Below are 60,948 nucleotides of genomic sequence, written 5' to 3'. Positions count from 1 at the left end.
TACATTCACCATTTACCATCTAAGCACCCAACCCTACAGCCCCTCGTGTGGGTGGTAAGCCCACAGTCTTAAGCCCTGTCTTTAAAATGAACTGACATTGCAGGTTAAGTAATTCATTACGTGGAGGTTTCAGGTTCCTTGTTAACAGACAGTAGTTTGACAAACCTGAATCAGTTTTTTTTGTTTCATCTTTGTTCAGACGAGTTTGTGTTCTTGTTGACTTTCTAAAAATCTGTCTGAATCTCTGGCAGGTTGTCAGGATGCAGCTTCGATGGTTGCTACGGGCGTGTCTGTGGTTGCTATGCATCGAAGAGGTTCGGACAACAACCTTCAAGATCGCCTTGGTCGGTCCGTGGTCATGTGACCCGTTGTTTTCCCGGGCGATGCCGACAGCAGCGGTCACGCTGGCGTTGTCCAGGTTACGGACTGACACCAGTATGAGCAGAGGGTACTGGTATGATGTCAAAGTGCTGGACGAGGACTGCTCTGCCTCCAAAGGTCTGTTATCCAATCAGCCAACAGGACCTTAAAATAAAGTTCAGTAAAATATTTAGAAAGAGATTACCAGTTACAGTTATGGTTAGTTACACTAGAACAAAGTGCTACAGGGTTAACCAATCACACAATGATGAGTTAGCAGCCAATTATTAGACCCCCTGTTAAAAGGGGGTTTTTCTTTCCCACTGTTGCCAAAGTGCTTGCTCATAGGGGGTCATGTGATTGTTGGGTTGTTCTCTGTATCTGTTATTGTGCGATCTACTATACAATATAAAGCGCCTTGAGGTGACTGTTGTTGTGATTTGGAGCTTTATAAATAAAATTGAATTGAATGAACAATCAGAACACATTTAATAAAACCTTTAATTTGAAAAGTCTGCTTGTTAGTCACATATTAGACCACCTCCAAAGGATCATTAGACATTTAATCAGTCTTATCAACACACGCTTATTTGAAGTGTGTTTATCAGCTTACAGACTGGAGTAAGTGAACAATTTTTTATTTTCCTTATTTTTATTTGTGTGATATTTATTTGACCTTTGACCTTTTTATTTTAGCTCTGACCAACTTTGGGGACTTTGAAGGTTATGGCTATGCCTACATTGGACCCTTTAATCCCGCCCTCTGTCACTCTGCCTCCCTAATGACTGAGCATTGGGAGGCTGGACTCGCCTCTCCCGGTTGTCTAGATGCTGACTGGCCAAACCTGCCGCCACTGACTCCTCCCACCAGAGTCCTGTTCACCGTGCTCAGATTTTTCGGCTGGGCGCATGTCAGCATCATCACAGGTAAGGGTTTGACATCACAGTCAGAGTGGTGGGGTGGTTCTCACCATAATCTCTTCATTCAAACTTGTGTTACTTTAATTTAGTCTGAGCCGGTTATTTGATCTGAGCTTCATCATTTTAGACTGTTACACTCACATATTAGGCCCCCTTTGTTTGATTTTGGTGGTTTGACTTTTACTGCCCATCGGACTATAACTGCAGTGGTTCATTGGGACATCACAGAAGTGGAGGTGTTTTCTGTGAGGGCTTTAACTTAACCATTGTTACTTATGAGCTTCTGAATGGAGATAGAAGTGAGAGCTAGACCCAGTTTAACAGTATCGACATGTTCACCAGGACTCTTTCACCAAGGAAACTTCTTGCTGACATGAAATCCTCTCTGCCAAAGTAAAGTACAGAGATAGACAGAGACAGCTGGAGGTTCAACAGATCCACTGACCTTCTGATCCTCCAAGTCTGATTTCACCATTCTGAAGGAAAAAGGAGACATGGACCGAGCCCTTCTCTTTATGGACCCATCCAGGAGGACCTCAATTGTCCTGGTTGTCTGATTCCAACTTATTAAGGACAGCTTCTTAAAAGCTCAGATGATCTCCACGATCTTTGGTTCTTCATCATTTCAAACCAACCATCAACTAAATGATCCACACGAAACCTTGATGTCAGGGGGCACTCATTCGATTAATGTCCAGACGGCTGTGATCATCTCGTCTTCTCTGTGAGAGTAAAAAACAGAGCAGTGTCAGGTCAAGTGGCTTTATTGTCATTGCAACCATGTGCAGTATGAAACGAGACAGCGTTCCTCACACTGTTCCTCTCACTGTTCCTCACAGCGTTCCTCACACTGTTCCTCACACTGTTTCTCTCACTGTTCCTCACACTGTTCCTCTCACTGTTCCCCACACTGTTCCCCACACTGTTCCTCACAGCGTTCCTCACACTGTTCCTCACACTGTTCCTCACACTGTTCCTCTCACTGTTCCTCACACTGTTCCTCACACTGTTTCTCTCACTGTTCCTCACACTGTTCCTCACACTGTTCCTCTCACTGTTCCTCACAGCGTTCCTCACACTGTTCCTCTCACTGTTCCTCTCACTGTTCCTCACACTGTTCCTCTCACTGTTCCTCACAGCGTTCCTCACACTGTTCCTCACACTGTTTCTCTCACTGTTCCTCACACTGTTCCTCACACTGTTCCTCACACTGTTTCTCTCACTGTTCCTCACACTGTTTCTCTCACTGTTCCTCACACTGTTCCTCACACTGTTCCTCACACTGTTTCTCTCACTGTTCCTCACACTGTTCCTCTCACTGTTCCTCTCACTGTTCCTCACACTGTTCCTCTCACTGTTCCTCACACTGTTCCTCTCACTGTTCCTCACAGCGTTCCTCACACTGTTCCTCACACTGTTTCTCTCACTGTTCCTCACACTGTTCCTCTCACTGTTCCTCACACTGTTCCTCACAGCGTTCCTCACACTGTTCCTCACACTGTTCCTCTCACTGTTCCTCACACTGTTCCTCACAGCGTTCCTCACACTGTTTCTCTCACTGTTCCTCTCACTGTTCCTCTCACTGTTTCTCTCACTGTTTCTCTCACTGTTCCTCTCACTGTTCCTCTCACTGTTCCTCACACTGTTTCTCTCACTGTTCCTCTCACTGTTCCTCTCACTGTTCCTCACACTGTTTCTCTCACTGTTCCTCACACTGTTCCTCACACTGTTCCTCACACTGTTTCTCTCACTGTTCCTCTCACTGTTCCTCACACTGTTCCTCACAGCATTCCTCACACTGTTTCTCTCACTGTTCCTCACACCGTTCCTCACACTGTTTCTCTCACTGTTCCTCACACTGTTCCTCTCACTGTTCCCCACACTGTTCCTCACAGCGTTCCTCACACTGTTCCTCACACTGTTCCTCACACTGTTTCTCTCACTGTTCCTCACACTGTTCCTCTCACTGTTCCCCACACTGTTCCTCACAGCGTTCCTCACACTGTTCCTCACACTGTTCCTCACACTGTTCCTCACACTGTTCCTCACACTGTTTCTCTCACTGTTCCTCACACTGTTCCTCACACTGTTCCTCTCACTGTTCCTCACAGCGTTCCTCACACTGTTCCTCTCACTGTTCCTCTCACTGTTCCTCACACTGTTCCTCTCACTGTTCCTCACAGCGTTCCTCACACTGTTCCTCACACTGTTTCTCTCACTGTTCCTCACACTGTTCCTCACACTGTTCCTCACACTGTTTCTCTCACTGTTCCTCACACTGTTTCTCTCACTGTTCCTCACACTGTTCCTCACACTGTTCCTCACACTGTTTCTCTCACTGTTCCTCACACTGTTCCTCACACTGTTCCTCTCACTGTTCCTCACACTGTTCCTCTCACTGTTCCTCTCACTGTTCCTCACACTGTTCCTCTCACTGTTCCTCACAGCGTTCCTCACACTGTTCCTCACACTGTTTCTCTCACTGTTCCTCACACTGTTCCTCTCACTGTTCCTCACACTGTTCCTCACAGCGTTCCTCACACTGTTCCTCACACTGTTCCTCTCACTGTTCCTCACACTGTTCCTCACAGCGTTCCTCACACTGTTTCTCTCACTGTTCCTCTCACTGTTCCTCTCACTGTTTCTCTCACTGTTTCTCTCACTGTTCCTCTCACTGTTCCTCTCACTGTTCCTCACACTGTTTCTCTCACTGTTCCTCTCACTGTTCCTCTCACTGTTCCTCACACTGTTCCTCACACTGTTTCTCTCACTGTTCCTCACACTGTTCCTCACACTGTTCCTCACACTGTTTCTCTCACTGTTCCTCTCACTGTTCCTCACACTGTTCCTCACAGCATTCCTCACACTGTTTCTCTCACTGTTCCTCACACCGTTCCTCACACTGTTCCTCACACTGTTCCTCACACTGTTCCTCACAGCGTTCCTCACACTGTTCCTCTCACTGTTCCTCAGACTGTTCCTCACACTGTTCTTCTCACACTGTTCCTCTCACTGTTCCACACACTGTTCCTCACACTGTTCTTCTCACTGTTCCTCACACTGTTCTTCTCACTGTTCCTCACACTGTTCCTCACACTGTTCTTCTCACACTGTTCCTCTCACTGTTCCTCACACTGTTCTTCTCACTGTTCCTCTCACTGTTCCTCACACTGTTCCTCACACTGTTCCTCACACTGTTCCTCTCACTGTTCTTCTCACACGGTTCCTCACACTGTTCTTCTCACACTGTTCCTCTCACTGTTCCTCACACTGTTCTTCTCACACTGTTCCTCTCACTGTTCCACACACTGTTCCTCACACTGTTCTTCTCACACTGTTCCTCTCACTGTTCCTCACACTGTTCTTCTCACACTGTTCCTCTCACTGTTCCTCACACTGTTCCTCTCACTGTTCCTCACACTGTTCCTCTCACTGTTCCTCACAGCGTTCCTCTCACTGTTCCTCAGACTGTTCCTCACACTGTTCCTCTCACTGTTCCTCACACTCTTCTTCTCACTGTTCCTCTCACTGTTCCTCACACTGTTCCTCACACTGTTCCTCTCACTGTTCTTCTCACACGGTTCCTCACACTGTTCTTCTCACACTGTTCCTCACACTGTTCCTCTCACTGTTCCTCACACTGTTCCTCTCACTGTTCCTCAGACTGTTCCTCTCACTGTTCTTCTCACTGCTCCTCACACTGTTCCTGACACTGTTCCTCACACTGTTCCTGACACTGTTCCTCACACTGTTCTTCTCACTGTTCCTCTCACTGTTCCTCACACTGTTCCTCACACTGTTCTTCTCACACTGTTCCTCTCAGTGTTCCTCTCACTGTTCCTCACACTGTTCCTCTCACTGTTCCACTCACTGTTCCTCACACTGTTCCTCTCACACTGTTCCTCGTTCCTGTCACTGTTCCTCACACTGTTCTTCTCACACTGTTCCTCTCACTGTTCCACACACTGTTCCTCACACTGTTCCTCACACTGTTCTTCTCACACTGTTCCTCTCACTGTTCCTCACACTGTTCCTCACACTGTTCCTCTCACTGTTCCACTCACTGTTCCTCACACTGTTCCTCACACTGTTCCTCTCACACTGTTCCTCACACTGTTCCTCTCACTGTTCCTTTTGTGAACCTGCACGAGGTCTGGCTGACAGCTTTTACCCAGCATTTGCGTAAACATATGCATCACCCCGGCAGTTTGTTTAAATTGTGATCATCTTTGTTGTCTTAATTGTTTATCAGTGTTTCCTTTCTCCATCTCTTCTCCTCTGTTGTGTAGCTGCCACCGACCTTTGGGAGAGCACCGGACAGGAAGTGGCCTCTGCGCTCCGGGCTATGGGTTTGCTGATTGGGCCGGTGGTTACCATGGAACCAGGCAGCAAAGGCGGGGCTCGGGAGGCGCTGAATGAAATCAGAGAAGCCGACAAGGTCAAAGGTCAGAGCTAAGAGGTGATCGTTAAGCTGCATCCCTGAACTGAACACATCAGATCAGAGAACTTTTTATTTCACCTTCAGTGGTCATCATGTGCATGAGCTCTGTCCTGATTGGTGGAGAGGATCAGAGGGAGGTACTGCTGACCGCCCTGGAGATGGGGATGGTTTCCAATGGTTACGTGTTCATTCCCTACGACGCCCTGCTGTACGCGATGCCCTATCAGGTAACGACCAACAAGTTCTCAAGGAGGTTTTATTCCATTTTCTCCGATCGTCAAAAAGAAAACTGAGTCAAGCAAACTTTTCTTATTTACCACCCATACACCACCCCACTGCCTTTACATATTAATCATGACATGTTTAACTAAAGGCAGAGTTCTGATTGGTTCCCTCCCTCTCTGTTTTATCCAATCAGCACACAGTCTTCAACCAGCTGACCAATAGCACGCAGCTACGTCACGCCTATAGTGCCGTCCTGACTGTTACCATGGCATCCGACCAGAGTTTCTATGAAGCTTTCCGCGAGGCTCAAATGAGCCGAGAGATTCACTCGGGTGTCTCCGCCACAGAGGTAAACAAACGAACAACAACAAACACGGGCTTTAATGTTCTGATGGATTCAGAGGTAAACAAGTAAATAACGTGTAAACAATGTGTACGTCCCCAGTAAACGAGAGAATCTAATGTGACAAAGTGTTGTCCTGTGTCTGCAGGTGTCTCCTTTGTTTGGGACTATTTTCAACATGGTCTACTTCGTTGCAAAGGCAGTGGAAGAGCGCCGTCAGGCGGGGAGTGGACACTGGGTGACGGGCAATCAGCTCATGAAATCAGATGGAGGCTTTGATTTTCAGGGTTTCAATCAGGTCACACAGATTTCAGCACTCGCTAGCTGAGTAACTAACTAGTTGCTGCTTTCAGTATCAAAGCTGAGATAAAAGACGTTCTCCTCGTTTCCTTCAACAAACTGCTCCAGATCAGATAGACTCGTGACACTCAGAGGGAGAGAGGCAAAAACTACAACAAGGCACACTTCACGGTTTTTAAAACTATGACCTAAAACTCAAGTTTTGTTTTGTGGCAGTGAAGAGTTACTCATGACTGAACCTTCTAGTGTCAGATGACTCTGATCTGGGAACAGTTCGTTCTGATTAAGTTAGACAGACTAATTGAGTCTCTGTGTCCACAAACACAAGAGTTTTAATAATTGTTTTTCACCACTTAATACAACATAATCACATCTATCCCGTCGTTAAGTGTTTGCATAAAGTTCTCTAAGGAGCTTGGAAAGATTTTCAGTGTACACTGAGAAGAATAGAAACCTCAACACTGAAGTTTACCGGAAACCGACACACATGGACCAGAACCTTTGACTCTGAAGTTCTCCAGAGGCAAAGAGGTAAAGAACTAATCATTTGACCCCGATGACCCAGGGTGAGAGCTAAAACCTGCAGGACCTCGAGGCCTGGAGTTTGAGAGGATCAATAATGGGTCAACAACCCTCTTAAGGGACACTCCCACAGACGCTTTTCTTTCCAAGCTCCTTAGACCATGATGACCTGGATGACTAAGAAACTTCACAGACATTTAGAATAAAGTTAATAAATTAATAATTTCTGAACCACAGAATTTGATTTGATCTTTTTTGTTTTGCATCATCATCATTTTCATCATGTCCTCACCTTAAACTCAATGGTACAATCAGCTCCTGTCTTCTTCCCTATCAGGTGTTGTATGGAGGTACTGAGGGGCGTGGCCTGCAGGCCAGCTACGTAGTGTTGGACAGCGATGGCGACCGCCTCGTCCCAACACACTCACTCTCTCCGACGCACACCGACGGGACGACCGGAGGTCTGAGACCGCTGAGCCGTTCCTTTGTCTTCCCGGGAGGAAAACCCCCCTCAGCCAGCTTCTGTTGGTTTAATCCAGATGAGGCCTGCAGTGGAGGTGTGTTTACTGACCCACAGAGAGGGTGGGAGCTTTGTGCTTCAGTTCAAATGAGGTCTTAATTACACCTGTAGTTTCTGTATGTGTCGTGATTTAGTGTTCACATTGACAAAAGGTTGCTGTCCGGCATGGCTATAAATGTGGAAACCTCTCCACTCCCTGCAGGTATGGGCGCTGTAACTGTGCTCTTCCTCTTCCTGTTGTTCTGCACTCTGCTTGGAGGCCTTTTCTTTTGGAACAGGTTAACACACAGGCTTAATCTCACACACTCCTCTCTAACGTACCTGGTGCTTATTCTGCTTTCAGTCTGGTTCTCGGTCATCCCGGTCATGGTAGTCTAAGAAGCTTGGAAAGAAAAGCGTCTCAACTTCTTTAAGTTTCGTGAAGACATTTCATAGGCAAAGCTTCTTGAGCTCTAACATCAAATGGTAGAATGAACGAGGCTTTAAGGCCTAGTGGGAGTTGTCCCTGGAGAGGGTCGTTGACCCATTGTTCATCATGTGACTCATCACATGAGCCGAGGTATTAGTGATGTGTTGGTCGTGAACAAAACGGCTCTTAGAGCCGACTATTTGAAGCTCCTTATTGGGAGCCGTGGGGTTTTTTCTTTCTCCCTCTCTCTCTCTCTCGCACTTTTTCCCGCTTCACTCAGCACGCGAGCCTTGTGCTGGGCAGAGGGGGGAGGGGCGGTAGTTACACTCAGTAGCACAGGAACAGAGCGGGAGGGAGGGAGAGAGCAGGGACAACAACGTCACATTAGAAAGGTATAGTAATCATCCACAACTATTTTCAGTTGCAGATGATAAAGGATTCAGAAAGTTTATTCATGCAGGTCCATATGACAGAGAATATGCATGTTCTTTTTGTTTTCATATTATAATTTATATTTAATTGTGTTGTGGTTTGCAGTGTTTTGTGTTGTTTCACTTTAAATTTGTGAAAGGAAAAAGTTGAAAATTTAAATAGTTAAAAGTTGAAATGTGAATAGTTGATTTTTGTATTATATGATTTATTTATTACATTTTATGTGGAGTGAATAAATAAAAGAATATTTACGGTGGCCCCTAGAGACAAAACACGTACAAAAGACAACAGAAGTGCTCCAGGATGCTGGGCGCAGTGTTGAGCTTTTGTTACCTAGTGGCTACACAAGCCAGGAAGTACCAACGACCGGATTTGGTGTGTGGTAGTAACAGGTAAATGAACATTTGTTTAAATTATTTGAATATATATGAGTGCCTGTGTATAAATACACAAACAATACACACATGCTTTCAATTGTGTAATTTAAGTGATCTAGTAGCTCTGCTGTGGAACTTTAGTTCATGCTAGAAATGTGTTTTGGAGTTTGTACGTGTTTTGTCTCTAGGGGCCACCGCATATATTTATATATAAACATATAAATAAAACCACTTTTTTTACATTAGTAATTCCTTTTGTGCATAATTTTATATTATTGTTAATAATAAATTAATTAAAGCAACAAAACAACCTGACGAGCCGGTTGGGAGCTGAAAGAGCCGGGTCTCTAAAAAGAGCCGGAAATCCCATCACTACGAGGTATGAGGGTCATTTTTAGCAAACGTAGCCAACCTTTACATGGAGGAAGTAGAAAGTATGACTCTTGGCAGCACCTCGCCACTGGTGCAGACACGTGTATGCCACCTAACAGTTTGCTGTTTCTGGACTGTGCCGTGCACATAGAGGAGAATCGAAATCTCAACATTAAAGTTTACTGTAATAGAGAGAAGATGGATGATTTGAAAGAGGAGTGAAAGAAGCCATCTATGTCCACTGTGAATGACCATCTTTGAACAGAGGGCGGGGCTTATCACACCAACTGTCGGCCATCTGTAATCCAGTCTCTGATGCTTCCCAGGCGCCTTAAGGTCTCACAGTGGGTTCACCCAAAACCTCTGCTTATAATGACTCACACCCACCTTGGCTCATGTAATGAGGCCATGATCAAGAGTGGGCCAGTGACCCTTTTAAGAGGCCACTCCCACTAGGGCTTAAATACCTGGGACTCTCCACTATATAGTCTTAGAGCTAAGGAAGGTTTCTCAGACAGAGCCTCTTTAAGAAACTTGAAGAAGTCCAGAAGTTTTTCTTTCCAAGCTTCTTGGATTTCTGCTGCTTAGTTAAAACAAACAAACAAACACACAAACAAACAAAAAAGCCATAACCACCCTGAACTCACTGACGACATCGTTTCACCCCCCAGTCCAAGGACTTCCTTCCATACACAATCGACCATCACCACTGTGTAACACTTAATTTAAGTGCAATGACCCACACTGTAAATATATAACACTACTTATGTTGTATATAGTGCTGCAGAACTGTGCACCTTTCTTTTCTCACGTGTCTCTGGACAGGAGTACTAGGGGAGCCGTGACAGCAACCAAAATGATCCTTACTCTGGACGACATCGTCTTCATCGATACTCAAGTCAGCAGGAAGGTCAGAGAATGTTTACTGGTGGTAACTTCTGTTCAATCTGGTACCATTGCTGGTACTGGTGCATCCGTAGTTCTGTAGAAAACTGGGAGCAGCAGGAGTACTAACAGCGAGGCATGTTTGACTAATGAGCTGATCAATGGGCTGATCAATAAGTTGATCAGTGAGCTACCTTTGGTCAGATTGTTGGTGTTTCCATAGAAACTCAACGATGAGTCCATCATGAAGAGTCTTTTGGAAATGAAAACTCCATTGCGATCGCTCGCTCGAAGTTATATCCTCACAACACCCGAGAGCTCCAACATCGGGATACTGGAGGTATTACCTGCACCTGTGTGAGCCTACCTGTCCTGTCACATTCCCTGATTGGCTGTGCTGTTTTCAGGGTGACTGGGTTTGGCTGAAGAAGTTCAGTACTGGAAAAACACCAACAGAAGCCAATCAAACCACCCAGAATATGTTCAGCCAGGTATGATGAGCAGAAAATCTACAATAGAAACACAACAGACACAGATTCTATTTGTTTCCGTGTCCGGTTTTCTGTTCTGTTGTATGGCGCTACCATCTGTACGTGAAACAGATTAACAGTATTGCAGTATTAAGAGTATTTTCTGCCTGGTGTTCAGTTGCGGGAGATGCGACACGAGAACCTAAACCTGTGCCTGGGTCTGTTTGTGGACTCGGGGATCTTCGCCCTGGTGGTGGAACACTGCCCCCGAGGAAGTCTTGCAGACCTGCTGGCTGACGGCAACGTGAGGCTGGACTGGATGTTTAAATCCTCACTGCTCATGGACCTCATCAAGGTACTGCCGAACCCCCTGTCCCTGGTGTTCACTTATATTTGCTGTGAATAGTGGTGGTCGGGGGATGAAACGAAAGAAGTGAGTTCATTAGATAATCACTGTTTGTACAATGCTGCTACTTATACAACAACTGGTGCTGTGAGCATTACTCACACTAGTACTCTCTTATTATTAATAGTGCCATGATAAAGCACTGCTGTCCTAATGAAGGATCTATGAACTAGTCTGATAAAGCTCAGGTTTCACGACTCGACTTCTAAGTCAATTAATTATGCAGCTCTATTCAACTTTATCTATGATCTCTTTAAAGACTGTTTCATTTCTGATCAGACCGATCAGGTTACTGATATGTATTTGTGTTTGTTTCAGGGCATGAAGTACCTTCATCTGCGAGGTTTGACTCATGGCCGTCTGAAGTCAACAAACTGTTTAGTTGATGGTCGCTTTGTTCTGAAAATAACAGATTATGGACTTCCTATGATCCTGACATCCCAGGGGATCAGCATTCCTGAGGATCCACACGGTAGAAACATGAGCATGCTCAGATGTTTGAAGTTTATCTCAGACGCTGTATCTCTGCTTACACGTGTGTTTATGTCAGAGGGCATATTAAGACTCTCCATCCTAACCCTAACATTAACCCTAATCATGAACACAACACAAACCTGTTCCAATAAAAACTGCAGCTGTGTTTCTCTTCCCGTCTCTCAGACATGCTGTGGACAGCTCCGGAGCTTTTGAGGAATCCGGTCTCAGGAGGTTCGTTTGCTGGAGATGTCTTCAGCTTCTCCATCATCATACAGGAAGTGATCTCCCGCACACTGCCATATGCCATGATGGACATGCCGGCTCATGGTGAGGGAGGATGTCTGATCAGCTGTGTCTCTTATAAACCGCCTGTCTCTTACCACCTGTCTGTCTCCCAGAGATCGTGGAGCGTCTGAAGCAGCCTCCTCCTCTCTGCAGGCCGATCGTTTCGGTCGATGAAGCTCCTACCGAGTGTCTCACGCTGATGAATGAATGTTGGAATGAAGACCCGAGTAAGAGGCCGAGCTTTGATGACATTTTCAAACAGGTGAGCCGAGTCTCACTGCTGCCACCTGCTGCCTTCTACAGGCTCGGGGTTATTTTCTGATTTCATCTCGACTCCTTCGACAATCTGTTTGCAGTTTCGAGGTATCAGCAGAGGCAGGAGGGCCAACATCATCGACTCCATGCTGCGGATGTTGGAGCAGTACAGCTCAAACCTGGAGGATCTGATCCGAGAACGAACGGATGAATTGGAGATTGAGAGAACCAAGACAGATAAGCTGGTGGGGCAGCTCCTGCCAAAGTAAGACTAAAACAGTAAATTACTAGTAATAATTAGCAGTAATGTGAACTGGAGGTGGGGTCAGAGTCTCTGATGGGTGGGTGGATAAGAGTCCTTGAGAATAGAACTGTGTCGTTGGGCCTCGTTAATGAAGTTCGCTGCAGACAGGAATGAAGGGTCCTCATGATGCAGACTTTGGTCCTGATGGGACGCCGACTCCCGAGAGAGGAGTGGCCATGCTGGGAGGGTTTAGCCTGGCTCGGGGTTGTGGAGTTGCACAGGTGCTAATGAGAGGGCATGCTGCAGCCAATCACTCCTCAGGCTATGAATGATGAGCTGCATTGTGCATTTGGAGGAATGCCCCAACATTATCTTTGGTGAGTTTAACTTGTTCCTGTATCACAGGAAGTTCGTCCTCCGTTGTGCTCTTTTGATTTGAGCTTGTTTAGCTCTCTGAGGACCTGTGAGATGATAGCTGCTGGCAGGCTGAAAGGTAACCCTGTCTTACTGGAATCAGACAGGATCATTGATATGGTTGGTGCCAAGGTTTTCAACTCCACTGGGGGCAGATTCTGACACCAGGTCACCAGATAGTGACTCTTTCAACTGTAGTTGGATTCATCCCCATTCAGCCAAAACATAGCAGGTTGAGCATGGTAATCACGTTCCAGTCTCCTGGACTGTCAGCACTGGTTATCTTCCAGGCTGTTTCGCTGGCAGGCAGCAAGTCTATGATCCCCCTGCAAGAGGAGTACATTTAGGCAGGAGGATTTGTTCTTTGGCAGACCAGGATGATGATGGCGTTAAAAGTGGAGCTAAACTGGAATCCATTATTGGTTCCTGCGGAGTCCTGGGTTTGAAGGATGAACTGGAGAGCCATGTTAAACTTCTGGCCTGTATTTTGGCTGTTTGCGGCATGGTTACACTAAGCAATGAAATTCTTACTTTGCGAGTTCCCATTTGTTCCAGGTCTGTGGCTCAAGCTCTGAAGAAAGGGAAACCAGTGGAACCTGAACATTATTCGGACTGCACCCTTTACTTCAGCGACATTGTTGGATTTACAACTATTTCTGCTCTGAGCGAGCCCATCGAGGTACAAACTGTTTGAACTTGTTTTTGTGCATTTCATTTTTCAGTGTTTCACTAAACCCGTGTGTGTGTAGGTGGTCGACCTGCTGAATGACCTCTACACCATGTTTGATGCCATCATTGCTCTCCATGATGTGTACAAGGTAACACACTTCCATTTAAAACACGTGTCTGACCTAAACAGTGAAGATTTCTCTTAATTTCTGGATGATCTGAACAAAGACACATGAAATTTGGTTCTGGTTTTGTTATAGGTGGAAACTATTGGAGATGCCTACATGGTGGCTTCAGGTGTTCCCAACAGGAATGGGAATCGACACGCAGCTGAAGTGGCCAACATGTCTCTGGACATCCTGCACTCGATAGGAAACTTTAAGATCAAACACATGCCCGAGATTAAAGTCAAAATCCGCATCGGACTGCACTCAGGTACACCTGTCCACCGTTATCTGCTCATTCAGTACCGGGACGTCAGGAGAGGGTTCATTTATCAGTGTAACTACTATACTATCAGCTTTCCTCATCTGAAGAATCCAGAGTATGTTCAATGTGTCTCAGGTGTAAGTCACTCTTACTGTGGACACGTGTGGATGAGATTAGTGAAGCTCGACGTCTGTGGGCAACTGCTGAAAGATTTAGAAATGTCAGGAGTAGTGAGTAGAAGTGTCTGTTGACAGAACTGTTTTGGGAGACCTCAGGGCTGGCTCAAGTCCTGCCTCATCAGCAGCTGGTGCTCAGACCACAAGGATGGGAATGATATTTGAACCAGTCAGACTGGATTACAGTACCAGTTTTGGACAAAACAGTGTAATGGTTTTTCTTTTTAGATTCTTGCTGAAGGCATCAACTAATAATGAACACATGTTGAATTATGTAGTAAATCAAAAAGTGTGAAATAACTCAAAACACGTTGTTTGTTTTATATTTTAGATTCTTCGTAATATCCAGACTTTGCTTTGATTACTGTGTAACCTGGACGTGTGTCCCTCTATCCTAATGAAGGGATCCACCCTACTGGCCCCAAGTGTAATATTTACAATGTTGGGGTCTCGGGCCTCCCAGTGAGAATCACCACGAGGCTACTCCGAGGCGCACTCACTGAGCCTCTAGGTTCTGAAAGGAGATTGGCAGCAGCAGACTAAATGGAAGCACATAAGGCCTCCAGCCCACACAACACTGCTGATGGGAATTCTGAGTCTTTTTAGAGAACCGGCTCTTTCGGCTTGGCTCACTAAAAAGAGGAAAACCATGACTGACCTTCAGTTGTTAAAGTAATGATGGACTGTTGTTTCTCTTACTTTACTAATATGAATGGTAAAGGTTGTCAAATATGTCTGTCAGCTGTGTACCAACCTGATTTCTGCACAACACAACTGATGGTCCCAACCCCATTAAGAATGCAAGAACCATTCTTAATTAGGGGGCGACCGTGGTGCTGGGGGTTGGGATGTGCATCTGTAACCGGAAGGTTGCCAGTTCGATCCCCGGGCTCTCTGTCCTGGTTGTTGTGTGAGGGGCCGATGGCGCGATATGGCAGCCTCGCTGCTGTCAGTCTGTCCCAGGGCAGCTGTGGCTACACCTGTAGCTGCCTCCACCAGTGTGTGAATGTGAGATTGTAAAGCACTTTGGGTGCCTTGAAAAGCGCTATATAAATGCAATCCATTATTATTATTATTATAACCAATGAACCCTGACAGGCTCACCTGTGAGGTGAAACCATTTCAGGTGACTACATCATGAAGCTCATGGAGCAGGATAAGGGTTTGCAGCGCTGTCAACAAAGCAAAGGGCAGCTACTTACAGGAATCTAAACTATAAAACATATTCAGTGTTGTTTTGCTGTACCCTCAATCATCCAGGTGAGTAAATCCAAAAGAGTTGATTCAGTTCATCTGAACGTTCTCAGTGGGAGAAACGTTTCATCATCATCAGGTGACTTCTTCAGTCTCAGCTGACTGCAGGTTTCCAACCTTATAAACATGCATTTGCATAATGACTGAAACCAGCCCACTGAAGGAACACTGGGCTGGGAGGTCAGTTCCTTCATCATTAATATTCACGTTGTCATGTGGGCTGCTCCTGCTGGGAGCGGTGGAGGAGCTGCTCCAACCGGAGATGGCAGATGAGGGGCGCAAGGGTCCACACCGACTGGAGAAAGAGGAGCTGCTCCAGGAAGGGCTGTTCCAGCCGGGAGTGGTGGAGGAGCCTCATAAGCCAGAGGTGGATGAGGGGCGAGAGGGGCTGTGCCTGCTGGAGGCAGAGGCGCCGCACGGGGAGCCGTGCCAGCCGGGTGGCTCCCCAGCCTCAGTCGGGCGATGGGGGTATTTGGTGGGGCGTGGCCTGCGGTGCTGTGCAGGGAAGGTGGACACACCTGCACGGCATCGGCAATCTTGCCCCGCCAACTTAAAAATGGGACTGGTTCCTGACTGGGGTCTGTTGGTGATGTGCATTGAGGAATAAACATGTACAGAACACAACTGGGTCATTGTTCATTCATGCTGGTTTCAGTTACTGTGCAGATGTACTGTTTATAAGGTTGGAGAAAGCTGAGACTGAAGAAGTGACAAAGCATTTCTCCCACTGAAAACTACATCCTGCATCCAGCTGAACATAATCAACTTTCCCGGCATATTTAAACTTGTTAATCAATTTTTTCTTTGCTACATAATTCCATTTGTCGTGCTTCATATACATGAGGTCTTGAGTTTGTATCAAAAGTAGTAAAAATAAAGAAAAACCATTAAATGAGAAGGCGTGTCCAAACCTTTGACTGGTAGTGTATTTGTGTTCCCAGCTAGTTTGAATGTAACCCTACATCTCTGATTAAAGTATGGTAATAATGGTTCCTGAGGTTGTCAGTGGTGTTAGTGCCAGGTAAAGGTCTGGCCCTTCCTGTCTTCAGGTCCCGTGGTAGCAGGTGTGGTTGGACTCAAGATGCCCAGGTACTGTCTCTTTGGAGACACGGTGACCACGGCCTCACTCATGGAGTCCTCTGGGCTACGTAAGTAAAATCTTTGATCAATGGTTGGATCACTGAGAGACCACCCTGATGTCTCTCCTGTCTGCATTTAAATTATGTCAGAATCACTAGCTTCCTCCTGAGTTGTGGTGTGACGATGTGTTTGTGGTCTGCAGCTTACAGGATCCACATCAGTCTGAGTACGGTCAAAGTCCTGACCAGTCTGAAAGTGGGATACCACATAGACACCCGGAAGGCACAGGTATGCCAATCTAAACAGACCTGAAGCAAATCCAAATATAATTGCATGACGCAGTAGCTGTGGATGCTGTTAGAAAACACACACAATGGTGATAAAGGCAGCACGCTGGCTCGGGTATTAGCACTGTTGCTTCACATAAAGAAGGTCTTGAGTTCGATCCCACCCCCTGCCAGGGCCTTTCTGTGTACTGGGTACTGTGGCTTCCCACAGTCCAAAGACATGCAATTAGTGAGGTTATGTTAATTGGAGAATCTAAACTGGTCATAGGTGTGACCACGAAGCTTAGCCTTGAATCAGGCTGGCGACCTGTCCGGGGTGTACCCTGCCCCACCCCTGCGACCCTGATGAGGATGAAAGAGAATGGATGGTTTATAAAACCTTATCAAAAGTCAGGTTATTACCCTCAGGTTTACTGTAGTCCAGTCTGACAGGTTCAGAGTCTGGTCCAGATCCCACCCTGTCCACAGTTAGTCAGCCTGATGCCAGTCCGTGGTGGGACTCGTTGATGTTTGGATGCTTGTGTTGCAGGTTAAGGGCACAGAGGACACGTACTGGCTGATGGGTCGAGAAGATTTTAATAAACCTCTTCCTGTTCCTCCAGACCTCGCCGGAGGGTAAGAACACACAGCGGTCATTATCGATTATCAATAAAGTAATCCTTAAACTGAAACTCGCTCTCCACCCGTCTCTCTGTCAGGGCCAGCAACCATGGAATCAGCCTGGATGAGATTCCAGTCGACAGACGACAAAAGTTTCTGGACCGACAGAACAAGATGAAGAAGTGACAACACACACAGTGTCATCAGCTGATGAGACCCTCTCAAAGACATCTGAACCCTGGAGATCTTCAGCCTCCCGAAGGCTGTAAAGTCTGAGTGCACAAACCAATCATCATCATGGGTGCTAATTTCTACTTCCTGATTTAACTGGAAGTCCTCTTTGATTGGTCACTGACATCGCTTCTGTTTGACTAGTGGAATTTGTCCCTCACACTGTCTGATGTTTGTACACTTGTATAGAAACTAACTGTTACCATGGTGACTGTGATGTGTTAGTAACCTTGAAATAGAACAAGGGTTGTTCATGTCCAATGAATGCTGGGTAAATGACTGTTAAAGAGTGGATGCGTGACAGATGTTGTGATGATCAGTAATCGGTTCTGCGCACTGACGCTGGCTGCATGCTGTCGCTGTTCCTGATGCTTCTTTAAAATGTAAATGTTCCATTAAACTCTGAGGTAGACTCAGTGCTTAAATATGGATTTTCCCGGATGCTCCTGAAGGCACCGTCTTCCTCAATAAGTCAATCAAACGTGCAGTTCAGGTCTATTTTCTTCACTACCAGCTGAGTTTCACATAATAATCTGTAAAGATAACACACAAACACCCATTGTTGTGTAAGTAATAATACTTTTTTAAAAACAAATGAAAAAAATACTAAAAAGAGTGAAAAAACAAACAAAAGTGGAAACAATTTAGTTTAAATATTGTCTGAATTAGACAGAGGGCGGCTGCTGCTGTCTGCGGACAGGTGAGGGCTGAAACGAGCCACTGACTCCTTTTAAACCTCCCTCTCAGTCTGCATGTTTGTTTATTCCCTTTCCAATTTTCATTCGTCTCATGTTTTGTGCATTTTGAATTAATTTCCTTGTGCTTCCTCTTCTTAAATCCTATTTTTAAGCTTTTCACCTTCTAAATTCAAAAATGGATATTCTCTGGATTATTCCAGTTTTACGTTAATTTAATTAAAGTTGGTTTAAAAGTATTAAATTTTTTTGATATAACCCTTAACCCTCTCTTCTCCTCAGAGTGAATGCTAAACATAAGCAGCTGTACTCCAGTTAACCTGGGTTTCGATAATCGATTTTAGCTTGAATAAAGTGATATTGATTCATTAAATCCTGAATCAGTTTTTAAATATAAATGTATTTTGCCAGAAATGCCAGAATCTCAGGTTAAAGCTCACAAAACTACACTGCTCAAAAAAATAAAGGGAACACAAAAATAAGAGATCCCAGATGTGAACGAATGAAATATTCTTATTAAATATGTAGTTAGATCAAGCATGGAGGTCTGGATTTGGAGTCACACTCAAAATGAAAGTGGAAAAACACAGGCCGATCCAACTTTGATGCAATGTTCTTAAAACAAGTCCAAATGAGGCTCAGCAGTGCCTGTATGACCTCCCTACAACACCTGGGCATGCTCCTGATGAGGTGGCGGATGTTCTCCTGAGGGATCTCCCAGACCTGGACTAAAGCATCTGCCAACTCCTGGACAGTCTGTGGTGCAACACACCTAAATGATGTCCCAGATGTGCTCAACGAGTGGGCCAGTCCATATCATCAACACTATCGTCTTGCAGGAACTGCTGACACGCTCCAGCCACATGAGGTCTAACATTAGCTGTGTCCCAAGTCAGGGGCCTCATCCTCCAGAGGCATTTGAAGGCCGATCACGTCACAGCCAGGCGATGAAGGCTGCTCCAAATGCGGCCTTCATTTCCCCTGATTCGAAGTATGGGTCAGGTGTGTACTTTGTGGCCCAACCTATCCCAGAATTCATAGCGCTGCCTAGCCAGTTCAGTTTCTAACGATGGCAGCAGCTACAGAGACGGTAGAAATTGTTATTGTTAAGATATTAAAGTTAATGGAAGTTTCATTTTAAATATTAAGGTGATTTATTTTACATTCATTAAACTTACGTGACTGTAACTGCACAGTGCCGCTGGTTTTAACATAAAGGTTAGTTTTAATATTACTCTCATTACTCCTTCTGGGTCACAAAATAAACGTTTAAAATATTTCCAGGTGAGAATGTAGCTGTGTAAACTTCAAATATCTGCTCGGTTTATCAAGACACCACATATTTGCAAAAGTGCTCCGACGTTTTCTGAGACGTCTGTTACCCACTAGCTCAATAGCTAGCCGGGGGCAAGGCTCAGTAGAGCCGTGAGAACAGCGAACTCACGGCACATCGTTCTTTTAACCCCCCGCGGTCTTTCACTACTCAGGTTAAACATGATACATGTGTCACTTAGATAACTTAAACATGTTATTGTTTGGCTTTTTTCAGTGTTTTATTTGTTCCTGAGTAAATCGGTTTGTTATAGTAACTTATAGTTTTCACACAGCTGAATAAACGTCAAACAGCTGATCATCAGAAGTGTGAGATGATTGAGAAGCTACGCCTGTGTCCTGTTATATTTTAGATAGCAAGGAGCAGACGGCGAGTTTATTAAACTCCAGCGAGACAACGAACACCTTTTCACCAGTGCTAAAACGTCAGCCACTGTGGGCTGCAGGTGCAGCAATAGTATGCAGTTCTTACTCTGTTACGTGTGAGGCAGAGTGATGTTTTTGGTCTTGTGGTCCTAATTTAGTACAGTTTGCTGTGGATGCTGTTCAGGGACTAACATGAGTGAGATGTTCTCTTATATTCTGTCTGTTAGGGCAATTCTTGTGAAGATGGGCCTGGTGGGAAAAATCACCCCTTTGCAGGCCAACAAAACAAAACAAAGTATGTACAGTAGTGTTAAAATATGTATTGTTAACTGTAGTCTTTTGAACTTATTCGTGTAAACCTGTACTGTTGCTGTTTTTGTCCATTGCCACTTGTGATTTCCTCTGCTGTTAGGATTGCAAGTATCCAGGGTCAGGCGAGGGAGTGAGTGGGAAGCCCACGGCTGCTAAATGGTGCTGGTCTGTATTATGGATGAGGTGTTGGGACAGAGCCTTCTACCAGGCTCCAGTCCTAATTGTCTCCATCCAGGAGGACACTCCAGGCCCAGTTCAGCAGTGGGCCAGCTGCAGCCAAGAGTGGACAAAAGAAAGACAGGAAGGATGAATTCTTGGACTTGATAAGAGAGGGCATGAGACTGCAAATGGAAACGGAGCAAAGAAGAGCCGGAGAATGGACAGGCTTCTTCACAGTCATGTCTCCCGGGGCCAGCTGGCTGATCCTTTGGATCCTTTGCCACTTTGCTCTCTGACACTGTTAGTAATCTAGGTGTTCTGTGATATAGCTCTTTCAAACTTGATAGACAACTATCCTCTGCAGTCAAATCTAGCTTTTACCAGCTGCTTCTTATTTCTAAGGCTAAGCATTATGTAACACACAAGGATCTTGAAGCTGATTCATGCCTTTGTGACCTTCTGATTGGATTACTGTAATTCCCTCTACTTCTGTCTCCAGTCTGCTCCATAGATTGCAGCTTGTCCAAAATGCTGCGGCACACCTTCTGACTGCAACCGGCAGGTTTGCCTCTTTCACTCCTGTCCTTGCTGATTTGCACTGCCTCCCTATCAAATACCAAATTTAATGAAAGTATTGCTGCTCACCTTTAAAATCATAAACCATACAGTGTCTAGCTATCTCGTTGAGCTCCTTAGACCATACACCCCTGGGAGAGCCCTCACATCATCAGCCCAATTACTCTTGGTACAGCCTAGATCTCTGCCTAAGACCAGAGGTGAGCGTGCATTTGCCCTGGTTGCGCCTAATTTGTGGAACAACCTGCCCATTCCTATCCCTATTCTATGTCACTGTCTGGTATGGTAACTGCACCGTATTGGATTGCAATACCCCACAACGGATAGTGAGAGGAGCTGTGAAGATCACTGGAGCCTCTCTTCCCTCCATCACGGACACTTGTAGCAACTGCTCCACCCGCAAAGCCACCAGCATCATGGAGGACCCCACACACCCCTCACACACACTCTTCATCCTGCTGCCTTCTGGAAAGAGGTACTGGAGCATCCGGGCCCTCACGACCAGACTACCGTTCAGTTTCTGAGGGCGATCGTGGCTCAAGAGTTGGGAATTCGCCTTGTAATCGGAAGGTTGCCGGTTCGAGCCCCGGCTTGGACAGTCTCGGTCGTTGTGTCCTTGGGCAAGACACTTCACCCGTTGCCTACTGGTGGTGGTCAGTGGGCCCGGTGGCGCCAGTGTCCGGCAGCCTCGCCTCTGTCAGTGCGCCCCAGGGTGGCTGTGGCTACAATGTAGCTGCCATCACCAGTGTGTGAATGGGTGTGTGAATGGGTGGATGACTGGATGTGTAAAGCGCTTTGGGGTCATTAGTGACTAGTAAAGCGCTCTACAAATACAGGCCATTTACCATTTCTTCCCCTAAGCCGTCAGACTCCTGAACACTCAGTGACTGGACACACCCACCCACACACACAAACACATGCACACCTTCATACACCAAGGTACTTTTCCACAATGCTCAGTCTTCTGCATAAGCCGCTGTCATTGTTGCACTTTTCTGTTGCAGTGTTGTGTCTGTATTTTCTGTGTTTCACTGTCTTCGTTTGTTTTTTTGCAACTTCTACACACTTGCACTTTATGTAGTCCTGTGTTGATTGTGTGTCATATGTAGCACCCTGGTACGGAGGAACGTCACCTCATTTCACTGTGTACTGCACCACTGTACGTGGTTGAAATGACAGTAAAGCAACTTGACTTGAAAAATGAACCAAGATGGAGCTGAATGCTTTACAATCAGAGACCAGGTGAGTCTCTCTCACAAACAGTCTATTTTTGTTAGAATTGATACTCGTGGATCTCACTCTGGTTAAAAATCCAGGTTTTGGATGTTTCATGAGCTGACTGGTGTATTTTTACCTGCAGGCTTCATACAGCGTGAGCACTCAATGCTCAGACGGCCTCGAATGTTTATAATGTGGAAGAAAAACATACATCATAGTGCAGAGACTAATAATTACATGTGAGGATATGCTGCTGTTGTCATGATGAGTGTTACTGTATTATAATGTATAATGTATTATAATACTAATGTTTTAATGATGAATAAATAAATATAAATAGATGATTATACTGTTGTTACAGTGGAACTGTATCACTAATTACAGGAATGTAAAGAGCATTTTAGGGGCTTGCTTCCTCCAGAAGACACAGGTTCTTCCTGATAACTGAATGAAATCTCAGCTGTGATGGAGCTTTGTGTGTGTTTGCTGTGTGTGTGTGAGAGCTGCTGCTTGCAATAAACTGAAAGTGTTTGAGGAACAAAGAGAAACAAAGAAAATCAGCTGATGATCCAGTAAAGACTCTCTGAGCAAAGTGACTGAATGAAGCAGATTTTATTGAGGATTGACAGAAAAGTGCATCGAGCAGGAGACGATTCATGTGGAAGACCCGAATACAGAGAATCTGAACAGATCAAGTCCAACATGAAAGGATCCAAATGTTTCCGCTCGGCCTGAGCCATCACAAATATCCAGCATGAACACATGAAGAATCAATCGAGGCATCGATCAGCTGGAAGAAGATCAGATTTCAGGACTGGGCTCAGAAACACTGAAGAGTCAAAGTTGGATTATTTCCACACGGTGTCTGAGTTCAGTGTCTCCAACATCCTCTGCACTCACTGAAAGACAACAACATGTTGGACTGTCTCTGGATCGTGTCAGTGACACGTTACTGTCCCACAACCAGTTTACTGAGTCAGCATGAGAGGAGCAGCAGGATAAAGCTCACACTGACAACAGTAGAACAACGTGACAGAAACACATGTATTTGTGGAGATAGTGACGTCAGAGGAGCAGGGAGCTGTTCTCACACACTGTTGTACTGATCGTTAAACAGCAGGGGGCGCCCTCGCTGCATTTACAGCACAGCTGGCAGCTCTGCTCTGCATAATAACTGACTGTGGAGTTTATGTAGTAATACTTGTCATGTGCTGTTACATAAGTACAAATACCTGTGTGAAATACATGTATATTAATAAAGAAAAAGCAATAATTCAAAGTATTGTGGAGATTAGAATATTATTTTAATGTTACTATTCATAACCATTATCATTACTGTTGCATCACTTATCGTTTATCATTATCATTTCATCAGAGCATTTATTGAAGCTGTTGATGTTACATTAAAGTCTGTATTTCAGGTGTGAGCATAATCACATAATAATCTTTCATTGCAGGTGCAACTGTAATCATGTTATACACATTGCATTTTTGTGCTTATTAAAGAGTTGAAGCTTGGTCAGTTGATGGTCTGAAGCTTCGGGCAGCGCGACTTCCGCCCGATCAATTGAGAAATGCATCGAGCTACGAAAGGATTGCATACATGCTTACAATACAATACACCACATATAACCTGTAAACAGAATACAGGCCTGTGTGCACTCAGCAGCCTGCTGCATTGGAGTTTGCCTGGTAACAGATGACTCAGAATAGGTCATGCACTGAGGTCAAGACACACATAGGCTGCCTGTACACATACACAGTATCTAGACTTGTTTTGCTCGAAACTGCAAAGTTGTTTTACCTGCGTACGTGACGGTTTAGTTCCACAGATGAGTGAAGTGTACTAAGTGAAATAACAGGAAGCATCTGGCGGAGGAACAGAGGAAGGAACTGTTCTTTTTTGAATGTGTCCAAGGTCGGAATTACTGGAACTGATGCATGTTAGCTATCTGCTGTGACGCATGATGCTCGTCATCAACTATGTTATATATACGACTGCTCATTTATGGTTCTGGGAAGATCGATGCTTTTTGGGTGATCGTGCTCGGCTTCCCACATATATGTGTTTAAATAAAATCATCACGGGGACTTTGCAGTCGTTTGTCTCTTACCTCAAAATACAAAATCAGGACAGTATTCTTTATAAATGAGAATTTTGATTTTTTTAATGACTGGATAAAATATGAAAGCATACATGATGTTCCCGTCTTAGAAGGAGGCCATCATCATCAAATTACAATAATAAAATTTAAACCCATCATCACCACCCAACAGCCTAAGTCATCAAAAGGTCAACATGCACTATTCTACTATATGCAAACTTATATCATTAAAAGATTATACTGACTACTGAGAACTTTGATAGAAAGGTCATCATATTTTTACTGATCAATCATTTTCATGTCATGTTTAAATGATATAAATTCAATGACATTTCTCACATATTTGGAAAATATGTGAGAAACATTTTTTTTCTTGAGATGAAAATAATGTTGGAAGCAATCGACATTTTTCTGCAGGCATCACCAAAGCACACAGAGCCACATGTTGTATTTGGTACAGATTTGATGTCAGATGCATAAAACGAACAGTGAGCCACAGTAACTTCTCCTTAGGACCAAAGAACTGCTAAACAAACTGACTGATCTCTAAGTAGAGACGTCAGTGCTGATCAATAATCAATAACAGGCTTTTTTAGAAGTAATATGCCATCTGTCAGCAAAAACAACAACAACAAAAAACCATGTTGTGTACATCTGAACATGTAGCATAGAGTGTGTCAGAAAAAAAGCCATTCACACAGCTGCATGATGCTTCTTTACATGCTTCACTTACGCCAGACCAAGGATTTCCCAATGTTTCTGATAGCTGATGCTGCTTGAGTAAACTTGTACCAATATGCTGCTTTTTTGTTTTTTTCATCCACTCTGCTTCTCATCTCCTCCAGTTTCTGGACCTTCTCTGTGTTTCCTTCCTCCTTCATCTTCTCAATCAGGAAGTCCAAGTGGACAATAGTGGACGCTGAATCAGCTTTCAGAGCGATCTGCTCCAGTCTGACAACATGTTGGTAGGACTCATCCAGGAACCGCGACTTCTCTGCTGTCAGCTGGTTCATTTCCTTTTCAAGATTTTCTAACAGGGTACACTCCTTCTCTTTTTCTTTTTGATACTTTTCATATTTCTGCTGCATTTCTTGTTTGTTTAGTGATGAATCAGCTGCTGTTTTCTTTGTTTCATCCACTTCCTCTGTAACAGTTTTTAACTCTCTGGCTTTCATCTCATATTCTGACACATTCTTCTCATACTGCTTTTTCATTTCTTCATTCGTCTTCATTACCCTCCTTGTCTTGGTCACATATCTCCACTTTTCTTTCACATGATCTGATGCAGGACAGTTGTTGGTACAAACAGTGCAGCGACCTCCTTTCATGACTTCACAGTGTTCGGGATACCAGGCCATTGTGCATCCAGGATAGTGACAGTTCTCCTCACAGACTGTACAGCAGACAGCTGCTTCATAAAACAACAACAATCTCATCCCACCATCAATGGCTTCTTTCTCTTTGTAGGGCTCATCAACTTCTACAGTGAAATTCTCATTCCTCTTCATCTCTGCTTCAAGTTCCTTTATAGTTTGTTGTATTTTTAGAGCTTCTTCACGTTTCTGTTCTCCTTGGTTCTTTAGAGTTTCGTAGATTTTTTTAGCTTCTTCAAGCTTTTTCTTTTCTTCTCTTTGTTTTTCTTCATGTTTCTTCAGAGCTTCTCTCTTTTGTCCGATTTCTGTCTGTTTCAGTTCACCCAGCTCAATTCTCTCTTTCAGGTTTTGGATGCAGGCTTTCAGTCTGATTCGTTCATTTAACACTTCGGCTGTTTTCATCAGTGTTTGAGGGTTAGAGTTTCCCATGAAGTCTGTCAATTGATTCATGTTTTCCTGTGTGAGTTCCCATGAAAGTTTTGAAGACTTGTTTTCTTCTGTTCGGTTTTCATACTGTGAGTTATTAAAGAGGAAGTAAACTGGCTGATTCTTCTTATTTTTGGCACATTTAATTTGTGCAGCTTCAAGAGCTTGAAGAGGGTCTTTAGGCCTGCTTCCATCTGAGTGTGTGATCAGAGCTATGATGTTTTTCTCCATGTTTTTTCCAAACAGAGACATCACTGAATCAAAGACATACAGCAGTCGGTCACTCAGTCGATTTTCACTCGCCTTCATCACCAGACCCACTGCATGAACTTCATGGACTCCATCATCTGATCCAAACAAGTCCAACAATCTGTGACTGATGATGTCATCATGTTCGATCCCTCTGGTGTCTCCATATCCAGGAGTATCGATGATGGTCAGAGAGTAGGGCAGAGTTTCATCTTCAAAACCAAAGATCTCGTACACCATCACATCTGATGTCTGACTTTCTGTCTGTCCTTCTGTTTGACTTTCTGTCTGTCCTTCTGTTTGAGTTTTCTTCTTCTTCTCCTCTACAATCGTAAACCAGACTCCATCCTCCCACTTCACTCCCATGGTGTAGTTGAGCAGAGCGTTGATCAGAGTAGATTTTCCTGCTCCTGTTTCTCCCACCAGTAAGATGGTTCTGTTTGTCTTGATTAGATTTTTTTCTCCAACAGTGATTCTTGTCAGAGTTCCAATCATTTCTTTCTTTGGTCTCAGCTGGTAGACAGCAGGAGGTCCTGACCTGATGAGAAAACTGTCTGAGATGATGTCTTCATGTGGTGATGAGATCAAACTGATCCTGCAGAGTAAAGCAAAAATGTCTTCAGTACAAACGTAAACATTACGAACAGGTTCCTGTTGTTAGTTTGTACACTGAAAACTGAGCTGATCATTTTCTGGCCAGAATCAAAAATCACATAGAATAAAAGCTTTTATTTTCTATTTTTCAATTAGATTCTTTTTTTTCCCGTCTGCTCTCTCAAAGCATTCGTGGTCACACTGCTACTTTATATTATACTTTATATATTCCTGAGACAAAAGTGACAGTGGAGGCTGACTGTACACTGCCCACGTAAACAGAAGACAGCTTCTGTTTTTATTTCTTTATTTGTAATTCACAGGATGAACAAATATTTTTTCACCGCAACCTTTAATTGGGCTGGCATGACATCAGCTGGGTGGATCATAGCTGTTGCTGGCCTGGATTCCTACAGTGTTAGTTTTTATTGTCAGCATTAGAATATTGGCATGATATTCTGGGCAGATTTAAATCCTTCAAGAGTGGGTGTCACAGTACAGTACAGCACAGTAAGTGACACTTTCTCAAAGCACTTAGCAGCAGTTAACAGACAAGTTAACATCCCAAAATAATTTCAGTTGATTTTATTTTTTATTTTGATACAAAAATTGGCAAGTTAGACTCTATTTAACATTTATTTTCCATTAACTGAAATAGTTAGTCCTTGACTGAACAATGACCTCCAGCTGTAACCTTCTCTTTATAGTGACACAGATAAGGATCAGCACCATCTGAGGCCATGGTTCCCAGCTGGAAATGGTTGAATGGATGATCTGGGAATAAGATGCTGGAGTAATTTTTTCTTTTTGCACACAGTTGTAGTTTTTGTTCACTATAAAAAGGTTGGTGTAATTCTCCCTCATTTAAACCAGATGTTAATGTCTCTTTATAGTTTTGTCATGTTTTCACACAAATCACTGATTGATTCCAGTTTCTTTGTGTGAAGAAAACGGATTTCTATAACTAACGTTCAAATTCAGTCATGAGAATCAGGTTTTTTCTTATGCAGTTAATCAATCTCTCTCTCTCTCTCTCTCTCTCTCTCTCTCTCTCTCTCTCTATATATATATATATATATATATATATATATATATATATATATATATATTGTTGTGTGAGAGGGGAAACAGTTTGAATGCTGAGAGTGAAATAAACCCAGGACAAACTTTCACTGATGTGTTTCAGCAGTGACATTAGTGTTTACACTCTTATTTGTCATATACCTTTGAAAAGAAAATAGTAATTAATTATAATTGTTATAATTAAAATTTAAATGAACTACATTTTTTATTAATAATTATAACCAACAGTCACTTTGCTGTAACTTTAACATACCTCTGTGCTCCTTTGCTTCTTTTATCCTCTCTCCTTCTCATCTCCTCCAGTTTCTGGACCTTCTCTGTGTCTCCTTTCTGCTTCATCTTCTCAATCAGGAAGTCCAAGTGGACAGTAGTGGATGCTGAATCAGCTTTCAGAGCGATCTGCTCCAGTCTGACTACATGCTGGTAGGACTCATCCAGAAACTGGGACTTCTCTGCTGTCAGCAGTTTCATTTCCTTTCCAAGTAAATCAACATCCTCCTCTTTTGTTGGTGGTTCGTTCTCCTGACCGCTCCTTATCCTGGTCACATATCTCCACTTTCCTTTCACATGCACTGATGCAGGACACTTGTTGGTGCATGACGTGCAGAGACCATCTCTAAAGACCTCACAGTGATTTAAGGGCACCGTGCATCCAGGATAGTGACAGTTCTCCTCACAGACTGTACAGCTGACAGCTGCTTTCAAACCCAGCCCACACGTCTCTGCTCTGATAGGTTCTTTATGTTTAAAAACAACACATGGAGTGACCACTTCATTCTTCTGCAGAGCTTCCCGAGTCTGTTTCATCTCTCTCTGTTTCACTTCAGTGAATTTGATTCTTTCTTGCATGTTTTGGATGCAGGCTGTCAGTCTGATTCTTTCCTTTAACACTTCAGGAGTTGTCTCTGGCTTTAGAGGTGTAGTTTCTCCCAGGAAGGCTGTGAACTCTCTCACTCCTCTCTCTGATCTTTCAAAATTTAGTTTCAGAAATTCTTCTTCCTCATCTTCAAGCTGGCAGTTATTAAACAGGAAGTAAACAGGCTGATTCTCCCCTTTTTTGGCACATTTAATGTTTGCAGCTTCAAGAGCTTGAAGAGGGTTTTTAGGCCTGCTTCCATCTGAGTGTGTGATCAGAGCTATGATGTTTTTCTCCATGTTTTTTCCAAACAGAGACATCACTGAATCAAGGACGTTCTTCAGTTGGTCACTCAGTCGATTTTCACTCGCCTTCATGACCAAACCCACTGCACTAATTTCATGGACTCCATCCTCTGATTGAAACAAGTCCAATAATCTTTGACTGATGATGTCATCACGTTCAGTCCCTCTGGTGTCTCCATATCCAGGAGTATCGATGATGGTCAGAGAGTAGGGCAGAGTTTCATCTTCAAAACCAAAGATCTCGTACACCATCACATCTGATGTCTGACTTTCTGTCTGTCCTTCTGATTGACTTTCTGTCTGTCCTTCTGATTGACTCTTCTTCTCCTCCTCTACCATCGTAAACCAGACTCCATCCTCCCACTTCACTCCCATGGTGTAGTTGAGCAGAGCGTTGATCAGTGTGGATTTTCCTGCTCCTGTTTCTCCCACCAGTAAGATGGTTCTGTTTGTCTTGTATAGATTTTTTTCTCCAACAGTCATTCTTGTCAAAGTTCCAAATTTCTCTTTTTTTGCTCTCAGCTGGTAAACAGCAGGAGGTCCCTTAGATTTCTGATCACTGTTGGAGATGATGCTCTCATATTTCCTTTAAATAAAATAGAGATTATGTAAGTAAATAAGTAAGTTTATATATATAGCACTTTTCACAAATGAAACCCACATTTGAGAATGGCTTAGATAAAATATGCCAGAATGAGAAAAGAATCATTAATCTGTTACGATTCGATGTTGTCAGTGTTTTGTTTTAGGCGTGACTGTTATGTGTTTCCTGCTTTACTTTGAAAGTCTGTCTTATCTCAGTGTGTTCGTTTACGCTTCCTTGTCTCGTCAGTTCTGATTTGCCCCAGCTGTGTTTCCCTCCTGTTGTCCATTCCCTGATTGCTCCCTTTATGTATTTAAGCCCTGTGTGTCAGTTTGTCATGGTCGTGATCTTCCCCCCGGTTGTAAATAGTTTGGTGTTTTGATGTAAATAAATGTCTTATTTTGGCTTTGATGTAAATAGTTGTCGATACTTTCGTTTTGGGAGTTTTGTGGAGAACCGTAGTAGTTTTTTTTGGTTTTTTCCCCTTATTTTTATTTTTCCTGTTTTGCACGCCGGTTGCCTAGGCTGGGGTGTAACATAATGGGGGCTCGTCCGGGATCCGCTGGAGGGTCTGAGGGACCGCTCCAGCCTTCGTCTACCTTCGCTGGAGGGTCCGAGGGACCGCTCCAGCCTTCGTTTGTCTTCTCTGGAGGGTCCGAGGGACCGCTCCAGCCTTCGTCCGCCTTCGCTGGAGGGTCCGAGGGACCGCTCCAGCCTTCCGTTTCTACTGGAGGATCCAAGGGGCCCGTCCAGCCATCAGCGTCGCCTGCAGAACAGCAGCCGGTGCCGTATGGGCTGGGCATGAATCAAACATTTTCTTTGGGGTTACATGTTTTAAATGTTTGATTTTTGGGTGGGGGGAACTGTTATGATTCGGTGTTGTCAGTGTTTTGTTTTAGGCGTGACTGTTATGTGTTTCCTGTTTTACTTTGAAAGTCTGTCTTATCTCAGTGTGTTCAGTTTACGCTTCCTTGTCTCGTCAGTTCTGATTTGCCCCAGCTGTGTTTCCCTCCTGTTGTCCATTCCCTGATTGCTCCCTCTATGTATTTAAGCCCTGTGTTTCAGTTTGTCATGTTGGTGATCTTCCCCCCCGGTTGTAAATAGTTTGGTGTAGTGATGGCCAAATGAAGCTTTCCGAAGCACTGAAGCTTGTATTGAAAAACGGTTCATTACTCGAAGCTTTTCAACACAGTCCTCTCCGGTGACATCTGGTGGTGAAAATTTTGAAGAGCAGCTTGAATCTGCAAAATAAAACGGACTGCTCAATTATCACTGCTCACTCAAGAGTGGAGTTCTCTCTGATATTGGGCCACCGTTCCGTTGCTTTGAACATGTAATTGGTTTTGTTTCACGATTGGGGGGCTGAAAAAATGTAATGCGTATTTGCGTAATACATTTTGATCAATAAACTTTCCCTATTTAAACATGCACTATGGTGGCCTTTCTCTGCTCATAACTCCTTGATGTTGGTAAATACAATAAGTGAGCAATATATATAATATACATATGAGAATGCACAGCACATTATGGAGTATGCCCCTGCTGTGGAGTCCTGCCTCCATCTACTTGTCATTTAATCACTGGACAGCTGGACAGGTTCATACAAAATATTAGATGAGGCCAATTGTCCTATACATATTTTTGACCTAGGGGTGGGATTGATTGTGAACTGGAAAGGGAAAATGCTTAGGAAGCTGAGTACGGCTGCATCGTTACCGATTTGTAGAATCATTTTGATTCGATACAGGATCCGATTCAATTTGATTGGAATCTGGAAAGTTTTGCCTCAGTCAGAAATATTACAGTTCTGATCATTTAACAGTATATATCCATAATTTCGTATCTATTAAAAGAAAGCTGACACATGTGAGACTCAATTAGAGATGTAAACAGAGAGTTATGAAACCTGCAGCTGCAGAAGCCAGCGGAAAAAAAGAGGCAAACACAGCGCGGACCCGACGACGCACCAAAATCTGACAATAAACAAAATGATTTTCTAAACTGTAGCAATGTAATGTACGTATAGTGTCAAATACATTTTTGTAGTCTTCATTAGCTTTAATTCACATGGAAGTGTTCCTAAAGTCATATGCTGTAATGATATTTCCATTATGAAAACATGATTTTGGACATTTCAAGTTTTTCACTTCGGCAGATAAAATGAATTGAGCAAAATCAACTCAAAATATTCCCACACGCCAGAACGTCCTCTCTTCCTCACTGGCTCCATATCTGTCAGTGGAATGATCACCTCGTCGCTATCTGTCACCATCAGCACACTCCACGAATCCCGTGGATGATTCGCTTCCTTATATCCGTTTGAATCAGGTACCGAAGCAGTTACGTGCGTAATGAAGCTTCGGACGTCACTGGTCACGTGACTTTTGCCAAACGAAGCAAGCCTCGACACAGTGCTTCTGAACCAGTGTGTTGTTTTTTTCGACACACGCTCCGGAGCGTCAGCTTCAAGCGGGCCATCACTAGTTTGGTGTTTTGATGTAAATAAATGTCTTATTTTGGCTTTGATGTAAATAGTTGTCGATACTTTCGTTTTGGGATTTTTGTGGAGAACCGTAGTAGTTTTTTTGTTTTTTTTTCCTTTATTTTTATTTTTCCTGTGTTGCACACCAGTTGCCTAGGCCGGGGTGTAACAAATCTAAGCAGCACACTTCATTAATAATGAATAAACCATAGGTGCAGCAGTTAAGGAGTTAACTGTTCTGGTTTAGACACGTGTTATTCTAGGCCAATGAGCTGCTGAAACGTGGTACAGGCTCCGCCTGCCGCCCCTGCCTAGGAGGACACAGATTTTTCTCTTCTCTGTCTTTCGCTCGTGAACCTTCCATGAGCAAGCTAGTGAGGAAACGAGACACGGCGAATTATTGAGACAAGTAATAATAATAATAATGGAGTGGATTGATATAGCACTTTTCAAGGCACCCAAAGTGCTTTACAATGCCACTATTCATTCACACACTGGTGGAGGAAGCTACAGTTGTAGCCACAGCTGCCCTGGGGCAGACTGACAGAAGCGAGGCTGCCATATCGCGCCATCGGCCCCTCTGGCCAACACCAGTAGGCAAGTAGGGTAAAGTGTCTTGCCCAAGGACACAACGACCAGGACAGAGAGCCCAGGGATCGAACCGGCGACCTTCCGGTTACAGATGCGATTCCCAACCCCCTGAGCCACGGTCGCCCGGTAAGGTATGAAAGAGAGTAATATAGGCGGAGAGTTAGCAGTTAGAGATGGTCATCTCACCTCTGAGCTTTGGTCTGGCTCTCATGTTCCCCACACAGAGTGCTTTTAGAGGGAGGGACTCCCTCCTCTCTGTCCTCACACTGATCCATGCTGCTCAGCTCACACACTCTTTCTACCTGCAGAGGAAACACAAATCATTCATGTGCACATCAACTGAAATCCTCCTTTCCATCATGTGTGCTGGAGAGGGGGGGGGGATCTCTGTGCCCTGAGTGCTCACCTCCTCCTTTTTCCTTTTATGTGAAAGAACTTCAGACCTACCAGCTTTAGTGGCTGCATATACTGATGTCTGAAAGCCTTTCCACTGAGTTTGGTTCTTTAAACAGAATCTATGATGACACCATCTCCTCCACCTGCTGCTGTGGAGATTCAGAGAAATAAATCTAGCATAAGAAAAGAGATGATAGAAAAAAGAAACTGATCTTATCTTTTGTTATTGGATTTCTCTGTTTGGGAAATATTCCACTCATTCCACTTGACCTGGGTAGTGAATTAAATCAGGGCTTTTTTTATCAAGTCCTAGAGACACTAACATGAAAACATGTTGAGCAGCTCTCTGACATGAAGAACACGCTTTAGCGTCTTTTGAATTTTTGTGTGTTGGATGTTGATGGTGTGTGAGCAAACTTTTAACAGTTATTTCAGTTAACTTAAGTCAAAAATGATGTTAGCCTTCATATAGATGTGATCTCCCTTTGGACCTCAAAGCTGAGCCTCACATGTTTTTGGTCGTGGGATTTTGATACAGCAAAGCAAAACTGTCAGAGTTTAAATACTCATGCTTGAAGATGAGGAATCATATGCAGACATTAGATACAGAAGGACTTATAATGTGGAGGGAGCTGCTTATTGGGGTTAAACCCAAGAAAAAAGAACACAAGCAGCTCCCTCCTCTATGTGACATCATACTCATGAGGAGGGAAACAAGCTTTTTTTATGATGTTGGGTGCTTTAGTCAAGGATACTGTTGTGAAATCTGTTTATGTTGTCCTAGTAAGGCTACCATGAGGGCAGCCACTAGAGGTCGCTAGGAGACCGGTGTGTATATGTGTTTTCCAGAAATTGATGTAGCGACGTACACTGCTGCTACAATTCAATAAAAAGTGGTTCGTGCTTGAGAACCCTGCGTCTTATTGCCTCTGAACATGACATGGTGTCAGAATTGAGGACTTCACGCCGAGTTACACGGAGACATGGCTATATTTGGACCTCCGGAGCCGTTCGACTTTACGCAGCCGGCGGAGTGGCCGATATGGCAGCAGAGATTCTCCCGATTTCGAGTGGCGTCCAAGCTAGGAATGGAGAGCGGCGCCAACTGTGTAAGCCAACTGTGTACAGCCCTGGTGGAAAAGTCAAGTGCATGGGTAAATTCCTTGCTACTACAGAGTACAAAGGCCAAAAGTACCAGTACTGGATTACAGTTATAAAAGGGCAATATGCAAGTAACCTACTGGGGAAGACAGTGGCAAAGCGCATGGGACTAGTCGCTAGAGTTAACAAAATCAGTAGTGACTTAACAGAGGATGTGTTCGGAGAAATTGGCCTGCTGAACTGTGAACCTGTAAAAATCGAGCTGACCGAAGATGCAGTGCCGTACAGTGTAACCACCCCACGCCGGATGCCTTTTCCTCTCCTCCCAAAAGTGGAAAAGGAAATAAAGCGCTGTTAGGTTTTGTATTGTTGATTGTCATTTATGCTTAGAAATATTTAACCATATATGCTTAGAGGTGTATAATCAATTGTGTAGTGATAGGTTGTGTGATCTTTAACAGGCTGCAAAGGCTTGCACACCTACATCCTGGGAGCACGAGTGAGGTCGTACCTTGTCTTATTGTTTTATGGTAGGATTAACGTAGCTACATCTGTTCTAGTCTAAGTGCTTTTTGTTTAGATGAACTGCTGGACTTCCTCACCGTGTTATCTAGGGTGAACCATCTAGGGGGAGACTACCCTCTTCCTGACCAAGGATGGTTGCTTTTGTGCTTTCATGTTATATGACCCTTTGATCAGCAGTACCCCCCCCCCCCCCCACACACACACACACAGTATTCTTTGTTCACATGTATACCTATGTAAGATGTTATATGTTAATGACCCTATGCATATTCATGTAACCACAATAAAAGGAGTGCTATGGGGAACCTGGCTGAGAGTCTGATGGAGGTCAAGTGGTGGAACGACACTTGGCTCCAGGCAGGTCTCCCTCATGCATGAGTAACAAGAAGAACTTTGCCTACTTTGTGTCTTGCTTGCTGTGTAATTATATTGTCCTCAACGTTCCAGCGAATAGGTTCAAGCTACAAACCTATCAGTGCATGCTCAAACTTGGCATCATTGAGGAAGTCACCGAGCCAACAGACTGGTGTGCACCAATGGTGCCTGCTCCAAAGCGCAACAAGGATGAGGTCAGGGTGTGTGTGGACTTAAAACGTCTGAATAAGGGAGTAAAGCATGAACGGTACATCTTGCCCACATTGGATGACATAACTCCTAAGTTAGCAGGGGCTAAAGTTTTCTCCACTTTGGATGCCTCCAGTGGATTCAGAATCAGAATCAGAAAGGGGTTTATTGCCAAATGTTGAGCAGGTTTACAACATTAGGAAATTGCTGCGGTGCTTCAGTGCAAACATAGTGTCATAAATAGCACTTAATAGACATGAAAAAATAAAAGTAGGAATAAGAATTAAAAGTGCTACGTAGAAAGATATGTGCATGAGATATACATGAGATATATACATGAGAATAAGAATTAAGAGTGCTACGTAGAAAGATATTGTGGAGCAGGGAAATTATTTTACTGCTATTGTTAAATAATTGTCATCATTACCATTGCATTAATAAATATAATCTGCAGCATGGATATTGCATTCAGAGGTTTAAACAGTGTGTCTTTCAGAAAGATTGAGTTGCAGGCTGACAGGAAGTTGCAGAGAGTTTGCAGAAGTGAAAGCAGAAAGTTATTTTGAGCAGCAGGCTAAGAAGAGGCCATTTGAATTACTAGGTTATTCAAAATGATCATTGCTTTAACAAAGTAACAGATAGCTTTAAGAAGGCCTTAAGATGCTTATGCACACAGTTATTATGTTTAGTAGAGGTTCTTGATTAAAACATTTATTTAATAAAGTCATATCCATAGTTTCAGTTCGATTATTACATATACGAGAGTGGTTTCTGTCTCTCTGTTTGGTTAGAGGTCAGGAGCTAGTCGCGAGGTGAAACAGGGTGCAATTGTGGTTAGCACACAGACACAGACACACACACTCAGTTAGAGAAAATTATTTATAGGAAAGAGTTTAGACATGTCTGGTGCTAACTGTGAAAGTGTCTCGGTAAAAGAGGAACCGTTTCTTGGTGTCTCGGCAAGAAAGAGGAACAAGACAAGAACTGAAAGGTAGACAGGAAGTGCCAGCCATGAAGATGGAAGACGATGTTCTTCTTAAAAGTCATTGTGGTTTTGATTTGACGTATGTATATATCCTGTCTGTGACGTATGAAGGGGGCGTCAGTAAATCAAACCCTGATGCTATAAAAATCTGTGTATGCGTTGATTAAGTCGAAGATCACTTGCTGTCTGCGTACAGAGTGTTCTTCCCACACGTGTGTGTAGTCATTAAAATCATTGTTTGACCAAGAGCTTCTGGACCATGGTGGTTTGTACTCTCCTTCCTCAATTTTTGAACCTTAACAATATATACATTAGTGCAGGTGGTGATCAGTGCCAAACATGGAATGATGCAGTGACACAGCGTAGGGTCATGTGTTAGTGGTGGGAACAGTCATACGGTTATTGTTCATGTGTCCGACAGCAGAGGGGAAGAAACTGTTCTTATGGCGAGAGGTTCTGGTGCGAATGGACCGGAGCCTCCTGCCTGAGGGGAGCAGGTCAAACAGACTGTGTCCAGGGTGAGAAGGGTCAGCTGAGATCCGGGCTGCACGCCCCAGTGTCCTGGAGGTGTACAGGTCCTGCAGAGATGGGAGTCTACAGCCAATCACCTTCTCAGCAGAGCGCACAACACGCTGCAGTCTCTGTTTGTCCCTGATAGTAGCTCCAGCGTACCACACGGTGATGGAGGAGGTGAGGATGGACTCGATGATTGCAGTGTAGAACTGCATCATCGTCCGTGTTGGCAGGTTGAATTTCTTCAGCTGCCTCAGGAAGTACATCCTCTGCTGGGCTTTCTTAATGACGGAGGTGATGGTGGGCTCCCACTTCAGGTCCTGGGTGATGGTGTTACCCAGGAAGCGGAATGAGTCCACAGAGGTGATGGGGGTGTCAGTCAGGATGATGGGGGGGAGTGGAGCTGTGTGCTTCCTGAAGTCCACAATAATCTCCACTGTCTTCTGGGCATTCAGCACCAGGTTGTTGTGGCTGCACCAGGACACCAGACGTTCAACCTCCCTCCTGTAGGCAGACTCATCCCCGTCCGAGATGAGCCCAATAACGGTGGTGTCGTCTGCGAACTTGATTAGCTTGACAGACTGGTGGGTGGAGGTGCAGCAGTTGGTGTACAGGGAGAAGAGCAGAGGAGAAAGAACACAGCCCTGAGGGGAGCCGGTGCTGATGGTCCGGGAGTCCGAGACATTCTTTCCCAGCCTCACATGCTGCTTCCTGTCCGTCAGGAAGTCAGTGATCCACCGGCAGATGGGATCAGGCACATTCATCTGGGAAAGCTTGCCTCGGAGATGGTCTGGAAGGATGGTGTTGAAGGCAGAGCTGAAGTCCACAAACAGGATCCTGGCGTAGGTTCCTGGGGAGTCCAGATGCTGCAGGATGAAGTGTAGGGCCATGTTGATGGCGTCGTCTACAGACCTGTTGGCTCTATATGCAAACTGCAGGGGGTCCAGGAGGGGGGCCGTGAGGGTCTTGAGATGGGAGAGAACTAGGCGCTCAAATGACTTCATGACCACAGATGTCAGAGCCACGGGTCTGTAGTCATTTAGTCCAGTGGTCCTAGGTTTCTTGGGGACAGGGATTATGGTAGAGGACTTGAAGCAGGCAGGCACATGACATGCCTGCAGTGAGGAGTTGAAAATGCCAGAAAACACTGGGGCCAGCTCGTTTGCACAGTGTCTGAGGGTGGCAGGAGACACGCCGTCTGGGCCGGGAGCTTTCCGAGCATTCAGATTCTTAAACTGCTTCCTCACATCTGCTTCATGAATATGAAGAGTTGTGGTGGGAGGAGGTGGTGTGAAATCCTCTTTTGTGTGGGGTGAGGAGGGGGGTGTTGTATGTGAACAGTTTGAAGGTGGTGATGGCTCTATGGAGGGGGGAGAGGTGGGGGAATAAGTGACCAAAGTGTCTCTATTGTTGGGGCCGTTGGAGGTGTGAAGGCTGCCTGATGGCTCGTCAAAACGGCAGTAGAAGTCGTTAAGGGTGTTGGCTAAGAGCAAGTCATCAGTGGAGTGGGGGGTTTTAGGCTTGTAGTTGGTGATATTCCTAAAACCTTTCCACACAGAGGCCGAGTCATTCTCTGAGATCTGCTGCTGCATCTTCTCAGAGTGCTGATGTTTAGCAATGTCCACTTCTTTAGTGAACCTGTACTTGGCCTCTCTGTAGCAGTCCCTGTCTCCGCTTCTGAACGCCTTTCTCTTTTCCAGCCACAGCTTTTTGAGTTTAGGAGTAAACCAGGGTTTGTCATTGTTATAACTCACCCTGGTGCGTGATGGCACAATGCTGTCCGCACAGAAGTGGATATAGGAGGTGACGGTGTCCGTAAACTCGTCCAAGCTGTTAGAAGCAGCGGGTGGGTGCATGGGGGCCCAGCCCTGGAGCAGGGTGCCGCCGGTGCGTCGAGCCACCTGGGGGGCTCTTCAACTGGTGGGGGAGATGGTCACATCTGCAGGAGCTTTCCTCTCTTCAGGGACTCTCTCTGCAGGAGGGGGAGATACAGGAGAGGTGGAGGAAGATCTCAGCCTGGGCGTTTACTGTCTTATGTAGTCTGGAAGATGAGTGGATGGTGGGGTGGGTGCAGTTTTCTCTGTGGTGGGGTTGGGTGGACTGTCCCGGGCTCTGTGGGGCCGGGAGGCGCTGCTGCACTGGGCCCCGGTCTGGATGGGCCTGGGCCCTCTCTCTCTGGCGGGTCGCGGAGTGTGGGAGTGCCTACTGGGGTCAGCGGGGGAGCTGGCCCCAGGGAGGGGTTACCTGCCCCTCCCTTCCTTCCCTCCCCATCTCCAGCTGCCTCCCTCTTCCCGCTCCACCACAACCACCCACACATGCAGGGCCTTGGAGTAGGGGTATGTCACCAGGGTGCAGAGGAGGCTACCCCCCCCTCTGTCCCCTTCCGGCTGCCTCTGCCTCAATTTTATCCCACAAATTAGACATTCACATTACTCACACTCTCATTACACATACATATAGGATCTTAGGGGTGGGCACAATCACGGAGTCCATATTACCATCAGGGTGTATACCTCACCCCTGGCGTCGTTGCCCACCTCTCAATTTTAAATACACTTAGACATTGAGGGCTAGCAGGAGGGACTATGCGCTTACCTGCTGCTCCTTGGCAGGTAGCTCCAAGCCCTCCTGGGTTTTAAATGCACCTTAGAACACACATGCATCAACACTACAATGAGCGGGTGGAGGGAGGTTTGGAGTCTTCTCCCACCCCCATTCTCTGCGGCCTGCTGGAGCGGGAGGGCTAGGAGGAGTTGGCCGTCCGACTGCGGTCTGGAGTGTGGGGCCTCCCTGCTGCTACGGAGTCGGGGTGGTCTGCCTCTCCCCACCGCAGGGAAAAGGGTAACACCACCTGGGTCTGGGTGCAGTTCCCCCCTCCAGGGGCGGGGGCACCTAGACCCGGTTTGTAGAGTACGCTTGGGGAGTGTGATCGTGTGTACAGCGTCTCTTTATGTCTGTCTCCACGTTGGTTGAGTGTGGAGTGAGTGCATATGAGAGCATGAGGGGGGGAATGGATGTTTGTATATGTGTGTGCCTGTATGTCTGTGTCTATATGTCAGGTTGGGTATCAGACACCACCTCTCTGGGGACACCTCAGGCCCTCCAAGGTTTGGAGGCCTATCTCCCCCCACCACCACTTCCACTGCCGGTGGCGGACTCCCTCAGGTGTCGGTGCGTTGGTGGTTCTTTGTGTCTGGGGGTGGGCGCCCAGGTACACACCGGCTCACTCCTTGGCGGCCGCTTATCGGGGCCTGGAACCTGGGGCTCGCTCGGACCACTTCGGAGGTGGGGTGCCCCCGGCCTCTCGGCCTGGGGCTCGGTCACTCAGGCACAGCTGGCTGCCGGCGGAGCTCACGGGCGCGTCACTGCAACTCCCCCTGGCTTCTGCTCCGCGGCTGCTGAGTGAACCCTCATCTGGGACTCTCCTCAGCTCTTACTGGGACAGTGGCACGGCTGCCCCTCTGTTGGTTTTCCATGGTCTCTTGTGTTCTGGGGGCCTCTGGATGTCTGGAGTTTTGATCTCCTCCATACCTGCTTCATACCCTGGAGGACGGGGCTGTGGCCCCCCCCCCCCACACTCCCTAGCAGATCGTTACATGGAGAAACCTTTGGAATACAAGCACGCTGATCCACACAGGTATGCACACGGGTGTTCACTGCTCGTAGACTTAAATTACACCTTTCTTGGCTACTACTTCGAAGCACATCTGTCCTGCGTGCTGCACAACAACATTGAATATTTAGTATATACTGCTGTTTACACTTAGCTAGATTAATGCGATGGTGTTGTGTTTAGTATGTTGCTTTGTTTTTTTTGTCTTCTATTCTTCTCTCAACAGGTGATCCAGGAGATTTTTATTTTTTTTCTCCCCCACTTTCTCACTGTCCCTCTCCCCTTCTGTTTTTCCTTTCCTTCCTCTTTCTCTCTCCCTTTCCTATCCCTCACTCATGTCTGTCCCGTCTGTAACATCTGAAAATAAAATATAATAAATAATAAAAACAAAGATCGACCAAATGGACCAATACGGCAATGCCACGAAGATCCATTTGGCAAAGTAAATCCATTGGGTATCCTTGTTGGTCTTCAGACAACAATTCTGATGGCTAAAGAACCAAATGGGACAGGCGAAAAAAAAAAAAAAAGAAGCAGCCTTCATTGTGTCCCAGTCTGTGGTCTCCAAACACGTGCGAAGCTCCTCCACAGCCTCGTTGCTCCACAGTTTTTTAGTCCTCACGACAGGTTTGGAGAGCTTCAGCCTCTGTCTGTACGCGGGGATTAGGTGGATCATGACGTGGTCAGAAAGTCAGAGTGAAGCGCGCGGCACCGCGCGATAGGCCCCGCTGATCGTGCTGTAGCAGTGGTCTAATGTCCTCTCCTCTCTGGTCGGGCATTTTATATACTGCTTATATTTCGGAAGCTCATGGCTCAGATTGGCTTTGTTAAAGTCCCCAAGAGCAATGATGACAGAGTCCGGGAATGTCCGCTCCATGTGGAGAATCTGCTCCGCGAGTGCGCACTGAGCTGCCTGCGCATCCGCGTCTGGCGGGATGTAAACAGCGGCCAGGATGAATGAAGCAAACTCCCGCGGAGAATAAAACGGTTTGCAGTGAATAAAAAGATATTCCAGAGAGGAAGAGCAGTGCTGAGCAATCACTGTTACATCTGTGCACCAGCCACTATTAATGTAGAAGCAGACACCTCCACCTTTGGACTTACCGGAGAGAGCGGCCTGCCGGTCCGCACGCAGCAGATGAAAGCCCTCCAGCTTGAGCGCGCTGTCCGGGATGTCCTCACAGAGCCACGACTCCGTAAAACATAAAACACAGGAGGAGGCAACGTCTCTGTTCATGCTTCTCATCAGGGCCAGTTCGTCGATCTTATTCCTGAGTGAGCGTACATTGGAAAGGAAGATCCCAGGAAGAGCAGTTCGCAGTCCGCGTCTCCTCAAACACACGAGTGCGCCGGCTCGCTTCCCTCTCTTTCGGCGTCTCGCTTTCCTGGTCAGAGTCTGCAGTAAATCTGCCGCAGATGCGACAAATATTGGAAATAAATCCACAGGCGTTGTAGTCCTGTAGTTAAGGAGCTCTTCTCTGGTGTAAGAGTATCCAGAGGAGTGCCCAGACACAGAAGAAAAGCACAAAAACAAAACAAAAGTAACGCACTGAAGCACCAGGGCATCCATACGCGGCGCCATCTTGGTTGACTGGATTCTGGCAAATACCACTGGATCCCAGCTGCCAAAAACTAACCACGTTCATAACTCCCATGGGCAGGTTTTGCTTCAGACGCCTGCCATTTGGCATAACTTCAGCACCCGAGATCTTCCAGCGGCTCATGAGCACCTTGCTCAAGGGCCTAGAGGGGACTGTCGTCGTGATGGACGACATATTGGTTTTCGGGGCTAACAAAGAGGAGCATGACCAACGCTTAGGTGCAGTATTACAGACAATCAAAGCATCAGGACTTAAGCTCAACAGGTCCAAGTGCCACTTTGGAAAGAATGAACTACAGTTCTTCGGTCACATCATCAGTGCGGATGGTGTGAAACCTGATGATGGCAAGGTGGAGGCTATTGCCAGGATGCCCAGCCCCACCAATGTAGAACAACTCAGGCAGGTACTCGGATTAATAAACTATGTTGGAAAATTCCTGCCAGGCCTGTCCACAGTGCTGCACCCCCTCTCCAATCTACTCAAAAAAGAGACTGTATTGGTGTGGGGCGAGCCTCAGGAGCAAGCATTCAACAAAGCAAAAGCAATGCTCGTGGCTGCACCAGCACTTTGTTATTATGATGCAGGCCGACCAACAGTTGTCAGTGCGGACGCCAGCAGCTATGGCCTGGGTGCTGCACTGTTACAGGACAATGATGGGGAGTTACGGCCTGTTGCCTTTTGTTCTCGCACGCTCACAGACGCAGAGAAAAGATATTCGCAGATCGAAAAAGACTGTTTAGCATCTGTCTGGGCCTGCGAACGTTTTACCCGCTACATCCAAGGCATGGGTCATGTACATCTACAAACTGACCATAAGCCCTTGGTGCCTTTGATCAACTCATACGACCTTGATAAAACGCCACTGAGATGTCAGAGATTGCTGATGCGACTGATGCGATTCAATGTCACTGCTGAGCATGTTCCCGGTAAACAGTTAGTGGTGGCGGACGCACTCTCCAGACATCCACTGCATGGATGCTACCCGTCCGAGACAGACAGCCATGTCAAGGCATATGTGAGCAACATAGTGACAAGCAAACCTATCAAGTCACATAAGTTGGAGGAAATTCGTAGAGCTACACAGAGGGACCCAGAGCTTCAAAAAGCAATCATCTTCATCAGACAAGGGTGGCCTCGGAGAATGGCAAAGAGCTCACCACTCCAAGGCTTTTATGCAGCCAGAAGCCACCTTTCAGAATCAGATGGTCTAGTGCTCTACCACGATCGCATCGTAATTCCCACAGCACTCAGACCCAGTGTCCTTGACCAACTACATGAAGGCCACCAAGGACTAACTAAATGTAGAGAGCGCGCAAGATCAACAGTGTGGTGGCCCAACATTGGACTTCAAATAACACATAAGGTGAGGTCATGCAACTTTTGCAGAGAGCACAAGCCTACACAGCGACGGGAACCTCTCGTGACTACTCCTCTGCCCAATGGCCCCTGGCAAAAGATTGCAGCTGATCTTTGCGAGCTTGAGGGTAAGAACTTTCTTGTCGTTGTTGACTATTTTTCAAGAGACGTTGAGATTGCTTCCCTCACTACAACAACCAGCAGACAGGTCATTAACAAGCTTAAACACATGTTCGTTAGATGGGGCATCCCGTTAGAACTGGTCAGTGATAATGGGACGCAGTTCACATCATCAGAGTTCCAAGACTTCAAACTGAGTTATGGCTTCACCCACACTACGTCGAGCCCTCATTACCCCCAGTCAAATGGAGCTGCTGAAAGAGCTGTCCAAACGGCCAAGTACATTCTCAAACAGCCTGACCCCTGCTTAGCCTTAATGAGTTACCGCTCTACACCAATTGCAGCAACCGGTGCAAGCCCAGCTCAACTTATGACAGGACGTCAAATCCGCACCACCGTCCCAGTACTCGAAAAGACATTGCTGCCCAGTCCAGTCAACAGGGACACGGTGTGCCAAAGAGATGCTGCAGCTAAGGACTCTTACAGATTCTTCTACAACCGCAGACATTCAGCTCGTCCACTTCCTGAGCTTCTCCCAGGCCAGGATGTTGTAGTGAAGCTTGATGGGGAAAAGGGGTGGACGACTCCAGCTAAGGTCATCAGTAAGTCTAAGGAGCCGAGATCCTACTTGGTGGAGATGGCGAATGGGAATGTGACTCGCAGCAACAGACGACACCTTCAGCCTGTCCCAGGCACCGCTGATCCTGAGGAGCAGCAGCAGAGCACTGTTCCAGCTACGCCGACTACTCCAACTAAAGGGGCGGCTGCTTCCCAAGAACCACCAGTAAGGCAGACATTGCCAATCCCTGTCCCGGGGTCTCCTCTCCACCCTACCATACCTGTGAGAGTGACTTCCAGGGGGCGGGAGATTAAAGTACCTCTCAGATTTAGAGACTGAGGACTATCTCCTTTCTATGTTCTAAGGGCAGAATAATCCCTTACCGGGACTGAGGGTAGTCTACCCCCGTGATGTCCTGCGTTCTGACAACACTGTTTTATCTTTAAAGTACTCTTGTTAAAGGGGGAGATGTTGTGAAATCTGTTTATGTTGTCCTAGTAAGGCTACCATGAGGGCAGCCACTAGAGGTCGCTAGGAGACCAGTGTGTATATGTGTTTTCCAGAAATTGATGTAGCGACGTACACTGCTGCTACAATTCAATAAAAAGTGGTTCGTGCTTGAGAACCCTGCGTCTTATTGCCTCTGAACATGACAGATACTTCATAAAAGTTCAAACAAACAAAACTAGTAACCCCATGCAGCACAGCTCACCTTTGTGAAGTATCAACAATAACAACATGCTATTTAACAGAGCCATATAAAGACTAACATACATCAAATCAAATTCAAATTTTATTTGTCACGTACACAGTCATACACAGTACGATATGTAGTGAAATGCTTGGACAACTGCTCGTGACCTAAAGAAAACAAAAAAGGAAAAGGCTATGAATAAGATAGGAAATAAATATGAAAAATTAAAAAGGGTAAATTTAACTAGGAAGGAATAAAATATAAATTAAGGTTAAAAATGAAATAACTGTACAACACACTGGGAAAGAATAAGATAAAATATATAAATTAAATTGAAAATAAAATAACTGTACAACAAAATACACAATATAGAACTATATAAGAATGTATGAAGAAATATAAATAAATATATACACAATAACAGCAGCATGATTTAAGTGATGAAGTGAAAACAATGTCCAGAATGTCCAGTGTGTGTAAGAACTGTATGTGTATATGTGTGTATGTATGTGTGGGTAGTTTATTTGATTTGCACCCTAATTCACTGATCTGATTTATTTTATGTTATGTAAATAGAAATGTCCCACTTCCTGTTATAACGCTAAAGACAAACTGTTAAAGAAGGAAACAAAGCAAACTTAGAGTTTCTTCAAACGCACACCAACTACAGGCTCCACGCCACACCCGGACACTAAACACGGACTTCTTCTTCTTCTTTCTTACAGTTATATTGGCGGTTGGCAAACAATTGAAAGGTGTATTAACATCATCAACAGTTGATGTCTCCACTTTCTTCTTTTTTGAAGAACAACAAGTTGAATCTATATCTAACACACATGTAAACAAAACATTCGTTTATGATGTCCGCTCTCCGTCTGCTGCTGTCCCTGCGAATAAAAAGTCCCGGAGCTCTCCGGTCGAGCTCAGGCAACATTCAGCGTGTTTTATCTGATCACACACACTTAGAGAAAATAGCGGACACATTCAACCTCGTTGAAAAACATTACACACTGACTTTAATGGAGAGACCGGAAATAAAAACACACAGTTTGTGGTGTGAAGAAATCCAACATGAGCTGAACAAACAGTAAAGTTCCTAAACACAAACTGTTAAAGGAGGAAACAAAGCAAACTTACAGTTTCTTCACACCAACAACAAGCTCCACTCCACGAAGCTCAGGAAAGTGAAAGTAAACTTTGAGCAGGAGGGAAACACCCAGAGAGGCGTTTGAGGACACTCACGAGCATCGAAACACTGTGTGCTGCGTTCAGGTGCACCTCAGAAACTCCCATATCAAATCAAATCAAATCACTTTTATTGTCACATCACATGTGCAGGCACACTGGTACAGCACATGTGAGTGAAATTCTTGTGTGCGAGCCCCACAAGCAACAGAGATGTGCAAACACAACAACACAAACGAGCAAAATACAAGAATGGCCAACCTGAAACTAATAAATATATGTACAATATATAATAGTGTATGCATTTCTGGATGTGTATACTAAATATTTTCCTCTGTGTGTGTGTGTGTACACATATTTTACAAATTAAATAGAGTAAACAATAATAAATATATAAAATATACAGAGTTGAATATGTGCAAAACAGTGGCATTACTGTACAGTATGGAGTGCATAATGTTGAAGTTCCAGTAGTGAAGCTGAGGTGTCTATGACGTGTTCAGCAGTCTGATGGCCTGATGGAAGAAGCTGTCTCTCAGTCTGCTGGTACGGGACCGGATGCTGCAGAACCTCCTTCCTGATGGAAGCAGTCTGAACAGTTTATGGCTGGGGTGACTGGAGTCCTTGATGATCCTCCCCGCTTTCCTCAGGCACCGCTTCCTGTAGATGTCTTGGAGGGAGGGAAGCTCACCTCCAATTATCCGTTCAGAGCACCGCACTACTCGCTGGAGAGCTTTGCAGTTGTAGGCGGTGCTGTTGCCATACCAGGTGGTGATGCATCCATATTATTGGCAGGTCGTGATTTATTTCTGCCGGTTTTCCAGTTTGAAGCACAAACATCTGTCATCACTTTGTTGTTCTTCTTCCTGCAGCGTTTGAATATTTCAGCACTGAACTGATGTTTGTTCAAAGCTCATTTCAACCTGTTGAAGTCATGAATGAAAGTGCAGACTGAGAGTGGATCACATGATGTTTGAGGTGTGTCATGTGACATGTTCAGTATTGTCACACATGTCTAGATTGTCCCTGATATCATAACTGCTCAAACACTGATGATTATATTTGAAGCATTATTACTGATGGCAGCAAAGTTTGAATGGAGCTCTCTGTCTGTGCTGATTTGTCGCCCTCTGGAGGTCAAAGCACAAACTGCATGATGTCACTGTAACCACCACAGTGACAGGAAGCGTTTAAATGACTGAAACACTGAAATGATGCTAACGGCTGTCGTTAGGCTCACTGACAGCAGTGCTGATGTGTTCATCTCCAACACTGGCTCAGGTCAGACTCCTTCATCCTTCTCCAGCATGAGGCCCCCCTCAGACCCACAGGAGCTCTGACCTTTGACCTCCTGACCCTATCCACTTCAGTCTCTTTGCATCTTTAAATGCAAATCCATCGAGACTGTAGCCGAACAAAAGACGCTGGAAGCTGTTCTATCAATGATGTTCATACCAGAGTTTGTGTTTCCAGCTCATACGTGTTAAAAGCTGCTGCTGTGCTACATTTGTCATTTCCTGCTTTCACTGCCATCCATGTCAAAGTGCTGATTGAAGTGCTGACTGATTTTTTAGGTAGACCTGTAAAGATGCTGTTACAGTAATCAAGCCTACTAAAGATGAATGCATGGACTAGTTTTTCCAGGTCCTGTTGAGACATCAGATCTTTTATCCTTGAAATATTCTTGAGGTGATAGTAAGCTGACTTTGTTATTGTCTTAATGTGTTTTTCTAAGTTTAGGTCTGCATCCATCACTACACCCAAATTTCTCGCCTGGTTTGTGGTTTTTAGGTGTATAGATTGAAGTTCTCTGGTGACCTGTAATCGTTTTTCTTTGGCGCCAAAGACTATTACCTCAGTTTTGTTTTTGTTTAGCTGGAGAAAATTGTGGCACAACCAGTCATTGATTTCCTCAATGCATTTACCAAGAGCCTGTACAGGGCCTCGGTCTCCTGGTGACATTGTGATATATATTTGTGTGTCATCTGCATAGCTGTGGTAGTTTATTTTGTTGTTCTTTATAATCTGTGCCAGTGGGAGCATGTAGATGTTAAACAGAAGGGGTCCCAAGATGGAACCTTGGGGAACTCCACATGTGATACTTGTCTGCTCAGATGTGAAGTTACCTATTGATACAAAGTATTTCCTGTTTTCTAAGTATGTCTTGAACCAGTTTAGTACAGTTCCTGAAAGACCTGCCCAGTTCTCCAGTCGTTTGAGTAATATGTTGTGGTCAACTGTATCAAATGCTGCACTGAGATCCAGTAAAACTAGGACTGACATTTTTCCACTGTCTGTATTCAGACATATGTCATTAAACACTTTGGTCAGAGCGGTTTCAGTGCTGTGGTTCTGTCTAAAACCTGACTGGAAGGCATCGTAGCAATTATTCTGTTTTAAGAAGTAACTGAGCTGTTGAGAAACTGCTTTTTCAATGATCTTACTTAAAAATGGGAGATATAAGATCGGCCTGTAGTTGTTCATTTGTGTCTTGTCAAGATTGTCCTTTTTCAGTATAGGTTTTATTACAGCAGCTTTTAGTGATTCTGGAAACACACCTGATAATAAAGAAAAGTTGACGATCTGTAACAGGTCTGACTCTAAAGTCTTTGAGACCTTTTTGAAAAAACTTGTTGGCAGGACATCTAAACAGCAGGAGGAGGAGTTCAGTTGACCTAAGATGTCCTCCAGGTCTTTGCTGTTAATAGGTTGAAACTGTTTCATGGTGTTTAAACAGTTTTTTGGTGGACACAGTACATATCCTGGATCTGCTGTTGATGTACCAATTGCTTGTCTAATCTTTTGGATTTTTTCAGTGAAGAATTTGGCAAAGTCATTGCAGGCCATGGTTGAATGAAGTTCAGCTGCCACTGACACAGGAGGGTTTGTTAGCCTGTCAACTGTAGAAAATAAGACCCGAGCATTATGGCTGTTTTTAGTGATGATGTCAGAGAAGTAGGACCTCCTTGCACTCCTCAGTTGTAAATTATAATTGTGAAGTTTCTCTTTATAAATGTCATAATGAACCTGGAGGTTTGTTTTTCTCCATCTGCGCTCAGCTTTCCTACACTCTCTTTTTTCATTTTTCACCAGTGTGGAGTTTCTCCATGGAGACTTTTTCCTTCCAGAGATAACCTTCACCTTAATGGGAGCAATAGTGTCCATTACATTTAACATGTTAGCATTGAAGCTATTGACGAGCTCATTGACTGACCCTCTGGACAGGTCAGGTGTTAATGGGAAGACCTGGTTAAAGATCTCACTACTGTGTTCAGTTATACACCGTTTTGTGATCACTGTTGTTGATATATTTGTGTGGGCTGAGATTTTACTTTCAAAGAAAACACAGTAATGATCAGACAGGCCCACATCAGACACAGTAACCTTTGAAATGCTCAGGCCTTTGGAGATCAGTAGGTCAAGAGTGTGTCCTCTATTATGTGTGGCCTCTGTTACATGCTGAGTCAGCCCAAAGTTGCCCAGAGTGTTACTCAGGTCTTTAGTCCCTTTGTCCTGAGGGTTGTCCACATGAATGTTAAAATCCCCAGCAATAATTACACAGTCAAAATCAACACAGATCACAGACAGCAGTTCACTGAGGTCATTAAAAAAGTGTGTGCAGTATTTGGGAGGCCTGTAAACATTAAGAAACACAACTTTGGATGGGGCCTTCAGCTGTAAAGCCACATATTCAAAAGCCTGAAAACTTCCAGGAGATAGCTGCTTACATTGAAATGATTCATTAAATAAGACAGCAACCCCTCCTCCTCTCCTGCTCGCCCTGACCTCACTGATAAAACTGTAGTTAGGAGGGGTCGTCTCGATGAGAACAGCTCCACTGTTACTTTGGTCCAACCAAGTTTCAGTTAAAAACATAAAATCAAGGCTGTGCTCAGTGATTAAATCATTAATTAAAAATGTTTTCCCAGCTAAAGATCTAACGTTTAATAAAGCCAACTTAAGTGTTTTAGAGGCATTACTTGTCCCCTCGTGTTTGGGAGCAGTCTGTGGCACACAAGGTATGTTTACTATGTTTAAAGATCTTTTAGAGTGCAGCTCTCTGTGTTTTGACCAGGCCACATGTCTCCTGTCACCTAAAAGCACAGAGATTTTAAAACCTTCTAGTAAACAGGGTCCCAGCTTCTCCTGGGAAAAGTCACCACTGCCATAATCCTCGCAGCCCGGACCCTCCACACATCACACATCAGACTGTGGAGACAGGGCATGAAGGTGGTAAGGAGGAACTAAGGGGGGCGAGGCTGGGCAGTGTGACTTCGATTGCTCTCGCAATTCGCGAGCATTAAAATTAGGTATCTCTCTAATGTGTGACTGAGAGCGACTGCCGGACCCAGACTGCACAACGGGCTCAATTACAGCAGTATCTGTTTGTGAGAAATTTACAATGATTGAGGGGGTGTGTTGTGTTGCAGCATCACCAGCGGAGCCCGGACACGCTTGTGTGGCTGAAGTAATAGTAGAAGCGGTAACAGGCTCCATAACAACTGCAGTAGCTGCAGCAGAGGTGACCTGGCTAGATTGTGCATCAGACGCAAAATCACCAGCAGCACAAGCTATATGGTTAGCATCAGTAGCAGCAATGGCCCGAGCAACACCTGCTGTACTATCACTATTATTAGCAACAATAGCCCCATCAGCAATAGCAGACGTAGGAACAGTCTGACGAGGATGTGTATCGGATGAGGCTGATGCAGGCACCCTATTAAGTCTAGCTATAATATCGTCTAATTTGTTATCTGTTTCTTCAGCCCACTGCATAAAAGTCTCTAAGTCAAAACATCTAACAGGAGTGGAGGTTCCGTTATTATGTTTAAATAATTTATTTGGAGGGTCCATGGTCTGGATTTTAAAAGTCAGGGACTTGAAATTTTGCTGCAGATGTTGTCTAATGTACTACACACTTTGTTTATGAGTTTGGTAAACTGTTGCCTTTGCTTCTTGGTGGTATTGATTGAGCCATACTTCAATCAAACATAATTTATCAGCTATTGAAGCTATATGACTTTGTTCAACAGGCTGAGCGTCTGGAAGCTTTATGTAAGCATCATACGCCTCTGATATTTGAGAGTCTGTTATGCCGCCTTCTTCGAAATCTATGTGTGAATCAACGCTATTTCTGACACATTGTGGGGTGGTGGGTATATGAACTAGATCAAAATCTGACATGCTGTACTCAAAAACATCAGAGAAATCGCGAGGTAGCCACTCACTCGGAGGTGTTGCAGGTTCGCTGATGAAGATCGGTTCTGACTCTCCACTGTTGCACAAAGCTCCAGGTTTTTGTTGTTCTGGGAGGTCGATACTGCTTAAACATTCGTACGGTGTCCTGATCATTATGAGGAGGGGTGCTGTTCTGCAGTCTGTGAAGATAGATAGACATGTGTTAAAACATTTTATACATGTACCCATTTCAAACTGAATAACCGTGTCTCCCTCTCTCTCTTTTTATCTAATTTATATATGCCTATGCTTACCTTGTAGTGTGCGTTATTCGGGATGGTCCTGCTTCTCCACACACACGGTTCTCTGGCGTGGTTCTGTATGTGTAAAACGGTCAGTTTAGAACATTTGTAATTGTTTAAACCCCTTTAAAAAAAAAAAATACACAACTATACATCGCGTTGTATACACACCTGATGTAAGGTAGGGCTCTGTGGTAGCGGGGTCTGAATGTTTTCCTGCTCAGTTTGTTAACCCTGGAACTAATCAAACAAAAACGTTATTACATAATTTAAAACAATCGCTAGTTTAAAACATACATACGTTTAAAAATCCAGTAATGCTGTACACACCTTGTGCCTGTTAGAGAACTAGTTCCAGCTGTAAAAGCGCCCGTTTCTAAAGAAAAGGGTCCTGGGCCGTTCTCCCGAACTCCTAAAAATTAAGCTTTTGTTTTAGGAAAAAAAATAGTTTGAATATCCTATAATATGTTAACATAACACTTTTTTTAAAAATCCAATAATAGGTTTTGTTTTACTTACCGTTTACGATGTCCATGTTATAAAGAACGATGTTAGTGTTGATGATCGTGAAGAAGATGGTGTGCTCTGCAGCGAATCTTGAGGCGTAAATGGCTCAGGGTATCGGGCCTGAGCGTGTTTTTTTTATATAGGGTGGGTGTTTCCAAAAAGAAAGGTATGTCGCCAATCAATTTAAATGAGACCCTACAGGGCTTTTGTCTTCTCAAGGAATTACAAAGGAGCCGATACTTCAGACAATACACGGGGTCGCCACCCGACTGGTACACCTGCCCCATTTACCTTGTCGAGGAATTACAAAAAGGAGCCGATACCGGCCACTTTAAACAATAGGCTGGGCCCTTGTTCGCATGGTACTCTCAACTAGCGATACCCTCGATGGGCTTTTACAATCCTGAACAAATTCAAACAATTAGCCAGCTGTTGAAAAGTTGGAGCGGGTCTGGGCGACTGGTTTTAGAAGTATCACTGTAGCGTTTATTTTCTATAGGGCTGAATGTTATTTGTGACTATCTGTTGTGTTAAAAACTACTCTGAAACCATGAAACCACTTACAGAAGAAATGGCCCGTTTGATCCATTTTTAAATAAATAAAATGCTTGCATCGGTGCAAGGTGTGACACCAGAATCACAAAATGAGTGTATTTAAAAGACGATTAGTTTGAAAAGAGCGATACTGGCTGCTTATAGCATTTATTTTCTAAAGGACTGTGTGCCATTTACTGTGTTAAAAACTAGCTGGCTTTGTCTCACTCTTAGTTCAACATTCCGAAATCCCGATTTTTAAATAAAATGATCGCATCAACCCTGGAAAGAAACCCCAGTAGATGTGTAAAAACTAGTTAAATTAAAACTAGGGGTTTGATTAAATGAAACGCTTGTGAACATGCTGACATCACCCATTCAGAAGAAATTCCCATTTGTGCCATTTATAAAATAAAATGCATGCCTCACTGCAAGCTGAGACATTGTCAGATTTAGAAAATTAGTGTGATTAAAACACTATTACCAACACTTTTGACTAGAGCACCCCCTCTTTGTTAAGGTGCACTGTGAACCAAAACAGCTTCCACTCCGCCAAGAATGAAACAAGAAACAAAGAATTGCTTTTAAGAACACATATGTCTGCATAACTGAATGTTGCGATACACCTAAGTGATAAAAATAGTTTAATTAAAAACCACTGTTCAACACACTGTTTCTCTCACTGTTCCTCAAACTGTTCCTCTCACTGTTCCACACACTGTTCCTCAAACTGTTCCTCACACTGTTCCTCAAACTGTTCTTCTCACACTGTTCCTCTCACTGTTCCACACACTGTTCCTCAAACTGTTCCACACACTGTTCCTCAAACTGTTCCTCACACTGTTCCTCAAACTGTTCCTCACACTGTTCTTCTCACTGTTCCTTACACTGTTCCTCTCACACTGTTCCTCTCACACTGTTCCTCTCACTGTTCCTCTCACTGTTCCACACACTGTTCCTCTCACTGTTCCTCACACTGTTCCTCTCACTGTTCTTCTCACTGTTCCTTACACTGTTCCTCTCACACTGTTCCTCTCACACTGTTCCTCTCACTGTTCCTCTCACTGTTCCACACACTGTTCCTCTCACTGTTCCTCTCACTGTTCCTTACACTGTTCCTCTCACACTGTTCCTCTCACTGTTCCTCACACTGTTCTTCTCACTGTTCCTTACACTGTTCCTCTCACACTGTTCCTCTCACACTGTTCCTCTCACTGTTCCTCTCACTGTTCCACACACTGTTCCTCACACTGTTCCTCACACTGTTCCTCTCACACTGTTCCTCACACACTGTTCCTCTCACACTGTTCCTCTCACACTGTTCCTCTCACTGTTCCTCTCACTGTTCCACACACTGTTCCTCACACTGTTCCTCACACTGTTCCTCTCACACTGTTCCTCACACTGTTCCTCTCACTGTTCTTCTCACACTGTTCCTCTCACTGTTCCTCTCACTGTTCCTCTCACTGTTCCTCACACTGTTCCTCACACTGTTCCTCTCACACTGTTCCTCACACTGTTCCTCTCACACTGTTCCTCACACTGTTCCTCTCACTGTTCTTCTCACACTGTTCCTCTCACTGTTCCTCTCACTGTTCCTCACACTGTTCCTCTCACTGTTCCTCTCACTGTTCCTCACACTGTTCCTCTCACTGTTCCTCTCACTGTTCCTCTCACTGTTCCTCACACTGTTCCTCACACTGTTCCTCTCACACTGTTCCTCACACTGTTCCTCTCACTGTTCCTCTCACTGTTCCTTTTGTGAACCTGCACGAGGTCTGGCTGACAGCTTTTACCCAGCATTTGCGTAAACATATGCATCACCCCGGCAGTTTGTTTAAATTGTGATCATCTTTGTTGTCTTAATTGTTTATCAGTGTTTCCTTTCTCCATCTCTTCTCCTCTGTTGTGTAGCTGCCACCGACCTTTGGGAGAGCACCGGACAGGAAGTGGCCTCTGCGCTCCGGGCTATGGGTTTGCCGATTGGGCCGGTGGTTACCATGGAACCAGGCAGCAAAGGCAGGGCTCGGGAGGCGCTGAACGAAATCAGAGAAGCCGACAAGGTCAAAGGTCAGAGCTAAGAGGTGATCGTTAAGCTGCATCCCTGAACTGAACACATCAGATCAGAGAACTTTTTATTTCACCTTCAGTGGTCATCATGTGCATGAGCTCTGTCCTGATTGGTGGAGAGGATCAGAGGGAGGTACTGCTGACCGCCCTGGAGATGGGGATGGTTTCCAATGGTTACGTGTTCATTCCCTACGACACCCTGCTGTACGCGATGCCCTATCAGGTAACGACCAACAAGTTCTCAAGGAGGTTTTATTCCATTTTCTCCGATCCTCAAAAAAAAACCTGAGTCAAGCAAACTTTTCTTATTTACCACCCATACACCACCCCACTGTGTTTAACTAAAGGCCGAGTTCTGATTGGTTCCCTCCCTCTCTGTTTTATCCAATCAGCACACGGTCTTCAACCAGCTGACCAATAGCACGCAGCTACGTCACGCCTATAGTGCCGTGCTGACTGTTACCATGGCATCCGACCAGAGTTTCTATGAAGCTTTCCGCGAGGCTCAAATGAGCCGAGAGATTCACTCGGGTGTCTCCGCCACAGAGGTAAACAAACGAACAACAACAAACACGGGCTTTAATGTGCTGATGGATTCAGAGGTAAACAAGTAAATAACGTGTAAACAATGTGTACGTCCCCAGTAAACGAGAGAATCTAATGTGACAAAGTGTTGTCCTGTGTCTGCAGGTGTCTCCTTTGTTTGGGACTATTTTCAACATGGTCTACTTCGTGGCAAAGGCAGTGGAAGAGCGCCGTCAGGCGGGGAGTGGACACTGGGTGACGGGCAATCAGCTCATGAAATCAGATGGAGGCTTTGATTTTCAGGGTTTCAATCAGGTCACACAGATTTCAGCACTCGCTAGCTGAGTAACTAACTAGTTGCTGTTTTCAGTATCAAAGCTGAGATAAAAGACGTTCTCCTCGTTTCCTTCAACAAACTGCTCCAGATCAGATAGACTCGTGACACTCAGAGGGAGAGAGGCAAAAACTACAACAAGGCACACTTCACGGTTTTTAAAACTATGACCTAAAACTCAAGTTTTGTTTTGTGGCAGTGAAGAGTTACTCGTGACTGAACCTTCTAGTGTCAGATGACTCTGATCTGGGAACAGTTCGTTCTGATTAAGTTAGACAGACTAATTGAGTCTCTGTGTCCACAAACACAAGAGTTTTAATAATTGTTTTTCACCACTTAATACAACATAATCACATCTATCCCGTCGTTAAGTGTTTGCATAAAGTTCTCTAAGGAGCTTGGAAAGATTTTCAGTGCACACTGAGAAGAATAGAAACCTCAACTCTGAAGTTTACCGGAAACCGACACACATGGACCAGAACCTTTGACTCTGAAGTTCTCCAGAGGCAAAGAGGTAAAGAGGTAAAGAACTAATCATTTGACCCTGATGACCCAGGGTGAGAGCTAAAACCTGCAGGACCTCGAGGCCTGGAGTTTGAGACCCCTGAATTAGAGGATCAATAATGGGTCAACAACCCTCTTAAGGGACACTCCCACAGACGCTTTTCTTCCCAAGCTCCTTAGACCATGATGACCTGGATGACTAAGAGACTTCACAGACATTTAGAATAAAGTTAATAAATTAATAATTTCTGAACCACAGAATTTGATTTGATCTTTTTTGTTTTGCATCATCATCATTTTCATCATGTCCTCACCTTAAACTCAATGGTACAATCAGCTTCTGTCTTCTTCCCTATCAGGTGTTGTATGGAGGTACTGAGGGGCGTGGCCTGCAGGCCAGCTACGTAGTGTTGGACAGCGATGGCGACCGCCTCGTTCCAACACACTCACTCTCTCCGACGCACACCGACGGGACGACCGGAGGTCTGAGACCGCTGAGCCGTTCCTTTGTCTTCCCGGGAGGAAAACCCCCCTCAGCCAGCTTCTGTTGGTTTAATCCAGATGAGGCCTGCAGTGGAGGTGTGTTTACTGACCCACAGAGAGGGTGGGAGCTTTGTGCTTCAGTTCAAATGAGGTCTTAATTACACCTGTAGTTTCTGTATGTGTCGTGATTTAGTGTTCACATTGACCTGATTTCTGCACAACACAACTGATGGTCCCAACCCCATTAAGAATGCAAGAACCATTCTTAATTCGGGGGCGACCGTGGTGCTGGGGGTTGGGATGCGCAATCCTTAACCGGAAGGTCGCCGGTTCGATCCCCGGGCTCTCTGTCCTGGTTGTTGTGTGAGGGGCCGATGGCGCGATATGGCAGCCTCGCTGCTGTCAGTCTGTCCCAGGGCAGCTGTGGCTACAACTGTAGCTGCCTCCACCAGTGTGTGAATGTGAGATTGTAAAGCACTTTGGGTGCCTTGAAAAGCGCTATATAAATGTAATCCATTATTATTATAACCAATGAACCCTGACAGGCTCACCTGTGAGGTGAAACCATTTCAGGTGACTACATCATGAAGCTCATGGAGCAGGATAAGGGTTTGCAGCGCTGTCAACAAAGCAAAGGGCAGCTACTTACAGGAATCTAAACTATAAAACATATTCAGTGTTGTTTTGCTGTACCCTCAATCATCCAGGTGAGTAAATCCAAAAGAGTTGATTCAGTTCATCTGAACGTTCTCAGTGAGAGAAACGTTTCATCATCATCATCATCCAGGTGACTTCTTCAGTCTCAGCTGACTGCAGGTTTCCAACCTTATAAACATGCATTTGCATAATGACTGAAACCAGTCCACTGAAGGAACACTGGGCTGGGAGGTCAGTTCCTTGATCATTAATATTCACATTGTCATGTGGGCTGCTCCTGCCGGGAGCGGTGGAGGAGCTGCTCCAACCGGAGATGGCAGATGAGGGGCGCAAGGGTCCACACCGACTGGAGAAAGAGGAGCTGCTCCAGGAAGGGCTGTTCCAGCCAGGAGTGGTGGAGGAGCCTCATAAGCCAGAGGTGGACGAGGGGCGAGAGGGGCTGTGCCTGCTGGAGGCAGAGGCGCCGCACGGGGAGCCGTGCCAGCCGGGTGGCTCCCCAGCCTCAGTCGGGCGATGGGGGTATTTGGTGGGGCGTGGCCTGCGGTGCTGTGCAGGGAAGGTGGACACACCTGCACGGCATCGGCAATCTTGCCCCGCCAACTTAAAAATGGGACTGGTTCCTGACTGGGGTCTGTTGGTGATGTGCATTGAGGAATAAACATGTACAGAACACAACTGGGTCATTGTTCATTCATGCTGGTTTCAGTTACTGTGCAGATGTACTGTTTATAAGGTTGGAGAAAGCTGAGACCGAAGAAGTGACAAAGCATTTCTCACACTGAAAACACTTCATCCTACATCCAGCTGAACATAATCAACTTTCCTGGCATATTTAAAGTTGTTAATCAATTTTTTCTTTGCTACATAATTCCATTTGTCGTGCTTCATATACATGAGGTCTTGAGTTTGTATCAAAAGTAGTAAAAATAAAGAAAAACCACTAAATGAGAAGGCGTGTCCAAACCTTTGACTGGTAGTGTATTTGTGTTCCCAGCTAGTTTGAATGTAACCCTACATCTCTGATTAAAGTATGGTAATAATGGTTCCTGAGGTTGTCAGTGGTGTTAGTGCCAGGTAAAGGTCGGCCCTTCCTGTCTTCAGGTCCCGTGGTAGCAGGTGTGGTTGGACTCAAGATGCCCAGGTACTGTCTCTTTGGAGACACGGTGACCACGGCCTCACTCATGGAGTCCTCTGGGCTACGTAAGTAAAATCTTTGATCAATGGTTGGATCACTGAGAGACCACCCTGATGTCTCTCCTGTCTGCATTTAAATTATGTCAGAATCACTAGCTTCCTCCTGAGTTGTGGTGTGACGATGTGTTTGTGGTCTGCAGCTTACAGGATCCACATCAGTCTGAGTACGGTCAAAGTCCTGACCAGTCTGAAAGTGGGATACCACATAGACACCCGGAAGGCACAGGTATGCCAATCTAAACAGACCTGAAGCAAATCCAAATATAATTGCATGACGCAGTAGCTGTGGATGCTGTTAGAAAACACGCAAAATGGTGATAAAGGCAGCACGCTGGCTCGGGTATTAGCACTGTTGCTTCACATAAAGAAGGTCTTGAGTTCGATCCCACCCCCTGCCAGGGCCTTTCTGTGTACTGGGTACTGTGGCTTCCCACAGTCCAAAGACATGCAATTAGTGAGGTTATGTTAATTGGAGAATCTAAACTGGTCATAGGTGTGACCACGAAGCTTAGCCTTGAATCGGGCTGGCGACCTGTCCGGGGTGTACCCTGCCCCACCCCTGCGACCCTGATGAGGATGAAAGAGAATGGATGGTTTATAAAACCTTATCTCAGAGGTCAGGTTATTACCCTCAGGTTTACTGTAGTCCAGTCTGACAGGTTCAGAGTCTGGTCCAGATCCCACCCTGTCCACAGTTAGTCAGCCTGATGCCAGTCCGTGGTGGGACTCGTTGATGTTTGGATGCTTGTGTTGCAGGTTAAGGGCACAGAGGACACGTACTGGCTGATGGGTCGAGAAGATTTTAATAAACCTCTTCCTGTTCCTCCAGACCTCGCCGGAGGGTAAGAACACACAGCGGTCATTTTCGATTATCAATAAAGTAATCCTTAAACTGAAACTCGCTCTCCACCCGTCTCTCTGTCAGGGCCAGCAACCATGGAATCAGCCTGGATGAGATTCCAGTCGACAGACGACAAAAGTTTCTGGACCGACAGAACAAGATGAAGAAGTGACAACACACACAGTGTCATCAGCTGATGAGACCCTCTCAAAGACATCTGAACCCTGGAGATCTTCAGCCTCCCGAAGGCTGTAAAGTCTGAGTGCACAAACCAATCATCATCATGGGTGCTAATTTCTACTTCCTGATTTAACTGGAAGTCCTCTTTGATTGGTCGCTGACATCGCTTCTGTTTGACTAGTGGAATTTGTCCCTCACACTGTCTGATGTTTTACAGTTGTATAGAAACTAACTGTTACCATGGTGACTGTGATGTGTTAGTGACCTTGAAATAGAACAAGGGTTGTTCATGTCCAATGAATGCTGGGTAAATGACTGTTAAAGAGTGGATGCGTGACAGATGTTGTGATGATCAGTAATCGGTTCTGCGCACTGACGCTGGCTGCATGCTGTCGCTGTTCCTCATGCTTCTTTAAAATGTAAATGTTCCATTAAACTCTGAGGTAGACTCAGTGCTTAAATATGGATTTTCCCGGATGCTCCTGAAGGCACCGTCTTCCTCAATAAGTCAATCAAACGTGCAGTTCAGGTCTATTTTCTTCACTACCAGCTGAGTTTCACATAATAATCTGTAAAGATAACACACAAACACCCATTGTTGTGTAAGTAATAATACTTTTTTAAAAACAAATGAAAAAAATACTAAAAAGAGTGAAAAAACAAACAAAAGTGGAAACAATTTAGTTCAACTATTGTCTGAACTAGACAGAGGGCGGCTGCTGAGATGCTGTCTGCTGACAGGTGAGGGCTGAAACGAGCCACTGACTCCTTTTAAACCTCCCTCTCAGTCTGCATGTTTGTTTATTCCCTTTCCAATTTTCATTCGTCTCATGTTTTGTGCATTTTGAATTAATTTCCTTGTGCTTCCTCTTCTTAAATCCTATTTTTAAGCTTTTCACCTTCTAAATTCAAAAATGGATATTCTCTGGATTATTCCAGTTTTACGTTAATTTAATTAAAGTTGGTTTAAAAGTATTAAATTTTTTTGATATAACCCTTAACCCTCTCTTCTCCTCAGAGTGAATGCTAAACATAAGCAGCTGTACTCCAGTTAACCTGGGTTTCGATAATCGATTTTAGCTTGAATAAAGTGATATTGATTCATTAAATCCTGAATCAGTTTTTAAATATAAATGTATTTTGCCAGAAATGCCAGAATCTCAGGTTAAAGCTCACAAAACTAGATCCCAGATGTGAACGAATGAAATATTCTTATTAAATACTTAGTTAGATTGTTGATAGTTGATATTTAGTTGAATGTCCTGACAACAAAATCACACAAACATTTTCAATGGAAATCAAGCTTAGCAACCCATGGAGGTCTGGATTTGGAGTCACACTCAAAATGAAAGTGGAAAAACACAGGCCGATCCAACTTTGATGCAATGTTCTTAAAACAAGTCCAAATGAGGCTCAGCAGTGCCTGTATGACCTCCCTACAACACCTGGGCATGCTCCTGATGAGGTGGCGGATGTTCTCCTGAGGGATCTCCCAGACCTGGACTAAAGCATCTGCCAACTCCTGGACAGTCTGTGGTGCAACACACCTAAATGATGTCCCAGATGTGCTCAACGAGTGGGCCAGTCCATATCATCAACACCTTCGTCTGGCAGGAACTGCTGACACGCTCCAGCCACATGAGGTCTAACATTAGTTGTGTCCCAAGTCAGGGGCCTCATCCTCCAGAGGCATTTGAAGGCCGATCACGTCACAGCCAGGCGATGAAGGCTGCTCCAA

General features: G+C 44.9%; 4 protein-coding genes across 4 annotated transcripts; 3 read left to right on the top strand and 1 right to left on the bottom strand.

Moving 5' to 3' along the window:
- Window positions 1-260: 260 nt before the first annotated feature.
- On the top strand, window positions 261-18,346 carry LOC146712210 (retinal guanylyl cyclase 2-like). Its single transcript, XM_085451983.1, has 23 exons — window positions 261-498; window positions 1,057-1,287; window positions 5,571-5,726; window positions 5,807-5,949; window positions 6,141-6,296; window positions 6,439-6,588; window positions 7,450-7,669; window positions 7,835-7,910; window positions 10,048-10,132; window positions 10,331-10,447; window positions 10,515-10,598; window positions 10,756-10,932; window positions 11,302-11,455; window positions 11,644-11,787; window positions 11,859-12,007; window positions 12,102-12,265; window positions 13,214-13,337; window positions 13,408-13,476; window positions 13,588-13,762; window positions 16,236-16,334; window positions 16,469-16,554; window positions 17,083-17,168; window positions 17,252-18,346. The coding sequence occupies exons 1-23, from the start codon at window positions 261-263 to the stop codon at window positions 17,337-17,339; spliced, it is 3,171 nt and encodes a 1,056-aa protein (XP_085308109.1). The 3' UTR covers window positions 17,340-18,346.
- Window positions 18,347-22,646: 4,300 nt separating this feature from the next.
- LOC146712209 (uncharacterized) lies at window positions 22,647-29,571 on the bottom strand. The gene is made up of 2 exons (XM_085451930.1): window positions 28,126-29,571; window positions 22,647-26,790 (listed from the first exon to the last, which is right to left on the bottom strand). The coding sequence occupies exons 1-2, from the start codon at window positions 29,514-29,516 to the stop codon at window positions 24,873-24,875; spliced, it is 3,309 nt and encodes a 1,102-aa protein (XP_085308056.1). The 5' UTR covers window positions 29,517-29,571; the 3' UTR covers window positions 22,647-24,872.
- A 24,851-nt stretch (window positions 29,572-54,422) lies between these two features.
- LOC146712208 (retinal guanylyl cyclase 2-like) lies at window positions 54,423-55,362 on the top strand. The gene is made up of 4 exons (XM_085451972.1): window positions 54,423-54,492; window positions 54,573-54,715; window positions 54,885-55,040; window positions 55,183-55,362. The coding sequence occupies exons 1-4, from the start codon at window positions 54,423-54,425 to the stop codon at window positions 55,360-55,362; spliced, it is 549 nt and encodes a 182-aa protein (XP_085308098.1).
- A 2,540-nt stretch (window positions 55,363-57,902) lies between these two features.
- Window positions 57,903-59,858, top strand: LOC146712207 (retinal guanylyl cyclase 1-like). Its single transcript, XM_085451981.1, has 4 exons — window positions 57,903-58,195; window positions 58,330-58,415; window positions 58,946-59,031; window positions 59,115-59,858. The coding sequence occupies exons 1-4, from the start codon at window positions 58,129-58,131 to the stop codon at window positions 59,200-59,202; spliced, it is 327 nt and encodes a 108-aa protein (XP_085308107.1). The 5' UTR covers window positions 57,903-58,128; the 3' UTR covers window positions 59,203-59,858.
- Window positions 59,859-60,948: the final 1,090 nt, after the last annotated feature.

The sequence above is a fragment of the Copadichromis virginalis genome, linkage group LG3 (assembly GCF_057382275.1).
Source record: "Copadichromis virginalis isolate Kocher_CV1m ecotype Utaka linkage group LG3, C_Virginalis_male_GT1.1, whole genome shotgun sequence".
In the NCBI taxonomy this organism is placed as follows: domain Eukaryota; kingdom Metazoa; phylum Chordata; class Actinopteri; order Cichliformes; family Cichlidae; genus Copadichromis; species Copadichromis virginalis.
The sequence above is the reverse complement of the archived record's forward strand: the minus strand, read 5'-3'. Positions and strand labels throughout refer to the sequence as shown.

Coding starts and splice junctions, on each gene's coding strand:
- LOC146712210 (XM_085451983.1), top strand. CDS start 261: ATGCAGCTTCGATGGTTGCTACGGGCGTGTCTGTGGTTGCTATGCATC. Junction 12,008..12,101: donor TTGATGACATTTTCAAACAG/GTGAGCCGAGTC, acceptor ATCTGTTTGCAG/TTTCGAGGTATCAGCAGAGG. Junction 16,555..17,082: donor TAGACACCCGGAAGGCACAG/GTATGCCAATCT, acceptor CTTGTGTTGCAG/GTTAAGGGCACAGAGGACAC.
- LOC146712209 (XM_085451930.1), bottom strand. CDS start 29,516: ATGACTGTTGGAGAAAAAAATCTATACAAGACAAACAGAACCATCTTA. Junction 26,791..28,125: donor AGAAGCAAAGGAGCACAGAG/GTATGTTAAAGT, acceptor TTTACTCTGCAG/GATCAGTTTGATCTCATCAC.
- LOC146712208 (XM_085451972.1), top strand. CDS start 54,423: ATGGAACCAGGCAGCAAAGGCAGGGCTCGGGAGGCGCTGAACGAAATC. Junction 54,493..54,572: donor AGAAGCCGACAAGGTCAAAG/GTCAGAGCTAAG, acceptor TTTCACCTTCAG/TGGTCATCATGTGCATGAGC. Junction 54,716..54,884: donor TGTACGCGATGCCCTATCAG/GTAACGACCAAC, acceptor TTATCCAATCAG/CACACGGTCTTCAACCAGCT.
- LOC146712207 (XM_085451981.1), top strand. CDS start 58,129: ATGCCCAGGTACTGTCTCTTTGGAGACACGGTGACCACGGCCTCACTC. Junction 58,196..58,329: donor CATGGAGTCCTCTGGGCTAC/GTAAGTAAAATC, acceptor TGTGGTCTGCAG/CTTACAGGATCCACATCAGT. Junction 59,032..59,114: donor CCTCCAGACCTCGCCGGAGG/GTAAGAACACAC, acceptor TCTCTCTGTCAG/GGCCAGCAACCATGGAATCA.